This window comes from Lolium rigidum, unplaced genomic scaffold (assembly GCF_022539505.1).
Source record: "Lolium rigidum isolate FL_2022 unplaced genomic scaffold, APGP_CSIRO_Lrig_0.1 contig_59689_1, whole genome shotgun sequence".
Lineage (NCBI taxonomy): Eukaryota > Viridiplantae > Streptophyta > Magnoliopsida > Poales > Poaceae > Lolium > Lolium rigidum.
This window is the reverse complement of record NW_025901083.1, coordinates 3-72,091: the sequence shown is the minus strand read 5'-3', so window position 1 is coordinate 72,091 and position 72,089 is coordinate 3. Positions and strand designations below refer to the sequence as shown.

The 72,089-nt window shown below is 45.2% G+C and overlaps 1 protein-coding gene and 2 long non-coding RNA genes across 3 annotated transcripts; all 3 read right to left on the bottom strand.

Moving 5' to 3' along the window:
- Window positions 1-3,821: 3,821 nt before the first annotated feature.
- Window positions 3,822-4,501, bottom strand: LOC124681915. Its single transcript, XR_006996078.1, has 3 exons — window positions 4,440-4,501; window positions 4,056-4,120; window positions 3,822-3,935 (listed from the first exon to the last, which is right to left on the bottom strand). It is a non-coding gene; the product is annotated as an uncharacterized LOC124681915 (long non-coding RNA).
- Window positions 4,502-5,035: 534 nt separating this feature from the next.
- Window positions 5,036-5,582, bottom strand: LOC124681914. The gene is made up of 4 exons (XR_006996077.1): window positions 5,500-5,582; window positions 5,385-5,424; window positions 5,181-5,254; window positions 5,036-5,067 (listed from the first exon to the last, which is right to left on the bottom strand). It is a non-coding gene; the product is annotated as an uncharacterized LOC124681914 (long non-coding RNA).
- Window positions 5,583-30,358: 24,776 nt separating this feature from the next.
- On the bottom strand, window positions 30,359-48,641 carry LOC124681916. Its single transcript, XM_047216690.1, has 7 exons — window positions 48,546-48,641; window positions 47,332-47,590; window positions 47,096-47,201; window positions 46,786-46,909; window positions 45,957-46,703; window positions 31,799-33,686; window positions 30,359-30,953 (listed from the first exon to the last, which is right to left on the bottom strand). The coding sequence occupies exons 2-7, from the start codon at window positions 47,516-47,518 to the stop codon at window positions 30,571-30,573; spliced, it is 3,435 nt and encodes a 1,144-aa protein (XP_047072646.1). The 5' UTR covers window positions 47,519-47,590; window positions 48,546-48,641; the 3' UTR covers window positions 30,359-30,570.
- Between the last annotated feature and the right edge of the window lie 23,448 nt (window positions 48,642-72,089).

The window sequence follows — 72,089 nt, the reverse complement described above, 5'->3', positions numbered from 1 at the left end:
ATAAAGGTGGGATTAAGTATTCGGAAAGTATGAGTTGAGGCATATGGATCAAGAGTGGGATTTTGTCCATCCCGATGACGGATAGATATACTCTGGGCCCTCTCGGTGGAATGTCGTCTGATTAGCTTGCAAGCATATGAATGGTTCATAAGAGATGATATACCACGGTACGAGTAAAGAGTACTTGTCGGAGACAAGGTTGAACAAGGTATGGAGATACCGATGATCAAACCTTGGACAAGTAAAATATCGTGTGACAAAGGGAATCGGTATCGTATGTAAATGGTTCAATCGATCACTAAGTTATCGTTGAATGTGTGGGAGCCATTATGGATCTCCAGATCCCGCTATTGGTTATTGGTCGGGGAGAAGTCTCGACCATGTCTGCATAGTTCACGAACCGTAGGGTGACACACTTAAGGTTTGATGTCGTTTTAAGTAGATATGGAATATGGAATGGAGTTCGAATGATTGTTCGGAGTCTCGGATGTGATCCAGGACATCACAAGGAGATCCGGAATGATCTGGAGAATAAGATTCATATATAGGAAGTCACTTTCCAAGTTTGGAAATGATCCAGTGCATTTATGGAAGGCGCTAGAATGTTCTAGAACTTTCCGGAAGAAATCACCATGGAAGGTGGAGTCCCGGTTGGGCTCCACCAACCCTAACCAGCCAACCAAGTGGGAGGGTGGAGTCCATGGTGGACTCCACCTCCTTGGCCGGCCAACAAGGGGGGAAGGGGAGAGTCCATGTCCCTCTAGGTTTCGTCCATATGGCAGTTTTTGAATTGGGGTCTTATTCGAAGACTTTGGGCAAACCCTAGGGATTCCACCTATATAAAGAGGAGGAGAGGGAGGGGGCAGCCACTCTTGGCCGCACCACCAAAGGGGGCTCCCTGGCCGGCGCCCCAGCCACCCCCTCTCTCCCAAACCCTAGCCTCTCTCCTCCTCCATCTTCTCCCACAGCGCTTAAGGCGAAGCCCTGCCGGAGATCTCCACCACCACCGTCACCACGCCGTGGTGCTGGAGGGATTCCGAGGAGGATCTACTACATCCGCTGCCCGCTGGAACAGGGAGAAGGACGTCGTCATCGACATCGTACGTGTGACCGAGTACGGAGGTGCTGCCCGACTGTGGCACCGTCAAGATCTTCCACGCGCTTTTGCAAGCGGCAAGTGATCGACTACATCCACAATGAGATCTAATCCCGTAGGCTTTGGAAATCTTCAAGGGTTAGTCTCATGATCTTCTCGTTGCTACCATCTACTAGATTAGATCTTGGCTTGTTATTCGTTCTTGCGGTAGGAAAAATTTTGTTTTCTATGCTACGAATCCCTTAAGTGGTATCAGAGCCGTGTCTATGCATAGATTGGTTGCACGAGTAGAACGCAATGGTTTTGTGGGCGTTGATGCTTTGTTGTCTTTAGTTCGTGTACTTTGCATCTTGCGGGATGGTGGGATGAAGCGGCCCGGGCTAACTTAACATGACCGCGTTCATGAGATTTGCTCCACGCTCTACATGCAACTTGTATTGCATAAGTGGCTTTGCGGGTGTCTGTCTCTCTCACCATAGTGAAGATTCAATTTACTCTTTCTATTGACAACACTAGTATCACCGTTGTGGTTCATGTTCGTAGGTAGATTGGATCTTATTCGAAAACCCTAAACCACGTAAAATATGTAAACCAAATTAGAGGCGTCTAACATGTTTTTGCAGGGTTTGGTGATGTGATATGGCCATGATGTGATGATGAATATGTATGAGATGATCATTATTGTATTGTGGCAACCGGTAGGAGCCTTATGGTTGTCTTTATATTTCATGTAGTAGTATTATTTCAAAGTAGTTGTAATAGTTGCTACAATTGTGGTGAACAACCATGAAGATGGCGCCATGGACCTTGACGCTACGCCGACGATGATGGAGATCATGCCCGTTGATGATGGAGATCATGTCCGTGCTTTGGAGATGAAGATCAAAGGCGCAAAGACTAAAGGGCCATATCATATCACACTATGAATTGCATATGATGTTAATCCTTTATGCATCTTATTTTGCTTAGATCGTGACGGTAGCATTATAAGATGATCCCTCACATTAATATCAAGATAATAAAGTGTTATCCCGTCGTATGCACCGTTGCTACAGTTTGTCGTTTTGAAGCATCTCGTGATGATCGGATGTGATAGACTCTACGTTCACATACAACGGGTGTAAGCCATGTTGCACACGCGGAAATACTTGGGTTTGCTTGACGAGCCTAGCATGTACAGACATGGCCTCGGAACAACGGAAACCGAAAGGTTGAACACGAGTCATATGGATGATATGATCAACATGTTGATGTTCACCATTGAAGCTACATCATCTCACGTGATGATCGGTTTTGGTGTAGTGAATATGGATCGTGTGCCACTAAACAACTATGAGGGATGTTGTATTAAGTGGGAGTTCATTAGTAATTAGATTAAAACATGAACTAATTATCATGAACATAGTCTGAATAGTATTTTGAATTAAATTTGTAGAATTGGCATCCGTTATCTACCATGCGCTAGTCTTGTAATTGAGATAGAAATATTGTGAAGTCTGACAAGAAACTTTACGGACTGGTACCGTATTGTTAAAGAATCAAGAAATGATTAAGTCCTATTGCAAACTTTTAGTAAACCTCACATTGCTAATTCAAAGAGAAATGGTTTCAATTAGTATCTAAAATCATCTTGTCTCCATGAAACTTGATGTTCAAATCCGTTTGAAAAGTAAGGAGCTGGAAATTTTGTTTACAGAAATAAGCAAGGTATGAGATATATGTGATATCTGATACCTTATTGCTAGATGATAGAATATAATCTAGTGATATCTGATACAGTTTCATGTTAGAGCTAGAAATTCTCATGTTTGTAAAAGGAGTTAATACATGTACACATATCAAAATATTACTAAACTTTTCATAACAGCGAGGAGACCATATTCAGGGTATGACTTGATAAACTGGATATGGAGCAACCAAGAAAAGAAGATGTGCCGATGACAAAGCTAGCTGTAATCAGATTATTTTTGAACAGCAAAGAAAACTACCGAAATCAAACAAAAATTGAAAAATCGTGTCGAGTGCAAAGAACAATTTTGCAAAGAAAAATGCTATGAATTCTATAGTAGTAGTACTGCTAATCTGAAACTTTGCTAATTACCGAAGACCATTATTTTGTAATTTATTTCATCTCTTCAGTAAATAAGCACTACTAATCTAAGTACAGGTCTTCATTATCCCCTGCTATGACTATAAATTATGTAAATTTTGCATTCTGTCAACACCACATATTCTTTGTTTTCTAAAACAGCTTTGGATATTACTTATGATGTAGGAGCTTTCCTAGTTCTAACCTTCAGTCATGTAAGCGACAAATACATGATATATATCTATTCTACTTTGGCTTCCTATACTTCAATCTAATATCTGTCTGCATCCTAGACAACAACCACATGTTTCCCATCTTCACCATTGCTGACATGAAGTCAGCCAAGATATTTCTCAGGTGTTGCTGTACTGCCTCACCAGAGCATCCAGGCTAACAAACTATCAAGTGCATCATTTAGCATGCAACTTGTGTTGAATAACTGATGTCAACTCCAAGCATAGAAAGAGCTATTTTATTAAGTAAACAACTGATATGTGTTTATGTGTTGAAGTAACTGATATGTCCTTACGTGTTATTTAAATTTCATTATTGTGCATGTTAAACTACAGATGAACAGACCACCTGGGCAAGAATATCATCCAGATATACTCTCTGCAGCGTACATCTCTTGAGTGAGGGTACGCATGTGTCTAAGAACTTGATATGCAAGATATGCCATATTCAAGAGTGCACTAACAATCGGCAACATCTCTGAGCTCTCATTATCTGGACCAAACCTTCAATAGTGTGCTGAAATAATAACAAAAAAAAATCAGAGCGTGGCTGGCTGCTAAGTACAGAACGATCGCGGAGATCCTAGATTGAACTGAAGTACACCCCTTTTTATTATCCAAATCATCTTCCTCTTACCTGTACCAAGTCTCCTGAGGCCGGACCATCTCTCATGTCGTCGCTTTTCCGAGTCACCCAAGACACTGCATTTCAGACACGATGGCATAAAGTGAGGGCGGGAAGGCTGCGTGAGATCAGAGTTTTAATAATAAAGATTTAATTATGAAGCATTAAATGTAGTTAGCCTAAAACAGAAGAAATAATAAACCTAGGAAATTTGTAGCTAATGTTACATAAAATCAATAACAGTGATCAAGTGAATGAACAACCAAAATGATTTTGACACAATCGTCCATAAGTAAATGGATATACTGATAATGCGGGTGTGCTGCATGAGATCAGAATTTTAATATTAAATGATTTTGACACCCCTTTTTCTTATCCAAATCATCTTCCTCTTACCTGTGCCAAGTCTCCTGAGGCCGGACCATCTCTCATGTCGCCGCTTTTCCGAGTCACCCAAGACACTGCATTTCAGACACGATGGCATAAAGCGAGGGCGGGAAGGCTGTTCGGTGGGTTTATTTGAGCCATATATATGTTTAATCTTGTACATTTCTAAGAATCACAACCAAATTTATAAAATAACAATTATGAGGGACCTCACTGAAGATGAAAAATTAGTACGCATAATAGACAATTCAGTGGAACTCGAAAAGGAGACCCATAAGGTTAGTTGAACATAGGCAGAAAGGGGTAACAATTGTAATGATGAAGCAGAAAAGAAGACGCTCGCTATGATTTGTGTCAATTGAAAAGATCTATGACGATGCGGTGAGGATTAGCAAGTGACTAATTGAGGGGAAAGGGCACTGCGCTACAGCTGGTGTTGTCTTATTTTCTCTACGCGCGCTAATACAGATCGAGGAAATCTTCGATTCGATTGGATCCAGAATAGCTAAGGGAGGAAACCGTACCAAGTCAAACTCAGAAGATGCGGCGCCGGTGGCCTCTCGGTCGAGGTATAGGTAGATCCGCTCGAATTTCCCCCGGTAGGTCAAGGGCTCGCCATAGGACACAGGGAAAGATCCTGCTATGGACAATATACAAAAGAAATACATTGTTTCTTGGAATAGAGTTACGAACAAAGAGGTAAAAGGAGAAATTGCAAAATAATCACATTTAGGATATTGTTTTCCACACCTGTCTACCTTTGGTCATCAGGAAGAATGACCTTGACCTCCTCGCGTATTTGTACCTAGCCTCAGCTCGTGCATCTGGACAAAGCAGAGAACGCACAAATAATTAGAAGCAAATCATTGGAGGTGATCCTGCCATAAAAAAAACTCTTTGATCAAGAGAACGGGATTGGAACTGGGCAATGGCCAGAGAATACCACACACATACATGCTGCTAGATCGATTAGAGACTTCGCTTTGCTGCTGCTCTGGCGTTGTTACTGCACATCTGAGTTAGTCCTACAGGGGATGGAGGGGAGGCGGGGACAGAGAGAGGGACATACCTGCTCTATGATTTCTTGACGATGTTTAGACCGAGGAGGTAGGATCTCATCTTCTTCACGGGGATGTGCTCCTCCACCCTCTCTTCTTCCCCTCCCCGAAGTATCCAGGGTTTGTATTGTTTCTCTTGATCTGACGGTGCTGCTATACGCCCGGATCCAAAGAGAACACCTGCAGAATGGCACATCATATAGAGTAGGGGATGTGGTTGTGAGAGATGGACGCATAAGATCCGATATCCCTGGACATGTCCTCTCTCCGGCAGCTAGGAAGCAGCCGGCAACGGAGGGCACCGATGGTGCTGACGGGCTGCTTGCGCGGGGAGGACCTACCGTGGAGCCACCTGAGAGTACGGCACCGACTGGTGACTGGTTCTATCTTGCGGTAGCGGGTGGCGGCGCGATAAGGGAAAAAGGGGTGAGGGGCGACGGCCTACAAGAGAGAGGAAAGCGGGCGGCGGTGGCGCAGCCGTGAACCCTAGATGGTGTCGGTGTGGAAAGGACGGAAAGAACCGGATTGAGCTAGACAAAAAAAAACGGCGTTGTTTACGGCTGACGGATCACTGGTGGAGGGGCAAAATAGTCTTATTAAAAATATGCTTGACGAAAGTTGCGACCGGAGGAAACAGAACCAGTTCCTCCTTTTTAGATAGTAGAGATAGAGATAGAGATAGAGATGTATGAAGGTTGAAGACGCCAGGCGTCTCAATCCTCCAACTAGTTGGGCACTAACGATATTCGCATATCCATGAAGTGATCGCCCTTAGTATGCACAGTTGCTAAGACTCGTCGTTTCGAAGCATCATGTGATGATCGGGTGTTATAGATTCTACGTGTGCATACAACGGGTGCAAGCCAGATTTCCACATGCAAATACTAAGGTTAAATTTTACGAGCCTAGCATGTACAGACATGGTCTCGGAAAGTCGTCATGATTTGATGGATAAAATTATGAGTGAAATTGTTCATCACATTAAAAGTTACTAATAGTGAAATCTAGAACACTTGTCATGTGATGATCAACTTTAAAGTAAGAACCTCAAGGTTATTGGTAATTGACCAATGGACCTAGAAGTTATTGAAGGGAAGTGTTTTCTGAGAATGAGGAAAGCTAAAAGAGAAACTACAAAAGATTTTTGGTAGAAAGAAAGAAAAGACTAGAAAGTCTAGCTCAGGTGTATATAGATGATATACATGTTATGAATGTATTTCTTGTTTGGTCACACAATGAAATTCTTGGGTATCTGTACCATATTGGTTGGTATGAAGTGTCATACAAAACAACGCAATACAAGAATACAATGGCCTAAGTGACTGACAAGGAATATGACAGGAATGCACGTCTGGAACAAAAATAAAATGTTCTTATGTTCGTCGTTGGCATTCTGTCTAGCCCTTCGGATTTATAATAAAGAACTTTATAATTGTTATTTTGTTCTGGTCAAATGAAAACAATGAGTTGTTCAAATTTTGACAGTATTCCATGTACGATGGATAAGTTATTATAAATCTTTATGGTCAAAAACACATGCATAACACTGACGCTAAAATGCCATAAGGCAAATGATTTGAATTCCACTCATTTGTGGAACCGCCATTTAGGTCATGTTAGAAAGGAACACATGAAGAAACTCCATGCAGATGGATTTTTGGAGTCACTTGATTTTTGAATCGTTTGGCACTTGCAAATCTTTTCTAAAAGAGAATGACTGAAATACCGTTCATAGACCAAGAATTGAATGGGCTACTAACTTAGTGGAAACATGCATGATGATGTATGTGGTTCACTGGGCATAGTTGTGTGCGGGAGATTCTTCTACTTCATGAAAACTTCCAACAATGAATTGATTGTATATATGTGGATATATTTATTCGATAAGGAAGAAGTTTGAAACATTTGAATGGATTCAAATAAATTTCAGCATGAAGTGGAAATCATCGTAATAGAAAAGTCAAATATCTATGATTGTATCATGGTGGAAATATTTGAATTACGAGTTTTAGCGAACATCTAAGAGAGTTATGAAATTGTTCTACAACTCACGTTTATTGGAGTATCATAGTGATGATGGAGTATCCGAGAGATGTATCCAAACCTTGTTGGGTCAATGATGAGATAAAATAAAATGATGCCATTATATTTTTGTGGATTATGCTTTAGTGACTACCGCTTTTACACTAAATAGAGCATCATCATAATCCGTTGAAATGACACCATACGAGTTATCGCATGGGTATAAACCCTAATAGTCCTTTCTTAAATTTTGGTATGCATAGCATAAGTAAATAAGTTTACAACCAAAATCGGATGAATGTCTTTGTTGGTTATCCTAGAGAAATGATTGGGAATTCTTTCCACTATGGAGACAAAGATAAAAGTGTTTGTCGATGTTTCTTACTTATTTCCAAGAAATTGTTTCTAGCGAAGTATTTGAGTGGGAGGGCAATGGAACTTGTTAAGGTTTATGAACCTGAGCATGATGATCAGAGTAGCGCAGCATCGGAAATGGTTTCGGAAGCGGTCACGACGATCATGGCTCCCATGTCTACAAAATGTTATAGTCATGGAGATCAAAGTACCTATTGAACTTTGTAGATATCGTTTACTTTGTGATCAAATAAATGATTTGTGGACAAAGGATTGATTTTGAACAATGATAAACCAACTACATACAAAGAAGTTATGATGGGCCCTGACTCCGTTAAAATGGCTATGCGCCACGAAATCCAAGATAGGTGAATACTTTTTGAAAGTAAATGGATCTATAAAATTGATGGACTTGGATGGAATATCCTTGAAGAAGCTCGACTTGTCGAAAAGTTGTTTACGACAAAGTTCAAAGAGTTGACTACGATAAGATTAGATCTTCCGTAGCGATGCTTATAGTCTATGTGGATTATTCTATTAATCGCTACATATTTCTTTTATGAGATATGATAGTAGGATGGCAGAAATACATTCCTTACCAGAAGTGTGTATGAAGGAAGTATACTAGATACAAACAAAGAGTTTTGCTGGTCCGTGGAATACTAGATCAGTATACAAACTTCAATTGGATGAAGTGAGTATCGTGGAGTTGGAATCTTCACCGGATGAAATAGTCAAAGAGTTTTTTGATTTCATCAGAAATGATGAAGATGCTTGCGTTTGCAAGAAATTAAGTGGGAGCGCTGAGACATAGTTATAATATTATGATGACATATCATTGATTATAAATGATGTAATTATATACTTGATGTGTTTAAAAAGGTTTCATTGAGAATTAACTTCAATGAAAGAATATGGACTGAAACATATTTAGTGTCAAGATCTATGAAGATAGATTGAAACACATAATAAGTTTAAGTCAAAGTACATAGAATGAATATTGAAGTAGTTCAATATAAAAATATTAAGAAGGTGTTCTTTTCCATGTGAAGGTTTAACAAGACTTGAGTGTATTTGACACTCGATGAGTAAAACCACATGAGTGATTTTAGATCACGAATAATATGTACACAATCATATGTCATGTGCTCTAAAGAGTTAGGAGCATATACCAGAATGATTCATGTGATGATTATTGGACAACAGTAAGAATATCCTTGAGTACTTTAGAAGAACCAAGGATATATATATAGTTTTGTATGGGGTAATGACAAACAAATCGCTGTAAGGTGTTGCACCGATATTAGTTTGGTCACATATAAAAATAAATTTCAATATCAATTAGGATAAGTGTTGATTAAAAGGTAGCAAAATGAGCTAGAAGAAATCTATGCTAGATTTAGATGAGTTCTAAATATTGTGACGGATTCTACAAACGAAGGCAGAGTATGTCATTGTTTTGACAATGACTGAGGATGTTAAGTCGAGAAGTTCTTTGAGAACTTGGTGTAGTTCCGATAGTGTCAGAACTTTGAAGCTATATTGTGTGTGACAATATTAGTGACATATTTCAGACCGCGGAATTAAGGTTCCACAAGAAGACTGAATATATACGATTAATGCCGACTCATTTGGAAATGAGTGATGCGTGAAGATGCAAATGAATTGTAAAATACATACATTTCTGAGCGTGTCAGATCCATTGACTGAAACCTCTCCCGTGAGCAAAACATGATTAGCACCAGAAGGCCAAGGTGTTGTATCTTAACAAATGTAAACTAGATTATTGACTCTAGTGCAAGTGGGAGACTGTTGGAGATATGCCCAAGAGGCAATAATAAAGTGGTTATTATAATATATCTTTATGATAAATGTTTGCATACCATGCTATAATTGTATTAACCGAAACATTGATACATGTGTGTTATGTAAACAACAAGGAGTCCCTAGTGAGCCTCTTGTATAACTAGCTTGTTGATTAATAGATGATCATGGTTTCGTGATCATGAACATTGGATGTTATTAATAACAAGGTTATGTCATTAGATGAATGATATAATGGACACACACCCAAATAAGCGTAGCATAAGATCATGTCATTAAGTTCAACTTGCTATTAGCTTCCGATACATAGTTACCTAGTCCTTCGGCCATGAGATCATGTAAATCACTTATACCGGAAGGGTACTTTGATTACATCAAACGCCACTGCGTAAATGGGTGGTTATAAAGGTGGGATTAAGTATTCGGAAAGTATGAGTTGAGGCATATGGATCAAGAGTGGGATTTTGTCCATCCCGATGACGGATAGATATACTCTGGGCCCTATCGGTGGAATGTCGTCTGATTAGCTTGCAAGCATATGAATGGTTCATAAGAGATGATATACCACGGTACGAGTAAAGAATACTTGTCGGAGACGAGGTTGAACAAGGTATGGAGATACCGATGATCAAACCTCGGACAAGTAAAATATCGTGTGACAAAGGGAATCGGTATCATATGTAAATGGTTCAATCGATCACTAAGTTATCGTTGAATGTGTGGGAGCCATTATGGATCTCCAGATCCCGCTATTGGTTACTGGTCGGAGAGAAGTCTCGACCATGTCTGCATAGTTCACGAACCGTAGGGTGACACACTTAAGGTTTGATGTCGTTTTAAGTAGATATGGAATATGGAATGGAGTTCAAATGATTGTTCGGAGTCTCGGATGTGATCCAGGACATCACGAGGAGATCCGGAATGGTCCGGAGAATAAGATTCATATATAGGAAGTCACTTTCCAAGTTTGGAAATGATCCGGTGCATTTATGGAAGGCGCTAGAATGTTCTAGAACTTTCCGGAAGAAATCACCATGGAAGGTGGAGTCCCGGTTGGGCTCCACCAACCCTAACCAGCCAACCAAGTAGGAGGGTGGAGTCCATGGTGGACTCCACCTCCTTGGCCGGCCAACAAGGGGGGAAGGGGAGAGTCCCTGTCCCTCTAGGTTTCGTCCATATGGCAGTTTTTGAATTGGGGTCTTATTCGAAGACTTTGGGCAAACCCTAGGGATTCCACCTATATAAAGAGGAGGAGAGGGAGGGGGTAGCCACTCTTGGCCGCACCACCAAAGGGGCTCCCTGGCCGGCGCCCCAGCCACCCCCTCTCTCCCAAACCCTAGCCTCTCTCCTCCTCCATCTTCTCCCACAGAGCTTACGGCGAAACCCTGCCGGAGATCTCCACCACCACCGTCACCACGCCGTCGTGCTGCCGGGATTCCGAGGAGGATCTACTACATCCGCTTCCCGCTGGAACGGGGAGAAGGACGTCGTCATCAACACCGTATGTGTGACCGAGTACGGAGGTGCTGCCCGACTGTGGCACCGTCAAGATCTTCTACGCGCTTTTGCAAGTGGCAAGTGATCGACTACATCCACAACGAGATCTAATCTCGTAGGCTTTGGAAATCTTCAAGGGTTAGTCTCATGATCTTCTCGTTGCTACCATCTACTAGATTAGATCTTGGCTTATTATTCATTCTTGTGGTAGGAAATTTTTTGTTTTCTATGCTACGAATCCCATCATGAGCTTATCCTTCAGTTCAGGAGCGATGTTCCGCTGAGCCTCCAGAGCCTTGCGGTGCTCAAGGGCGAGTTGTTCCTTCTGAGCTATAATCCGGAAGAGGAAAAGATCAATAAAAGAAGCCGAGGAGCTCAAACGAAAACGAACAAGCGAGGTTTACCCTTGAGGGCCGAGATTTGGCCGGTAAGGTCCTCGAGTGAGGCTTCCGGAAGGGCAGCTGCACAAAGAACTTATAAATATAGATTGTCAAAAATAAACCGGTATGAAAGAAGCCGGAAGGTAGAGACTAACCTTGGCACTTGCTGTGGGCCTGCTCAAGGCTGGTGAATGCCTCAGAAAGGTCCCGGTGATCCCACAGGAGCTCCTCAAACAGTTGTTTGCGGGAGTCGAGGGCGCCCTGCCCAATTTCGGAGTTGTCGTGAGCTATGTTGGTTTTTTGCAGTTTCGCGCTAAGTACCTTGTGCTTAACCCGAAACTCGGGACTAGCTATGCCGGTTTTTTGCAGTTTCGCGCTAAGTACCTCATGCTTAACCCGAAACTCGGGGACTAGCTATGCCGGTTTTTTGTTTCAAGAAAGTTTCGCGCTAAGTACTGCGTGCTTAACCCGAAACTCGGGGACTGTGAGGATATATCTACAGCTGGAAAGCTAAAAACCGGCATCGGTGTATAGAAAAAGGTTGAAGTAAAAACTTACCACCACGTTGGCGTTGGCGTCATGCCAGGCCAGGTCAAATTCTTTCATGGCGCGCCTGAGCCGGCCGAAGTGTTGCGCCGTGCTCCGCGGACCGGAGTTGTCGATGACCGGCAGCTTGTCCTTGCCAAGGCCGCGAGTGGCGGGGGAGAGATCCGCCCGGTTCCACTTCTCCGCGTACTCACGGAGCAAGCCCAGGTCAACCTTGCCCCGTGTGAGCTCGACGATCCAGCCCAGCTGAGCTGAGGCCTTCTCACTGGCAGCGGCGGCGCGGCTAACGTGCAGCACCATGGACTGCGCCTGGGAGCCGGAAGGGGGCGCGGTCGCCGCGGTGACCGCCGCAGCAAGTTGTTGCGCGGTAACAGTTGCGCCTTCCGGAGGAGTTGGCTCAGGGGCTGAAGCAGGTTCGCCGGCTGAAGGTGCCGGCGGCGGCGTAGGAGCATCCTTTGCCGGCGAGGAAGTGGCTGGCGCGGAGGTTTCCGGCGCAGGCGTGGAGGAGGAAGCATCAGTGGTTTTCTTCTTCTTCTTGGGAGTGGGCGGAACCGGAGGGTCCGTCCGCTCAACGTCTTCGCTACCGGCGCCCATGTTGCTGGCGCCGGTGTCTTCAACATCTGGAGGGGAGCTCAAGTCCCCCTCCACGCGGGAGTTTGGCGGGTTAGGGGCCGCGCACCCCGAACTTGTGTTTCCTCCCCGAGGGGAGGCTGGAGATTTGCCGGCACCCGAAGGTACCGGACTTGAGTGACGAGGAGAAGAGGTCCTGGAAGCGTCCTCAGATGCTTCCGGCCTCATGCATGGTGCACTCCTGGTAAGGACCAGGGGAGCCCTGAAAAAGAAAGAAGTATGGAAATTAGTTAAAAGGCAACGAGCAAGAAAATCTCTACCGGAAAAATATAATACCGGAATCTTACCCAGTAGCGACTGGCATCTCGTGCCTGCGCTTCCTTCCGGGAGGCCCAGTGCTTCCCTTCTTCTTGTGGCACTTGGCGGGCGGAGCCTCGCTGGTGCCGGCATCCGGGGCCGGAGCCTTATTTTTCCGAGCCTTGGAGGCCTGGCCTCCTTGGGCCAAAGTGTCCAAGAATTCTTGGCCAACTTCGGCCGCCAGGGGAGTAACGTGCTCGAGAACCTGAGGGTTCTCATTGGCTGAAGGAGGTACTACAGAGGAAGAGTTTTATAAGGAAGAGGAGATGAACATTATACCTCGAGGACAACGACCTCATCATCAGTATCTGAACCGTTTTGCCGCATGCGGAGTTGGAAAGTTACCGGAGTGCTTGACGTGCGTCGGGCCCATCTTATGTTTTCCCTTCACGTAGGGGTCAGCGTCCGAGTCGTCGTGAAACCGGCGGCTGGGGGCGTAAGAAGCCGGCTCCTCCCTGGCGATCCGGGCAAAATTCTGCAACATAATAAGAACCAAGTCAAAACAAAGATTCGCAAGTATACCGGAAAAAAGCTTTCCGGAAATCCCGAGGTCTTACTCGGGGCGGAGGAGGATCGGAGCAGCTGTAGGGCTTCAGGCCATATTTCCCACTAGCCCGCAAAGTGTTCCGGCAGATTTGCTTAGCCTTAAGGATCAAATCCGCCGGGCTTAGCGAGTAAGTGGTGATCCTTGTTGGATCCCTCAAGCCGGACATCTGGCTCATCTTGTGAGCACGACGTTGGAGGGGCAGGACCCGGCGTGAGAGAAACAGCCGGATCACATCATCAGCGCAGAGGTTGGTCTCCTCCATGCTATTTTCAACAAACAGGGCCACCCTCTTGGAGTCCTTGTCATCCTGGGGGTGGTGTAGCCAGTTGGTCATGGCAGGAGGGCCAGGAACATACGCCGGTAGATTGATGAAATCTTCCGGGCCCCTGTTCCGCACATAAAAGAAGGTTTTTTGCCAAGTCCGGACTGATTGCAGACCGGAAAACTTGAAGAAGGTGCTTCCTTGGTGGGGCGAAAGGATGCACCCACCGCACCGGACAAAAGGTTTGGGAAGCGGAAGTTTCCGATCTTGGATCGAATTCTTCCGCAGATTATAGAAGTAAGAAAAGTTATCAACAGAAGGAGTGATACTGGCGTATCCCTCCATGAAAGCGGTAAAGGCAGAAAGGTAAAAGATAGCGTTGCCCGGAAGATGATGGGGCTGAAGCTCGTAGAAATCTAGAAAGTGCCGGAAGAAATCCGACACTGGGAGGCCTAGGCCGCGCTCAAAATGGGCGGCGAAGACAACATATTCTCCGGGCTCGGGTTCAGGTTGCCGTTCCTCGCCAGGAATCCGGCACCACGGCTCCTCCGGTATCCTCCTAGACCGGTACAGCCAGTCAATTTCAGCTTGAGTCACGTCGGAACCCATCCAGGCTCCGCGTGTATATGAATCCAGATCTATACCAGAAGAGTTGGCAGCGCCGCCCTGGCTCGAGCTGCCGGCCTGTTTTCCTTGGTCACCGGTAGCTTGACCAGAGCTATCGGTCTCTTCTTCAGTCTGGGCGAGGTCCTCCTCGAGCCCATCAGCAACTTGATCCACTGGAGGTTCTTCTCCGGAAGAGATCTCCGGGCTTTTGCTCTGTTGGGTACTGGCAGAAAGTTCCGGGAGGGAGTCTTCGGATGACATGTTTTGCTAAGTTCGGAGCTAACTAAAAACAGGTTTCCCCAAACCTATCTCTTCGCGAAGATCTACGATAGGGAGAAAAAACAAAAGAAAAGGAGGGAATAAATACCTACTAGACCCAAGAACAATGTTGGAAAGGGGGAAGTGAACCAGGCCAAGAGAGCTAACCAAAGAACAGCGGCGGAGATCCTCGGGGTTGGACGGCCCAGGAATGCGCCGGAGCTTGCCGAAGAGAGCGGCGGCGGCGAGCGAAGAAGTTGTCGAGGGCACCGTGCCGCGTTCCAGTGTTGAGGAAGAGGAACGCCGCGAGATCTTGACAGAGGAGGACGAGCGAGCCCCACTGCGTGCTCCTGCGAAGGTTCGCCGGAAGTCTAAGGCTTGACGACGAACGGCGGCGCAAGGGCTCGAAGCTCTCAGGGCGCAGGAGCTCTGAAACTTGGATGCGAGAATGGAAGAGTGGGGGACGGAAGCGAACCGTCGCACCCTTTATAGCGAAGGAGTTCGTGAGCCGCGGTGCGGCCAAGCCCATTTCACTTTGCCTGTGGGCCGCCACGTGGTGCAAAGCTACACGCGATGCGCGAAGGTGCCACACAGGGGCTGCAAGGATCCGGTACGGCCACGAGGATCCGGTGCGGACCATTAATTGCGAGCGCGGGAGTCGAAGGATTTGACCCCCAACATTGGCGCGTCAGAAACGGTGCGCATGTCTCTGACAGGCACGGTTTCCAACATGTTCTCGACTTCGCCGAGGAGGATTTAATGGCTAAGCAACCGGAAAAAAGATACCGGAAGGTTTCGCCGAAAATGATATGCTGAGTTTCAGCAGGGACGCCGGAAGGTTTTAACTTTAAACTGGAACGTTAGAAATGGGAACCTGGCATGGTCCGTCGGATAGAATCCGCCGGACTATACCAGCTTCGGGGACTAATGTTGGGGGGATGGCCCCCGGTAGGCCAAAGGCATGGTAAACTTGCCTTGTTTTAGCGATCAAGATACCTGTTTAAAGATTAATCCGGATAACCAAGTTAAGGTGTTTACAGCCAAGTGAAAGTATACCGGTATCCCAGAAGGGGTATACCGGAATATGGTAAACTCGAGAAGATGCCAGAGTACCGGCATAAGCTCAACTGTAGCATGTCGGCATTCTGGTCAAATATTCCCTCAAGGACTAGAGGACAAGGATGAGCGAAGCACACCAGCTTTAATCGAAGATCTGAAGCCAAAGCAGAAGATGACGTAAAAGGTACCGGACGAGGTCATCTCTTCCTGATTAAAGAGAAGACCGGTGTCATCAAGACCAAAGAAGCTTTATAAAGTAGCCTAGGTCATCAAAGATGCTATTAGGGTTTCTTCCCTTGTAAGCCACCCTCTCCCCTATATAAGGAGAGGGGGCACACTCCTGCGCGGGAGGATTCACTCGACAGAACATTAGGCATTAGAGAGAAGTAGAGCAGGATCGAGGTGCTCACCTTGTAGTCCGTACCTTCTTCTACCTCTGGCCAAGGCCAAGTTCATCAAATAAGATACCGGTATTCCTTCCAAAATCTTCACCCTTGTTACCAAAACCCTCCCCCGAATCCTCTAGCGCACATTCAACCCCAACTTAAGCCATCCCATGGCATCTGTCTGTTCACCACGACGACAGTCGAGGACGACTCTTTCCCAAGGGGGGAGGATGATGTAGCCCCACCCAAGGACGACACTACACCAAGGCCAACTAGTCCCCCAAGTGAACCAATGACTCGAGCTCGAGTGAAAGCTCTCATGACAAGGTACGATCCTCGGAAAGAAGACATGGGAGAGCACTCAGGAAAGGACCACGAGGTGGAAGAAGGACAACGTCAACACACCTTGCTGCTCCAGGACGCCAAGGACCAGCCCATCAACCTAGGCGGCACGGCACTACCGCCCGGAGGACCAGCACTATCGCCAAGGACAACGGCACTACCTCGGACGACATCGGCACTGCCGCCAGCTGCAGCGGCACTACCGCCCGGGAGCACGGCACTGCCGCCCAAGGTAGCGGTGTTGCCGCCCCAGCCCCCAGCTCGACGCCCAGGTCGACACTGCCGCGCCAACAATTCAACATTAAATTTGAACCGTCCATTCGCCCATCTGTGGCCCTATATTTGTGCGAAGTTACCAAATTTCCCTCACTACGAATGTGGACTATATGTATCTCATTCCCCATCTAGATTAGGGTTAGACAAGATTTGAGATTAGACTTGAGCTTTGTCTCCCTAGAACCAATGTTCTTTGTATCAAGGCACTCTTGAGGATTTCATACTCTTCATGGATAATTCTAGGGCTATCCCTCTTTCATCCAAGGTCTAGTGTGGATCTCTATCACCAATCTCTTCCTTCTTGGATTCTACCTAAGAGTCTTTCCAAGAAGTGATTCTATTGGCTTGGTATAACCTACCAAGGGAGTATAATTGGTTTGTGTTGGGTGTGTGTGTGTGTTTGAGTTGGATTTGTGTGTGTTCTTCCTCTTCCCCGTCCCTCTTCATCCCCATACTTGGTCAAATTCATGGGATTTGGGCCACCCCTAGACCTAAGGTCTCATCATGTGTGATACATTAATGTTCGTTGATATGGTGTAGAACTTATTGGTGATTGAATTCGTGTTGAAAAGCAGGAAAAATGCCCCAGGCCGGATAATCTCGGGCCGGATATTTGCAAATATCCGGCCCGTGGAAATAGGCTAAGGGCTTTGCGGCTGAGCTCTCAGTATACCCCCCGGTGCAACATTCAAGAACGAAGCATATTGAGATCCGGAATCATTTCATTAGGGATCATATTGCCTGTGGTGTATTGAGCTATGATATGTTCCAACCAAAGACCAACTCGCCAATATATTCACAAAGCCTCTTGATGAAGCAAGGTTTTGCTATTTGAGTAATGAGCTAAATATCATTGATTCGAGGAGTATAGCTTGACTATCTTGCAAACACACCTTCTTCTCAAAACTTTATTTGGTTTAGATGTGGGCATTGAAATAGGGGGAGCACGGTTTAAAATATTGAGCTATCCATCCCCCCATAATGCCAATAGTAAGAAATCATTCTCTTTATATCATATGTTGATATGTGAGCTTCAATGACGAGTATTGGTTTTGGACCCAAGATATATCTTCCCGGTACCATACCATAACACTCATACATGGTGGCCTAGGCCACCAACCTCTTCTTTGTGAGGAGTTGGTATGATTTGGATTTCATCAGGCTTTATTTGCCATCATTATGTTCTTATGGGAAATCACTCTAGTTTGGCCATTATTTGCCAATCTTGCAAACTTGAGTGACCATGTACCATCTACAGTTCGCGCCCTCTAAACCCAAGCCTATCTTCATCTACAACCATTTCCATCTTGCTCAAAAGTCATGTCTTGGTTAAAACTTAGAGTTTGAGTGGCTTCGGTCGGATATTGTTGGTTGTCTCATCTTACTGGCCAATCTACACCTCATACATGGCATGATATTAAATATATTGCATCATATATAAGATTGTGCAAATACCCAACAAAAATAGGCCAGATTTCCAGTGTTCTGGAATTTTTCCAGAACACCAGATTATCCGGCCCAAAGGCACACCGGATTATCCAGCTCGGCCGGATTATCCGCCCCAAGTTGGGGCCGGATTATCCGGACTGGGCAGGCTGCCAAAATATCAAGGGAGGCCGCGGGGTGGCAGTTCCAATCAAACTTTTCCCCACCCCCGCGCCTCCCTCACCCTCGTCAGCCGCCGGAGTCTCTCCTCCTCGCCGGAGTCTCCCCATCCGACCCCTCCCGAATTTTTTGGCCAGATCGAGACAGTGGCGCCCCAAAACCGGTACTATGCGGATCCAAACGTTCCTGCCGAAATCCGCACAATATCGATTTTAGGAGACGCACCACCAAGCGCCTCGTACACGCCGAAGCATGCACGCAATGCGGGTGGAATAATTCACAAGTAGTCATCATTACAATAAGTCACGACAGAGCCCACAAGAGGACTTATATTACAACAACGACTCCAACGAGTCAAGAATACAAATAAATACAATACACAGATCCAAATCATACAGAAATCCAAATACATCTGAGTACGGATAAGAATACAAATGGGACTAAGAGTCCTGAAGATAACCAAGTGGCGTCCTTAACCCTGCCCAGGCCAAGACGGAAGGTAACTTCGCTAGCGTCGTTCTTCATCGTACCGATCTTCAAACCTGCCCTGTTATGTCCCAAAGTAGCACTAAGTACGGGTTCGTACTTAACAAGACTTCAAGACGTATAAGCATTTGTTAACCAGTCGTCCTTTGTACTTGAGGCACGCAGGGGACTTAGAGGACGCAAGAGGACATCTTTGGCAATATGGTGAGGTTAAGCGGCAGCACGCAAGCACTAAAAACCTATACAGACACTCACAACTTACAGGTGTTAAAATATATAAGAGAGCGCATAACTAGGAGTTCTATACTCTGCAATCACAACCCAACCGATGCGTTCCCCCCTTCGCAAAGGAAGTACTTGCAAGGGCACTCACACGGTTGACAAGTTTTAACCAGTTATTATTTAAGTTGTTCTATCTTACTACACAAGTTATTAGTAATGGAACATCGGGTGTAAGTTGTCTATGGTCAAGTCATACAGCTCCAAGTCATCCATAACCGTGAACACGGATTTTCGAAAAGATTTAACCCTGCAAGGGTGCCCAAATGTGCCCACACGCACGATCAACCCAACCGAGCAAGGGGAGGATATCACGACACGCACTCTCCTTCACGACAACAATGTCTAGGAAGCCACCTAACTAAGTTAAACTCGTATCGAAGTTCGGCCAAATCTCTGAAGTGGACCTAGCTATGTGTGTCAACGTGCTAGGTGGTTTAGCACACACTGGGGCGATAAACCACTTCGCAGAGGCTCCACGACCTATACATGCATACCAGAAACAAGGGATACAAGGCACACATGGGCTTCCCAAAGATAAATAAGTAACAGGCTGGCATGCACGCAACAACAAATGGTTAAACATTACGAACTATTTGTGGCCACTAGACAAAGCTGTAGATTCCGGCAGTGGTCGAGGGGCGACCGATAGGCATACCCACGTGTGGTTAGAGCGCTCAATCTCGGAACAGATAACAGGAACTCGGGTCCTAAGCTTTAAAGAAACACAAGTGAGCCGTCATAAAACAAACAGCTAACCCACCGATGCCTCGGCTTAATAATTATTAACCACTAAAGTAACCATGATACCTCCAACTTATATAACCATAAACCATGTGTCATGATCTCCAACAGATAACCCGATAATGATAGAGATAACGGTAACATGATATAAATGGTACTAAGCATGCCTACGACTCGCAAGGCAGACCCGATAACCAAACAATAGTTGTAGGACTGTGGTGAAGGCAATATAGGCTGCTTGAGGTAACAAGTGGATAGGACATGTGATAATAATGCAACTCAAGGCTAGCATAAGTGACAAGGGATTAACTTGTCAATGCCTACAGATTGTAGACTTGGGTTTTCGTAGAAAGTAGAGGGAAAGTAGATCTCAAAGGTTCAACCAAAAAGGTGCTCGGCAACGTAAAAACTAGGGTTTTTGGATGCAAGAATAAAGGCAAGAGTCGCCATATATCCTGCTTCCGGTGTTTTGGGGATGATGTGTCCTCTCGTATCTATCGATATAAAGGACATGTCGAGGTTTTGGATCAACTGTTTGCGCTTATTCTCGGGCACGTTCGTCAGTCGAGATCTTCCTCTTGTGCATGCCGCTCTGTGACTATCTCCCGAGGTTCCTGACTGTCGACTCAGGACGGCTCTGCGCGCACTTGATGCAGAGGCTGCAGCTCTTCTTTTGTCGAGTGTTATTCTTTGTTTTTCGAGCTCTCGCCCAGCGCAAGCGAGTCTATATTCATATGCTTGCAGCTCTTCTGTTGTAGTTGTGGTGGTCATCGGCTCCATGCCATCCATGGCTTTCTGAGCTCTATTCCAAGCTGCTTGCGGAAGTTGTACTTTTTCGCGAGGTGTGGTCCTGATGTATTTATTTCCCGTTCCTCGCGTGAGATCAGCAAGATCGATGTATGGATTACCCAAATCATCGAAAGCCTCTGACGCTTCGTCTTCTTGATGACTTGATTTACCGATTGCACAGACTTGATGATATATTGTAGCTTTATTTTCCTCTTCAGGGTCGGTGACACCGTCGTATAGATCGGTGAAGACCTCCTGAATAGAAGTAGATCTGTCGATGAAGTCGAAGCTGTCGATGCTTTCCAAGTCGTTGCTCAGATCGGAGCCTGTGAACGACCCGAAGGACATGTCACCGAACATATCGGCGAGTTTTCCGCCGACGGCGGGCTGGATGAAGCTTGATGGCGAGATCTCCTCGTCGCCTGACTCGAACGATGATGTTGATCCCGAGAAATCAGAATCGGCCGCTAACGGTCCCGAAAAAATCGGTGCCACGAGACGATGGGATCCTTCTTTCCCGATGCGGAAGTGGAAACTCCCGAACGTCATCTCCATTGACTCCTCCAGATCGGCATATGCATGCAAACGGGCGGGAGGGTGAGGAACAAAATCGTCGAGATCAGGTCGGATCTGTTTACCTCCGTCCATTGCGTTGCTCGCGGTTGATGATGTAGATGATGTTGACGATGCCATCGAGATCACCTCCTTGTCGCCTCTAATTCCCACAGACAGCGCCAATTGACAAGGGATTAACTTGTCAATGCCTACAGATTGTAGACTTGGGTTTTCGTAGAAAGTAGAGGGCAAGTAGATCTCGAAGGTTCAGCCGAAAAGGTGCTCGACAAAGTAAAAACTAGGGTTTGTGGACAATAGATTCGATTTTTCTTCACCCCTCGACTCCCCTTTATATAGGAGGGAGAGCCGAGGGATATTCTTGTCGTACAAGTTACAAATTCCCCGAAGCTCTCTGGTTCTCTCCCGTATAATTACATGACTCTCGACTCGTAATATAACTCTAACTTCCATATCAATGTTTGCTTGGCTTCTGGGCCTTGAAAGCTTCGGGTCGTGGGCCTCCAGATAACCTCGGGTACCTTATTCGGCAGGTCCATCCGGGATGTCTATGTCAATAAGAGAGAAGGCAAAATAAAATAGGTAAGAGACTCCTCCAGAGACAGAAGTATGGAAATGCTTGCCTGTTAAGGATCATCGAAGAACAACCGAAGATCTTGTCGTAGCTCGCATCAACTCAACGGCCTATCCATGAAGAAGAAAATCGCTACAACAAACAACGGGTGCAAATCTTATAACTATGGAAGAAGAAGTGGCATGATCAAGATGATATGCATGGCATGGCAGCGATGGTGCAATGCAACTTATCCATATTACTCAGAGTCGGAACCCCGGACAAGCAAATTAGGTTGGAGTTGCATTTTCTACCGACAAATTTAAGTGTCGATTAGCATGGCACAACATGGCAGGGGTGAGCTACTTCGAAGTTAAATGGAACCGGGACAACATTTATATAATATCCCACATATTCCATATGTTAGCTATTAGGTCATAATGCAAACTATCACGAAATTATATGAAGCATGATGCAACAGTAAGCATGGATGGCATATTCATGTTCCTTGTATTTTTCTGATCATTTTTCATATATAAAACTTTTTATTTTGAGTTATAGTTCAAAAGATATGATTTATGCAAGAATTACACAATTCCTGCAATTTTTCAGAAAAACAGGACAAGACTGGGACGTTTCTCACCACATGGAGCTAGCTCGAGAGAATGACTAGTGTGCCAGGGAAGCTGACTGGGCTATGGGTTGGGTCAGAACCTCTAGGGGATTTTCCAGAAAAGAACAGAGCCAAAGGGACCACGGGTTAGAAACGAGGAGATGCAGGGGCCGTTTTTGCAAAACCTTCAGATCTGGATCTGGCAGGGTTTTCTCATCAGCATGGGATCTAGCCCGAGGCATTGATGGATGGACCCCGTGCCGACGAGGCGATGACGAGGGCGAGTGGGCCCGGCGTAGGCGTGGTGGCCAGCGTGGCGACCTTGCGTGCGCGTTGATGGCGGTGACCACCGGCGGCCAGCATGGTGGCGTGCGGGCGATGTCGTGGGTTCCAGGAAGCGCGAGTGCGTGCACCGGGTGCATCTCGACGGCGCGGACAAGAAGGTGGCAGCGTTGGCGGAAGGATCTCGCCGGAGCATCGTCGGTGGCGAGAACTGTGGAGGAGGCGTCGGCCAACATGGTGAAAAGGTGAACCGAGAAGCAAGGGAGAAAAGGAAGGTGTCCAGGGGAAACGCCAGAGTACCAGGAAGGCGGTGGCGCAGGAGCGCCGAGGTCGTCGGAATCGAAGAAAAGCATCACCGGAGACGGAGAAGGGAACGTCGATTTGTGCTTGATTTCAAGCCTCCCGGTTCGATTCCTCTGGCGTGGAGAACAAGTACATCACCGCGCATCTACCGGTGGTCTTGGACGTGCTCGGGGAGGTCTTCTATGACGGCGCCATGGCGGGGCCGATGGGGTCGTAGTGGTGATACTCGGTGGCTTGCATAGAGAAGAAAGGGAGAGGGAAAGAGGTGGCGGTCCGAGGGGGAAAGGAAGAGGCTAGGTTTTGGGTGGAGATCACGAAGAGGCTGAAAAAGGGGCAGGAAGGGGAAGCACGGCGCCGTGATGGTGCGCTCTGACGTTGGCCATGAGAGACTCACGCCCCTCTCGTGCCCGTGCCAGGAAGACGACAACGACGTGGCGAGATACCGGTTCGGTGAAGGAAAAGGTGGGCCGGAGAAGATGGGCCGCTGGGGTGGTTCGGTGCGGTGGAAAAGGAAGAGGAGGGAGAGAGGCAGGCCACCGGGGTGGTTACCTAGGTGGGTTGCTGGGCTACTCCGGGTAGGTTAGCTTAGATAGGTTTTTCTCTTTTTCTTTTGAAATCTCTTTCTCCTTTATTTTAAAACTGTTTTGCAAACTGATCTTGAAACCATTCAAATAGAGATTTGAATTTGAATATAGAGGTGGAGAGAGATATAAAATAGGAGACAAATGTTTATACCAAAAATAAAATAGTTTTGTGTTAGGGTTTGTTAAATGAATAGAGAAGGGAAAGTTTATTATAAAAAACATATGAGAGAGCAAAAATAAATAATTAGGGTTTATAAAATAGTTTTATTTTGTTGAAAACATGTATATGATGCATGCAGGATGCCATGATGATGCATAAAAGAAAAATAACAAACAAATCTAATAGGGATATTATCCTAGGTTGCTACAATCGACACCACTATCAAGGAACCTCGCCCCGAGGTTCCACATCGGGGTACAGGGGAGAGAGGTGAAGCTATCGGATCTTCTGTCGTCGTGTTAATCTTCTCGACAGCACTAACAAGAGTTCTTGCTCCATGTTGGTCGGGTCGACACCACTAACAAGGGTTGTTGCTCAGTCGATGACGATGTAGTTGCGGCAGAATTCCTCGAAGATCAAACCTACTAGGTTAAGGCAAAGATCGTCCAACCCGCGTGGGAACCTAAGACTCAGAAAACTTAGATAAGAGAGAAGACTAAAAACTTGCAAAGATAAGATGAGAAAGAGTAGAGGTAAGAAGGAAAATGCAGAGCTACTCAGATCTATCCAACGAATTTTCGAAAATAGCTTTTGGATGCTCTAAACTCAAAGACCGTTGGAAAGGTTATCCTACAGGCGACTGGACCATGGGGTATCGACAACCTGAGGCTCTGATACCACTTTGTGGTGCCCGAAAACTGGTACTATGCGGATCTAAGCATTCCCACCGAAATCCGCACAATATGATTTTAGGAGACGCACCACCAAGCGCCTCGTACACGCCGAAGCATGCACGCGATGCGAGTGGAATAATTCACAAGTTCATTACAACAAGTCACGACAGAGCCCACAAGAGGACTTATATTACAACAACGACTCCAACGAGTCAAGAATACAAATAGATACAATACAAATATCCAAATCATACAGAAAGCCAAATACATCCGAGTACGGATAAGAATACAAATGGGACTAAGAGTCGTGAAGATAACCAAGTGGCGTCCATAACCCTGCCAGGACAAGCCGGATGGTAACCTCGCTAGCGTCGTTCTTCATCGTACCAATCTTCATACCTGCCCAATTATGTCCCAAAGCAGCAATAAGTACGGGTTCGTACTTAACAAGACTTCAAGACGTTTAAGCATTCGTCAACCAGTCGTCCTTTGTACTTGAGGCACACAGGGGACTTAGAGGACGCAAGAGGACGTCTTAGGAAATATGGTGAGGTTAAGCGGCAGCGTGCAAGCACTAAAAACCTATAGAGACACTCACAACTTACAGGTGCTAGAATAGATAAGAGAGCGCATAACTAGCAGTTCTATACTCTGCAATCATAACCCAGCCGATGCATTCCCCCTTCGCAAAGGAAGTACTTACAAGGGTACTCACACGGTTGACAAGTTTTAACCAATTATTATTTAAGTTGTTCTATCTTACTACACAAGTTATTATTAATGGAACATCGGGTGTAAGTTGTCTATGGTCGAGTCATACAGCTCCAAGTCGTGCATAACCGTGGACACGGATTTTCGAAAAGATTTAACCCTACAGGGGTGCTCAAATGTGCCCACACGCACGATCAACCCAACCGAGCAAGGGGAGGATATCACGACACGCACTCTCCTTCACGACAACAATGTCCAGGAAGCCACCTAACTAAGTTAAACCCATATCGAAGTCCGGATCTCCGAAGTGGGCCTAGCTATGTGTGTCAACATGCTAGGTGCCAGTGCAACTACAACATTCCTCCCATACAACAATTATATGCCACTCTGTCTATCAAGAAGGATGATGATCGCACCATGCAGTGGATGACTGGCTCTTCTCCCAGTGAGGCCTCTTTCCACAAGTTTGCTCAGCTTCTTGATTATCTCTTTAGTGTTGGTCGTCGTCTCCATGGTCCCCAACGCATAGATTAGGATGTTCTCTTTGATCTCTACACCGAGGACGCAGTTGTTGGCACTATCACTGGACTACTTCCCATATATGATCAGCTCCTTCGCTTCTTCAGGGCCACCATTACTCCAAGTGGTGGGAACAGTGATGCTCTTCGAGGTACACTCGTGGACCTTCTTCGTCTATCTTTCGAGTGTGCACAGGATGGTGATGAGACTAGAGATTTCACTTTAGATGTCATGCTCTATATCCTTCATGAGATTTTTGATGCAATGGTATCTCGGACTTCTATGCCCTATGATCCATACATTCAGCTCCTTATTAATGACACTGTTGTGGCTGAGGATCTGAGTCAGTATCATTTTGTGGAACACATTTTCAAGAAGGCATATGTGAAGAGGAAGAAAGCCGCCCCTTCTGCTGGTTCGTTTGTGGGAGATGCTCGTTCTAGTGGCCTTGCACCCGGTCGTTCGGTTGCTTCTCCTCTCGTTTAGAGGGAGGTGAAGAAACTGAACTATTTCCAAAGGAATGTCCTATGCATGAACATTGAGATCCACAAGGAGAACTTCCAGGACAATCGACAGCGCACCAATATCCAGCATACACGGGCGGTTATTCTTCATAAGCTCAATGGTGAGCAAGGTCCTCCTCCTCATCCTCCTGTCCACCCCACCTACAGCGGATGGCACTCCTCTCAGGTTCACTTGTTCGAGATTGAGCAGAGTCTTATGAGGAGCAGCATCTCTCACGCCTCTCCACCAGCCGTAGAGGATAGTGGTGACGAGTATGAGTCTGAGACGGGCTAGGAGTGATTCCCTTGGGGCATGTAGCATCGCTCTTCTTTCCTTTTTGGTGTTTCGATGCCAAAGGGGGAAAAGTAGTTCTATTTAGGGATTCTCCAGGATTTGCATGGGTGGACACAAGCATATGCATTTACCATTCTTTGAGAGCATGTGCTCCTTTTATTCGTTAAACATTTGTGTTTTCATTATGTTGGTCATGTTGAACTATTTTATGGGCTTGTGGTTTGGTTTGTGAAACATGGATTTCGGTATTCTATATGATTGAGACTATGGATTTCGATATTCTATATTCTATATGTTGAGACTATGTATTATTATATGGTGGTGTGACTTATGGAATTCGGTATTCTATACCACCATATTGGTATGATCTCTATCTCATTGTCCCAACTATATCTGATCATGTCTCATGTTACTGTTCATGTTGCATAGCTTATGTTTCGAGGCCTCTCGTACCTATGTGTGGTGCATTTGTATTCAAATGCAAATTACTTATATGCACACATGTAGGGGAAGTGCCTCTATCCTTTGTCAACATGATGGTTCTTACTAGTAATGTTATTGCAAATCCGTATATTATCGTCAAACACCAAAAAGGGGGAGATTGAAAGAACATCTCTCTAACTTTATAGTTTTGTGTGTTTGATGACAACATGTGTGATACAATAATGTGCGTTGATATGGTGCACAACTTATTAGTGATCGAATTCATGTTGAAAAGCAAGAAAATGGAAGCAGAAAAAATGCCCCATGCTGGATAATCCAGGGCCAGATATTTGCAAATATCCAGCCCCTGAAAATCGGCTAAGGACTTTGCGGCCGGGCTCTCAGGGGGGGCGGATTATCCAGCCCTTACTTAAGCCGGAATATATGGCCTCACATTTCTGCAACGGCTCGATTTGTTGGGGGGTATAAATACCCCCCTTCTTCCTCAAGCTCAGATTGCTCACTCACTCACAAGTTCATCCACCATTTTTGAGCCACAAGAAAACACAAGATTCACTTGATCTCCTCCTTCAACCATCCAAAGCTATTGATATTTGGAGAATAAAAGGAGAAGACCCCGATCTACATCTTCACCGAAGCGATTTACATTTCCCCCTCATTTGCTTGAGGGCCCCTTTGCTAGTGTTCCATTTGTAAACCCTAGTTGTTTGTGGTTGATTTGTTCTTGTTGTGGTTGTGTTGTTACAGATATTGGGAGCCTCCAATTTGGTTGTGGATGTGTGGCCCAAGAACCTTGTAAAGGTTTGGTTTCCACCTCGAGAAAATCTCTTAGTAGACAAGTGAGCTAGGCCTTCGTGGCGCTGGTTAGGCCTTTGTGGAGACCACATCCTCCAAACGTAGATGTAGTTCCCCTCAAAAGGAAGGAACTACGGGAATCATCCATGTGTCTCCGTCTCTCCGTGTGCTCCACTCTCGGTTACCTCTATCCTTGATTGCACTATTATATCTTGTCTAGCTATATCTTGCTTAGTTGTATACCTTGTCATCTAGGGAAATTCACATAGTTGCATATCTAGAGAATTTACATTTGTGTCAAGCCTAAATTGAAAAAGAACTAAAAATTGCGTAGCACCTAATCACTCCCCCGCCCCTCTAGATGTGGCATACGATCCTTTCAACAAGTAGTAATAAAACAAGTACAAACTAAACTAGATAAAATAACTAAGTAAAAACTGTAAAGAGGTTGATTGTTTTTGGTGTTTTGTATGCAAATAAGAAAAGTAAATATTTTTGTACTTTCGGATTAAAATGGTGCGGCAAATAGAAAACAATGTAAAGGCAATAAAAATGTGTTTCTTATGATAAAAAGTGGACCGGGGTTCATGGGTTCACTTGACTAATCTCTCGTAAAGTTGTGGTCGACAAAAAGCAATTCATCAATGAGATATGAAGGTTCAGATAATATTACGTGTAAGATCATAATTAATATGGGCATCACGTCCTGACATAGATATGATGCAACACAACTCTCTTATACTCCACAAGAAAGAAACTTCATCAATCTTGTATTAAGAATTAATAGAGCATAGCAATAAGTACTTTGACATGAAGTTTGAATATCAAATATGCTACCTTGAACAAACAAGATCATCATTGTTGTCACATAATAAACATAGCACATGCATTCACTTTATCCCTAGTGAGGTAGCAAAAGAAAGGCAACCCCATAAAAAGAATAAGGTTCCACCACATAGGTATTACAAATATGACAATAATCATGATATGTAGCTCATATGGCACTAAGTACTATGAAGAACATGAGAGAAATAGATCAAGCTATTGCCATAAACATGTAGTCCAGAGGTGGACTACTCCCTCTTGGTTATGGTGATGATGATGAAGACGTTGGAGAAGGTGGAGATCCCTCCGGCGATTATCTCGGCGGAGTCCCCATCAATCTTCTCTGCAACAGGCTCCGTTTTGGTGTTTCTGTCTTTCTGCGGCGCTTCACTCCCGAGAATTCTTCGAGGCCATATATATAGTGGTTTTTAGGGCAAAATACGGCGGTTCGCGAAATAATCAGGGCTAACGGGTGATCGATCGCTGAAAGAGTATGGGTGGCGTGGCCAGACTTCCAAGCCGCGCCACCTGGTCTCTTTTGGCCCTTGGGCCTCTCTAGGTGAGCTTCCAGGGCCCATGTTGTTCCTCCCGATGAAAAAATAATGCTCCAAAAATCGTAGGTCAATTTAACTCCGTATAGATTTCTGAAAGTGAAAAATACGCGAAACAGGATTTTGCAGGGTTATAAACCAAATAAGGGGATTGTTGGTAAATCCCCATAAATCAATATAAATCATGGTATTATCATCATATATGTTGCAAATATGTGAGAATTCAATATGATAAAGGACAAAGTTCATGTATGCATTTTACATGCATCAATTTGTTCTTTCATGAAATTATTCGTTTACATGATGTGCTAAATACCATTGTTTCTACTCGTGATACTAAATTTCTTAGCCATTTTTGGAGATGTTTATGGACTAAGTTGGAGACTAAATTGTTGTTTAGTACTACATGTTATCTCCAAACTGAAGTAGTTAATAGAACTTTGTCTACTATGCTACGTGCTTTAAAGAAGAACTTAAAATTGTGAGAACCTCATATTGAATTTGCTTACAATCGTTGCCTGCATTCTAGCACTAAGATGTTCCCATTTGAAGTCGTGTATGATTTTATTCCTAATGCACCTATTGATTTGTTGCTATTACCATCTTCGTTGCAAAATAATTTGGTTGTGTAGATTTGTTGCCATTACCATCTTCGGTGCAAAATAATTTGAATGTTACACAACGCGCTAAACTGATATTGAAGTTACATGGGACTACTAAAGACAACATAGAACGCATGAATGCTAAGTATAAAATGGCTAGAGATAGAGGAAGAAAGCATGATGTGCTTGATATTGGTAATCTTGTTTGGTTGCATTTGCGCAAAGAATGTTTTCCTAATTTACGCAAGTCTAAGCTAATGTCATGCGCTACTGATCCTTTTAAGGTCTTACAAAATTAAGTGAATACCAAAATTGTAGTCATTTTATTTCTATCTTTCCATACATAACTAAAAAATGGAAAAGATTCCTCAAGAGTCTCAGGCCCAGAAGCACGTGATAAACGCCACCGAATCCTAAGAGTGCGGAGGAAATTAGGTGAAGTACTCCAGATACAAAGTACAGAAAAGTATCTAGGAACTTTTCCCCCTAGTCCTGCTCCCCAAACTAGAGTAGCTAAGTGTGGAAGTAAAATTAAGCCTTGTTCATAGAAAATAAATGATAATGCAGCTTCACATTTCAACTCTATGGAATAGAAAATTGCACAATTTGGAGAAACAAACTTGAGAGAGAGAGAGTAATAATGTACAAAAAAATCTTGTGCACATCCTACTAAAACGAAAGCAAAATGCACCATAACCAGAAGATTTCTATAAATAGCAAGAAAGATTTCTATAAATAGCAAGAAACCCCATGGCCATACTGTACGGCGGATGCCGGTGTTGAGTGAAAGTAGTGCCAAGTGGGCATGAGTGGAACCCCACAAAACTAACTTGCGTGCGAAACGAAATTGTCAAGCGATGGATTTCCACTTAGATACCAAGACCCCTGGTCATATTTTTCGTGGACTTACATCATTGTGCAATTGCACTTCGATTCCATCTTAGGAGGCTTCATGCTATCAGATGACCTTGTAATTTCAGGAGTAGAATGTAACTCTTGCACCTCGGCTGTTTCTGTGACGCTTTCACGTTCCAATCTTGTCCTTGGTATGTTACGTTTTGCCGTTCTTCTGTGAGGCAGCTTCAACAAACCATCCTCTCGTTGAAAGGATTTACCTATTCCCATGACTGTTGGCCGAGGGGCAACAGAAAGTCCAGATCCCTGCTCCTTCTCCAATGCAATTGTTGCAGCCTTATATGCAATGTCGTGAACAATGGAACTGCAGAACAGAATTGTATCGGTAGCCTCTTCTAAAGTGAAACTTCTCTGAATTTGTTTCCTCGATCGCTCTACAAGTCAGGCACAAATTCTATGTTGCATGAATCATATACGCTGACTAATATATTAAATCTGTCTGGTTAAGGTACGAAATCTGTACTAGACCATAATGGTCAGGCTACTCTTGATGCAACAGACATGCACAATGACTCACAAGTAGAATAAAACAATGTTGCATGAAATATTTTGACTAAAGATGCATGCATGAAGCTAGGGCAGGAGGTACATCAACTAGTTGCCTGTCAAATTTGGATCCTCAACAAAATTCGACACTACAGTCAAGTGATGGATTAAGTTTCAGTTAGCAGTTTTCACCAAACCATACATTTGCCATGGAAATCAAGTTCTGATGAAATATGACAGGGTACACAAATAACAAGGTAGAGGTAGAGTAAAGTGAAGCTTGTGGCAGAGTTACAAGGGGTAGCTGGGGAAAAGTGCATTGGGATTATCGTATTAGGTGAGCAAGTACGAGAGTGCCAAGTATTCGTGATGGGAGGGAGTATTTAATAAAGCAATATTCAAGGCCTTTGTCTGGATTGTTTAATAGGAGCCACATGAACTGATTATTTATGTATATCATGTAGAAGATGCCTTGTTCACAAAATTACGTAAGTATTATAATTCTCCCTGGGTTTCTCAAAGCAGGTGTATTTTCCATGGAAATATTCTTGTGTATACAGTGCTCATGAGTCTCAGGGAAAATTAATCCCAAAGATGGTACATGAGCACTTATGCCGCAATATAACCAGAAAAAGCACGTTAATTGCAAACAACAAGTCAAAATGAAATTAGCGAATAGGAACTCTTTGAGACGGAAAGTGAACATGAAAATTAGAAAATCAGGAATTCATACCATCGTTTGGAAGATCGGCTATTTTAGCCTCTGTTGCAGAAACCTGCACATCCTCCTCAGAAATGGTAGACACAAAATAATCATCCAACCTGTTTGCCTCATCAGAAACCAGAACTACTTCAGACTGCATTTGATGCCTATAACAACAGTTCTCACCCCATGGGTGAGGATGTTCTGGAGTGTCAGCTGCATAGTTTGTGATGGCAACATTTTCTTCACTTATTTTTATGCAGTTTCCATCAGCATCTAGAGACATGCTAGTGCATATATCATCATTATGAGCCATCCTATCTGCACTTTGATTCTGAATTACAACATCTCTGGCTGTTTCGCTGTCATCATTTACAATAGCTTGCGCCACAGACCAGCACTCTATAGCACTTGAGAGAGCATCTTTACAAGACCCATATTCTTCAGCAGAAATCATTATTCTTGAAGCATTATTTTCTGAATTATCGATTGGGTAACAAGCATCATTTAAAGGGCAAAATGAAACTGAAGAATCACTGATTGACATATCTGAAACAGAAGCCATGCTTTGATGACTCACGGTACTGCCTATTTGAGACTTGTCATAGTCACCATGCTTGCTACTTTTAAGGTGCTCAAAGTGTACTTCATATTGCCTCGAAGACCCTACATCAACAGAAGACGTCACTGAGGAGCTATCACATCGATTGATATGCCTAATCAAATTGTCATTATCTCTTGTATAATAGGGTTCTGAACAAAGAATGCTTGTAGCAACCAAGGGCCTCCCTTCCAGAACAGGCCATGTATTGCTGCTTGACTTCTGCAATAGGATTACTGATATCCCTGTGCCCTCAGTATAATTAACCTTATTGCTTGGTGGCCAAGTTGATTTGTGAGAATCAGTGGTCCTGATATCAGACACAACCTCATTACCTTGGCAATACAATTCTGACAAGCCTTGGGGCATTCCATGATTGAGGTCGTCATTTTGGTCCCTGAAATGGTCATACGCCACATATGTTGATATTGCTAGTTGACAGCCACCTATATTAACTCCATTGGATGATGTATCATTGCTATTTCCTACTGAAGAGTCAACAATACTATGTAGCCTTTTATTTTCAGGGAGATCCTTCATGCGCTGCCTCAATAGCACTTCCTCAGTTGTGTCCACCGTTAACTGAGTTGGACACCTTGACGAACAATCACTGGGGGGCTCATTGATTACAGGTCGATGGTCAAGAGATGCCTCACTGCAATCTTCTACACAACCTGGGACTGCAAGACAAGCTTCTGATGGAATGCAAGGTTTATGATGTTCGTGGTGTGTTTCTTCTGTAGTGTGTATCTCAGGGTTTGCAGAGAAAACTCCAAACTTTAATGTGCATTCTTCACAATAATGACATCCATCCACATCCATCACGTTGAATAACTTTCCACACCTGGCGCAGCTGGCCATTTTACCATGTCCAGACTCAGAACTACTTGCAACATCACTTGAACTCTGATTAGCTATTTGACTACTTTCCATATCACAGTCACATGTACTACCTTTTACATAATCTTCTATGCTTGATGATACTTCTGGGCCACTTCGAGTAGGTGATAAACTGCGTTGTTGGCAACAGGACGCTTCATTCAGCTCATCGAATTTATCAAACATAAATATGTCATGAATTCCAGAACTAGCAGTTGCTTCGCATTCACTAGCTAGATTGTGTCGTTCTTTGCCGTCCTCCACAAAAGAACCAAAAGTGGCTCTGCGATCAAAGCTTGCATTACTGCTTGTTGTGATTGAGGAATTGCGTGAAAGCACAGGCCGATGCACATTACTTCCTTTTCCAGCAACAAAAGTAGTTGTAGGAACACTTGATAGTAGTGGTCTGAACATATCTTGAGGAGCTTTGCGGTGATCCTAGAAAATGCATACCACCATTTTCCTCTTAGTAATAACTCAGAAAAAAATTAAACAAGAATGATAGAATTCTAAGTTGCATTAAGAGAACACCAACTGCGTACAGTATCTGTTATGTGGCTGCTAGGGTTTGGGAGGGAGAGAGGGGGCTGCGAGGGCGCGAGAAGGCCGGCCGGGGGCCTTGCCCACGGCCGGTGGCAAGAGGGAAGGGATTTCCTTCTTAATTCTTGCTTGATTAGATTGATACATCTCCTCTCCATATATAGAGAGGTTTACTTGACTCCCAAGCAAGGCTTACTTGACCCCTAAGCAAACCCTAAGACTAACGGGCCCAGGCCCATGACGTACTCTAACACTACACCCCACCTGGACATGCAGCTCGTCCTCGAGCTGCAACCTAACGACGATTCGACCCCACACAAACCTAACGCCTAAAAAACAAGCCTTTTACATCTCGGCCTATTGTATTGACCTGAAATAAGCTAACCCGAATGAGACTCCGACTCTTTATTTTTGACTCCGAACGATAAGGCGAGAATCCTCCCCCGCCGAACTTGTGCGTTTGCAGCCCCCTGGATCCCAAGGACACCATCGGGACCAAGGGAGCCCTCGCGGCGGCCGGCGGCGAAATGCAGTGGTGCTACGCGGTGCGCTCCTGTCGGTGACACCATGTCTTCTCCCCGCTAGCTGACTGTCGATGTCGCAGACTTGGAGGTTGCTGCCCGCGGGAAAAACAGCATGTCCGCCGCCCGTGGGGGAAACCGCACGCCCAAGATCCCCGACGCAGCGGACGAGATCGAGGTCCGTTGCGCAACGAAGCGCAACTTGGAGGAGCTGCAGCTGCAGATCACGCATCTCCCGCACACGCCGACGCACTAGGAGGCCGCGCGCAGCAGCCTGCAGCCTCACCGCCGCTGACATGTGGCGGATAGCGATCCAAGCCGGAAGCGGTGACGGTGACGGTGACGGAGGGAAACAGACCTGGTGGAAGGGCATCCCGGGCAGTGTCGATGTAGAGCCCGGGGCCAAGGTCGCTCCCACACCGCCGAAAGGCAGGGACGGCGTCGGTGGCGGCAGCAGCCGCTGCTGCGGTGTTGGTGGCGACAGCAGCTGCCCACCGAACGGCAGGGACAGCGTCGGTGAGGACAGCAGCTGCAGCGGCGGCGTTGGTGGCGGCGGCAGCTGTTGTTGTTGCTGCAGCAGCGTCCCGGTGGGGAAGAAGGCGGCCGGCTGCTGGAGAAGAGGGACCCCCGGCGCCGAGGTAGGGCCCGGCCCGGAGATGGTGGGCAGCGGCCACCAGGTGGGGTGTAGTGTTAGAGTATGTCATGGGCCTGGGCCCATTAGTCTTAGGGTTTGCTTAGGGGTCAAGTAAGCCTTGCTTGGGAGTCAAGTAAACCTCTCTATATATGGAGAGGAGATGTATCGATCTAATCAAGCAAGAATTAAGAAGGAAATCCCTTCCCTCTTGCCACCGGCCGTGGGCAAGGCCCCCGGCCGGCCCTCTCGCGCATCCCTCTAGCAGCACCATAACAGTATCATTTATGGTACAACGTGTATGGTAACACAAGGAACAAAGTAACCAGTGAATGAAATTGTTACTATCGAAATACCCATGCACTACTACGTGATAATTGTCAAGCTTCATGCACTAGCCAACACAACCAAATGCACGAACTGATGGAAAGAGCTAGGCAATCCACTTATGCACTTCAACACCCCCTTTCACGTGCGACACGGAAGAACACAAAGGGTGGAATAGTAATTTTACGATAAATTGCGCAATCCAGGGGCTCTTACCATTTCAAGCCTCATACACTAGCCAACGCAACCAAAAGTCCGAACTGATGGAAAGGGCTACACAATCCACTTATACACTTCAACAATAATAACAAAATTGTGTATGGAGACATTGTTTAACTTGGTTTCTAATTTGTGGGTGTCTGTGTCTAGGGGAATGTGCTTATGTGATATTTGGCCACGTTACGGAAAAACTTGTTTTTCTCCCTATTACTCTCTTTATGCCAATCAGTAAGAAATAAATGCCTCAATGGATCTTTACATGCTTACGGTCAATACAACGAGCACCAATCCTACAACCCTTGTAGTATATTGTCATCGTTTTTTTAGCAAATAAAACTAAAAATTGAAAATGATAAAAGTGAAAATTGAAAATCCGTGCAGCATTCAGGCCTTCAGACACCAACAAGCATTACCACAGCCGCCATTTTTGTGCGCATACAAGAGGAGGAACTGGAACTGCAGCGTCCTTGAGCTCGTGCTTACCACAAGTCTGCATACCATGCACCAGCTCCTCAACCAGCAAACGGTCTCTGTTTCCGTTGCGGCAATAAGTACAGTAGAGATCATCAATGCAAGCGCCAAGGGCAACTTCTCACCATCGAAGTAGGGGATTTTGGAGAATTTCTGTCTGACGATGTTGTGCATGCACTGGAGTTACTGGATGAGCCTGAGCATGTCGACTGCTGTCATCTCTCAGCTCACGCGCAGGCTGGAACTGAAGCACTAGAAACACTTTGTCTGCATTTGCTTATTGGTAATCAAGTCATGTTGCTGTTTGTTGACTCTGGAAGCACACACGTACTATTGTGAATTCTGGATATGCACGTCGCATTGGAGCAAAACAGAGCAGCATTGCACCCGTGTCAGTTTGTGTCGCTGACAGCCAATGTTCACAGATGGTGTTAAATCTCAAGTGGTGGGTGCAAGGCGCAGAATTCCATACTGATATGAGTGTATTGGAACTAAGGAGCCTACAATGGCATACTTTTTTTTAAAACAAGGGGGTCAGAGACCCCGGTGGAGCTTTTATAGACATGGTACAAATTACAGAAAGGTCCCTTTTCATCACTTGCCCTAAAGAACCTAAGATTTGAAGATGAGGCCTTCCACTTTACAAGAAGCACCCTAGAAGAAAAGTAGAAAAAGCAATCAAGGACAGGGGCGCCTCTGCCACCCAACGCAGGCGAACTCGAGGCGTTTCCGCAAAGCTCCGAGAGTGCCCGATAGCTCTCCTCCAGCGACAAGATCCAACCGCTGGCTACCACTGGAAGGCTAGGGACGAACCACTTGACCTTCCAACAGCGTCGAGCTCTAGCGATTGACCAGCAAGGCCTCCGCCATGGAGGTTGAAGAAGATGGGCCACCTTTTTGGCCGAAGATCACGGCAACAAGCACGGTCGCCGCGTGTTGCGCTCGAAGAAAAACAGTTCCAGGACGCCGCTCTGTAGATCCGCCAACAACAGCTTCACCTGGAAGCTCCTCTTCGTCTCCACCACCACGGTGGCTTGAAATAGGAGGATCCAAATCATCACCGCCAAGATCTAGAGAGCCTCTGAAGAGCTTTTATTGAAGGGGTTGTAGAAGCTCTATCGCCGCTCGCCTCCGGCTCCGACCACCGGAGCACCACGAGCAGCAGCAGCGCCACCACAAGCTGAGCTGCAGGGAGCAGCTCGAACTCCGCCGCCGCCACACCCCCGAGGGCATTACGCCTAACTCCACACGGGTAAAGCAGGAAACTAGACTAGATCTAACCCTAAACCTATCCCTATCTACTCCAGTGCGTCTCCTCAACCAACTCCAGCCGGCTATTCCGGCAGAGAAGGCCTCGGATTGGCCCGGTCGGTGATGAGAAGCTCCCAAGCTACTGTAGCTAGGAGAGAGAGGAAGGGGGAGAATGAAGCAGGTATCCCACAATGGCATACTTGGGATGGACTGGTTGCAACATCACAACCCAAAGATTGATAGGGTTCAAAAACACCTACATTTTCCTTCTCTGAATGTTCAGCTCAAAGGTGTTCCAAATACTGAAATCAAACAACTTCAGCAAGTGCAGTTTGATCAATTTAAAAAATGGTACAGGGGCAATTACATTTGGGCAATTGCTCTCCTTGACACTTCCTAAACTTCTCAGGCCAGTGAGGTGGTACCAGCCTGACCTGCAACAGCAGACATTCAAGATCTCCGAAATAATTTTGGCGATGTGTTTACTGAACCCAACACTCTGCCTCCCGATCATCAGTATGACCAGACCATGCTGTACCCCTTGAGCCTTCATCGACACCAGTCAACTCCCGCCCCTACCGCTACTCTCCTCTACAGAAGGACAAGATAGAACGACACGTTGCTGAAATACTCAAATCTGGAGTAATCTCACCGAGCATGAGCCCTATGCCTCCCAGTGTTGCTCGTGAAGAAAAAGGATGGGAATTGGCAGTTTTGTGTGGAATATCGCAGATTGAACAAGATGACAATCAAGAACAAATTTCCTTTAACAATCGTCGATGAATTGCTTGGCGAGCTTGCTGGAGCAGCCATGTTTTCCGAGCTCGACCTCCATGCTGGCTATCATCAAATACGTATGAAGCCTGAGGATGAAGAGAAAACGGCGTTTCAAACACACCATGGCCATTCCCATTTTCAAGTCATGCCTTTGGGCCTCACAAATGCGCTAGCGACATTTCAATGTCTCATGAATTCCGTCTTCACTGAGCATACATGTAAGTTTGCCATCGTATTTCTTGACGATGATGGAAGATACCATCATATGCTATGAAGAGCGAGCTCAAGCGCAAAGAAGGGACCTTAATGTCCAAGTACAAGAACTCCATGAGAGGATTGATATACAAGGCCAAGACTTGAAGGCCACGCTAGAAACTCAAGGCCAACAAAGCATGGCAAGCATGCAAAGACAAGAAGACTGGATGTCACGCCTTGAACAAGCTATTGCACACATCGCCAACAACCAAAGCCACCGTTGAAGATCTTCACGTTCTCATAGCTCAAGGCATAGAGCTCCTTCACCGTCTCATCATGCCTCCAATGAAGACCCACGTCACCATAATGTGGATGCTCAAGTGCTTCAACGACAAGCTCAAGAAATGGAGCAAGAACACCTTAGACTTGAACACAAACGTCTCCAACAAGAACGAGAACACCTTCGACTTGAACAAGAGAGGCTCCAACAAGAACATCTTGAGGCACAGTTCCAACAAGAACAAGAACGTCTCCGCCACGACCAAGACCTCATTCGTGCACGAGAACAAGAACGTCTTCGCCGTGAACAAGAAGCACTTGAAGAACAAGAGCGAGAACGTCAAGCACAAGTGGCCAATGCTCGAAGGCAACGCCAACATGAAGAACAACAAGATGTGAATCAAGAACGTCAAATCATCAATGTTGAAGCTCCTCAAGATGATGGTGCAAGAAGGAATAACCTTGACAATAGGAGACACAATCCTTTCAATCATCGAGCTCGTCACGCACTGGATGGTCATCAAAGTGAAGCAAACCATCACAATGATGAAGATGACACTAATGGAAGAAACCGTGATCGTGATGCCAACCCTCATGGCCATCACCAAAGCACCAAGTGAAGCTAGTGTGATGCCACCTCCTCGCCGAAACAATGAAGCGCAACCGCATGGAAGTCGCCCTCCTCAACCACCAAACAGAAACAACAATAGAGATGCTCAAGCGCCACCTCCAAACAACCGCCGCAATGAGGAAACAAGGAAATGCACATGACAATGATGAGTGCGAAGGTCAACGAACGAGAAGAGCAAACAATGGCAAGGTTCTTAAATGGATTGAGCATACCCGTCAAGAGGATAGTGGAATTCTTGCCATACACAAATATGGTTGAGTTGCTACATCAAGTTACAAGGGTCGAGCGCCAAGTAAGAGAAGACCTCGCAAGTGCTAAATCCAAGTCCTTCGCCGCAAGAAATGCAATCAATGAAGTCACTAGCACCATGAACACAATTGATAGCTCTTCAAAGGATCCCACAAAGCACACTAAAAGCGCCATGAAAACCACAAACTTCAAGCTGGCTCCATCAACCATGGCATCGAAGGCTTCAACGGGATCTAATAACATCACTTGCTTCAAGTGTGGTGCCCAAGGACATAAATCTTTTGAGTGCACAAACACTAGAGTCATGATAACTCAAGATGACGAAGATGTGGAGTACCTAACTGAAGTTGAATATGAAACTTTGGTGCAAGCCGCAACAACCCTGGAATATGATAAATTGGAAGATCAAGAGCAAGTCCTATGTGTGGATGATACAAGTCCCTCGCTTGTGGTGACCAAAGTCTTGACCACTCAAGCACATCCAAATGAAGATCATCAATGCAACATCTTCCAAACAAGAGCCGGAATCAATGGCAAATCTATCAAAGTCATCATTGATGGAGGTAGTTGTCACAACCTTGCAAGCACCGAACTATGTTCCAAGCTCAACCTCCAACTCCGGAAGCATCCACATCCTTACAACATCCAATGGCTAAGTGACAATGGCAATGTGAAGATCCAAAACACCGTGATTGTATCCTTCAAAATTGGAACATATGAAGACACGATAGAATGTGATGTGGTTCCCATGACGGCGTGTCACTTGCTACTTGGTCGTCCTTGGCAATACGATAAGAAAGCAAACCATGCCCTAAACCCTAAACCCTAAACTCCTAGCCAAATGATTGCGGACAATGCAAAGACTTTAGCGAGGGCACAAGAAGCCACTAACACTAGTGAGATGAGAGGTGAGAGAGTACAACAACAAAGCCTTTATTCACAAACAAGTTGGGGTAGGCTAGAGGTGAAACCCATAAGATCTCGTAACCAACTCATGGTCCTGGCACATGGATAGCAAGCTTCCACGCGGCTCTTTCCATGGCTAGTTCTTTGGTGATACTCCAGTCCTTCAGATCTCTCTTTACGGACTCCTCCCATGTCAAGTGTGGTCTACCCTGTCCTCTCTTGACATTATCAACACGCTTTAGCCATCCACTATGCATTGGAGCTTCTGGAGGCCTGCGCTGAATATGCCCAAACCATCTTAGACGATGTTGGACAAGCTTCTCTGCAATCGGTGCTACCCCAACTCTATCTCGTATATCATCATTCCGGACTCGGTCCTTCCTCGTGTGGCCACACATCCATCTCAACATGCGCATCTCCGCCACACCTAACTGTTGAACATGTCGCCTTTTAGTCGGCCAACACTCAGCACCGTACAACATTGCGGGTCGAACCGCCGTCCTATAAAACTTGCCTTTTAGCTTTTGTGGCACTCTCTTATCACAAAGAATGCCAGAAGCTTGGTGCCACTTCATCCATCCGGCTTTGATCCGGTGGTTCACATCTTCATCAATATCTCCATCCTTGTGCAGGATTGACCCCAAGTATCGAAAGGTGTCCTTCTGAGGCACCAACTACCCATCCAGGCTAACCTCCTCCTCCTCATGCCTAGTAGTACTAAAACCGCACATCATGTACTGAGTTTTAGTTCTACTAATTCTAAAACCTTTCGATTCCAGGGTTTGTCTCCAAAGTTCTAACTTCCTATTGACCCCCGTTCGACTATCATCGATTAGGACCACATCATCCGCAAAGAGCATACACCATGGGATATCTCCTTGTATATCCCTTGTGACCTCATCCATCACCAAATCAAATAGATAAGGGCTCAAAGCTAACCCCTGGTGTAGTCCTATTTTAATCGGGAAGTCATTGGTATCGCCATCTCTTGTTCGAACACTTGTCACAACATTATCGTACATGTCCTTGATGAGGGTAATGTACTTTGGTGGGACTTTGTGTTTCTCCAAGGCCCACCACATGACGTGTCGCGGTATCTTATCGTAGGCCTTCTCCAAGTCAATGAACACCATATGCAGATCCTTCTTTTGCTCCTTGTATCTCTCCATGAGTTGTCGTACCAAGAAGATGGCTTCCATGGTCGACCTCCCAGGCATGAAACCAAACTGATTTTTTGTCACGCTTGTCATTCGTCTTAAACGGTGCTCAATGACTCTCTCTCATAGCTTCACTGTATGGCTCATAAGCTTAATTCCACGGTAGTTAGTACAACTATGAACATCTCCTTTGTTCTTGAAGATTGGTACTAAATGAGAGGTGAGAGAGTGATCCACCTAAATGAGAGTGAGTGCCACAAGCCAAATATGAGCAGAAAAATGAAGAGTGTCCTCTTAGCCACCAAAAGCAAGTTAAGGGGAGTACAAGAGAACCCATCCACCATATTGCGCTATGTGTTCAAACACAACGAACCGCCGTCGGAGGCTAACGACTTAACAACCATTCATTTCTCTTTGATGTCTATTTTGAAGGAGTTGCAAGACGTGTTCCCCAATGAACTTCCTCTCGGATTTCCCCCTCTACGAGACTTGGAGCACCGCATTGACATCATAACAGACACTCATCAATCCCAACTTCATGATCTTCTTGAGAAAGGACATGACAAGAAACTCGCAATGCTCGTCACACACCACTTTTGGACCAAGATGAAGGGACACATCGAACGCCTATGCAAACGACGCAACAAGTGCTTTCAAGCTAAGTCTACTACCTACCCTTCCATGATCCAATTTTTGTTGTGGTAGATAGATTCTCTAGATTAGCTCATTACAAGACATGCTCTCGAACGGATAATGCTTCACACATTGCTACATTACTTTTTAGGGAATTTGTTCGACTTCATGGAATACCAACAAACGTCGCCTCGAACCAAGATATGAAATTCATGAACTACCATTGGACGACTCTAATGACCATGTTCGACATCAACATCGCGGATCTTTCGCCATCAAGACCACCAGGTCCCCCAAGTGGACCCATGACGCGAGCACGTGCCAAAGCACTACACCAAGAGGTGAATACGCTCCTCTCCGTATGTGATCTTAACACCTCTTTGGATGGAATGCTACCTCATGCCAATACAATGTGTGTCATTAGGTATCTTGAACAAGAAGCTCACCATGAAAGCCGAGTCCATGGAAAAGAAGATGAAGAAGAAGTCACCAGAGCATCCATGCCGGAATCTCCGGCCCTACACACCAGAATCTCCGGCCTCACCAAGTTCGTCGCGAGTGCGTCAGGCCAGAACATGCCCGGAGATTGGACCGGAATCTCCGGCCCATCACCCCGAAATCTGCGATCAGCTACCACAGCCTGATGGACCGGAACCTCCAGACCAAGTGAAACGACATATTCGAATCTGCGTTGGGCCCAGCCCATGTAAAACCAGGATTTGTAATCTTTTATGCCTAAACTACCCTTGCTCGTGGCTGGCATATACAAGGGCCTCCACTCCCCACTTGAAACCCTAGAGTTGATTTGAGATTAGACATGAGCTTTGCTCCTCCCTTTGGGAAACCTCCATAGACCTAAATCTATTGAGTGTATCAAGGATCTTCTTGGGAATTGGTCTCTTCCATTCTAGGGATTCAAGTGTTGTTGATCTTTTGCCTCTTGCAATTCTATCAATTTGCCTCTTTCCCTCTTTGGAACTCTACCAATTTCTTGCCAATCTTTTGTGAGGGATTCTACTCCTTGTGGGTCTTTGCCTTGCAATTCGCGTAGGTGTATCGGGCCTATGAAGAACAACCGGTTGTGTGTGTGTGTGCGTTTGTATCTTCGATTTCCACACTTTCCACCCCGTGTTCTTCGCGTTCCTCACCCCTCCACCAAATCCGTGAAGATCGGGCCACACCCCATAGTTTGGCCACATCAAAGATCATTGTTGCATTCCACGACAGCGCTGTCGGCGGTTACTCCGGGATCCATAACACATATCAGCGCATCCACAAGCTATTCTATTGGCCAAGCTTGAAGCAGAGTGTAGAAGATTTTGTCCGCCAATGTTCGATTTTCCAACAAGTGAAGCATGAGAACTCATGGCACGAAATCACTATGGACTTCATCGAAGGCCTTCCTTTATCCGTTGGCGCTGACTCGATTCTAGTTGTTGTCGACCGCCCGACGAAGTATGGGCACTTCATTCCCCTGCGCCACCCCTTTACCGCGTTCAAGTTGCGCAGTTGTTCATGGATACGGTCGTCGGGGTTCATGGTGTGCCACACTCAATTGTTTCCGACTGCGACCGAGTTTTCGCCAGCGCCTTCTAGTGGGAACATTTCAAACTGGTGGGCACCAAACTAGCATATAGCGCAGCTTACCACCCCCCTACCGACGGGCAAAGCGAGCGAGTAAATCAGTGTTTGGAGATGTATTTACGCTGTGCCGTTCATGATTCTCCTAAACAGGGTCGAAACTGGTTACCAATGGCTGAGTTTTGGTACAATTCTTTGGGATGTTCTCCTTTCAAGGCTATGTACAAGTCTGAACCAAATTCCGGTGCCTTGCCTAACCTCCAACTAATCAGGGGATAGTAACTTCCGATGAGCTCCGTGATCAGCAGACACACACTGTCGTGCCCAATTGGCCAAGGCCAAGAATGGCATGAAGCACTATGCAGATAAAAATCGCAGTGAGCGCTCCTTCCAAGTGGGTGATCAGGTTCTTGTAAAACTACAACCTCATGCTCAAGCTTCAATTATCAATCGTCCATTTCCCAAGTTGGCTTTCAAATATTTCAGTCCTTATGCTGTTCTGGCTCGAGATGGTTCACTGGCCTGGATTTGCCCTCTGGCTCGCTGGTGCACCAGGTCTTCCACGTTTCACAACTAAAACCATTCACTCCTGATTACACTCCAGTATACTCTGAACTTCCTGTTGCATATTTGACAGTGGGCGACCCTGTTCCAGTTGAGATAGTTGATCGCCGCCTGGTGAAGAAGAAGGAAAACGCGATGCTGCAAGTTCTGGTGAAATGGTCCACTCTCAAGGAGGAAGAAACAACACGGGAAGATTATGAGATTTTGCGTGCTCGTTTTCCTGAGGCAGCTATTTGGGGTCAGGCTTCGTCTTCTGGAGGTGCAAGTGTCCCGCCCATCTTGACGATGCGTGCGGACACAGAAGGGTCTCTGACTGCTCAAGACCCACCAGAGAGGGGCAAGCAAGTACTGGGGCCACTGTCAGCTGGAGAGTAGGAAACGTAGGCTATGCTCTTGCTTCTGTCATGAGCTGTGCATGTGCGAGGTGGTTAAGTAGAGGAGCGTGTGTGTTTCTGGGTATGCTTGTTAAAAAAGTTGGTCTAATCTTCTCATCCCCAGTTCTCTATTCCCTCACCCCCTTCTCAATTATATCTCAAATTGTATCAAGAACTGAGTACTGGAATTAAAATTGTGCGATCCTAATCCTCTGTGAGATCGGGTATTCACCTGTTCTTTCAGATCCAACAAAAGAAAATAAAAGCAAAAAAACACCAGGACACCAATGTTACCTCGATTTGATTGTTGCCATGATTTCCCCATCATTAACTTGTTAGGTGATTTTCAAGAAGAAATATTGTTATTTTGCACCATTTAATTAGCTTCGGTTTTTCCTCCATCTAATCAAATGACATGTCTATAAGTTCCAAACGGAAAACCAACACGACCATACTTCTTCTGGTCCACACCATGAGTAGAAAAACTCGAAAAAAAGGAATACAGTAATAGGAAATTAAAGCTGACAGTAATTAATACGGATGGGTTCAAAAGGTAAACAACAATGTTCAAGAGAAAGACAGTAATAGAAAAGCATGCATGTGTCTTGTATACGTGGAATTGTTTCATCTGAATTTATCAATTGTATGGCAGGTTTTGTTTTGGAAAGATACGTGGAATTGTTTTATTACAAATTCTAAGGCAGGTCTCGGTTTGGAAAGCAAGATTTTTCTTTGACTTGACTTAGACGTGAGATGGCCCATGTGTCTGGTTTGTGAGGAGGGGAGGAGGTTGAGATGAACCATGGATGAACACTACCAACTAGCATCAATAGTAAAGATAGAACACTTTATTGTACACAAGGGCAGAATTACACCCAGGCAGGCTGCCAGATGCCTAGGACCAATATAGCTAATTATCTCTTCAAAACAGGAAAAAACCAAGTGAATTTTAAACTCAACACAACATGATAACAGCTAGCCCGTGGTTTGGTACATTTCCGGGTTAGCACCTCACTATACATAATCATGTACGAGATCTATAGCATCCCTGAGCAGATGAGATCCTTAACGAAATCCAAGTAAATGAAGATACATGAAATTATTGACGTGATCCTGGTGGTAGTGGCTGAGTTGTACTCTCCTTTCCTAATTCCACAGAGAACCTACAAACCATTTCTTCCTTATACACAATGTGTAATTCACCATTTCACTAAACGTGGAAAAACACCCAGTGTCAAATAAAGTATATGTGAAGCATTTTTTTCGAAAAAAAAAGTAAGGTATGCAATGTTCTCCCAATTTTACAAAATGGATTATCAACTATATATACCAAACGGAAAACAGAATAACGTAAACAAAGAGGAAATATTCCATCATAACAGTAAAACATATAAATGCTTACCATCAACCAAACAGCAGAATCAAAGTTCCGCTTTGGGGCAGAATTAGAGGAGAAACTCTTAGATAGCTTCTTTGCTGATGCTAATGTTTTGGTCTTCATCACTGACAAGCTCTTTTTTACAGCTGGGCTACCATCATAGCCAACTGGCACAGACTGCACGCAATCCAGATCATCATCCACAGAAGATGTTGCAGAGGCTTTGATGTATGAACCGAAACGATCTCGTTCATTACTACCGGATGAACTGGCTATTCTTGATAGAGTAGGCGATATTGATCTCCTGCTTCCTCTTGAACCCATGTCCAATCCACTGAAAGATGAAGGAGATCCACCCCTTGAACGGGATACTGGATGATCTGGTAAAGATGTGCGAAGATTTGGAGGTGCGTCGAAAGAGAAACCCGGATCATTTGACTGCCATACATGAAGTTTCGGCAAAGATGACCTACGATTATCTATAACAGGTGAGCCCCCCCTTGTTCCATTCAATGTTGGGCCACTTGAAGTAATCACTCTCCTTGAAGCAGGACAAGGCGACCTTCTTGGAGGTGTTAACGTCTTAGCAGCTGGAGGAGTTGATGATCTTCGTAATGTTATAGATGGTTGGAGAGCAAGTGGTGGACTACTGCGAGAAGATGAATTCGATGATCTTGTCCTTGTAAGAGCTGCATTGCAACTTGACCGTGGTGATGGACTAAGCCTATTTGGACTCGCACTGCTTCTTCTAGACCTTTGAGTATTTTCCTTCTGTGTATATATCAGAAAAAAATTATTGCCAATTTTAGATGGTTTGGATTCGAGGAACTTATGGTGAGATCAAAACACTTACTGTTGATGACCTCGAAATAGATAGCGGCTTAGTCTGGGACCTGCCCCTAGGAGCCAGATCAATGCAGTGGTTTTCTTCATCATCCAATGAACGAAAAAGTGGAGTCTCTGGAGGAGTCAACAACCTGTTAAATAAGAATTCAGATGTACAAATGAAGTTAGTAGATGAAAACTGAACTCACTGCATAAAGACATCATGAAGACGGCTATAATAAATCTTAATAAATGTTATATTCACTAGAAACAAAAAGGCAGCAAGTGCAATGAAGAAAAACAAAACAAAACTAGATGTGTTTTTTAAGTGTGCTTACCAGTCATAATCATTCTTGTCACCATCCACATTAAGCAAATCACGGCTCTCTACTCGTCCAGCAATTTTGAAACCAAGATTGAAATTTGGAAAATAGTTCAACTTTGCTGAAGCATAGGATCAGACACAATAAAGTAACAGTAAATATGAATCATACAATACATTTCACATACTAGGAAGAAGCAGATTATAAACAAAAAACACTAAAAATACGAAAGGGGTATTTATGAGAATTACATAACGATTCGCCAAGATCATCTGGCTGTTCCAGTAAGAAGTTCTCCCTCTCGCTTTTCCTCAGATCATTGAACAACAAGAGCCCATCATCCTTTGATTTAGCAGGCAGTGCACTCCCAAAACTTCGTCTCCTCTTGTGGGCAATCTCTTTTGCAGGAGATCTTCTCAGTGAAGGTGAGATTGGCATTTGTATATCCTTGTAGTCTCTCCGAGGAACTGTCCCTATGCTCCACGAAGTTAACCCATTTAGAAAATTTACCTGCAAAACAATAAATTGTCACAGAGGACTAGCCACACGGAAAATGCTCAGGAGTACAAACAGGATATCAACTTCTAAGCATTCTTGGAAGCTATGAAGGATTAGTGACACAGAAAGACTGAAGAGCTACAAATGACACATATATAAAGGAACTTCTGGATCTCAACATGCAATGCTGAAAAAAAACAAGCCACACCGCCAAACGAAGCTATATACCCAAATTACATCTGCGATGCTAATATATAGTTATTAATTTCCTTGCAGCAATCAAACAGAATGAACCAACCAAAAGGGTCCCAAAAAGCAACGCAAACTTGAAGCTGCCCATCATTCTTGCACTTCAATGCCCAAACTGCCCAATCCATCACATTTGTAGATGGAAAGATCCACCCATCTGGGAGATAAGACCCAATCATGTGACAGGTTCCTCAATATAATTTGGACAGAAAGGCAAGTTACCAGCAGCATGGCAAAAGCTTGTATTAAACTCTTCTATCCCGCAGTTGAGGACACTATTTACTGCGCATACTGGATCAGTCGATTAAGATAATTTACCAATCCTAGGAAGCTTCGTAAATATAAACAATCCGGAAGTAAGCCCTTGAAGAAAAGGCATGCCCCACAAGCAGTTGCCTCACAATAGAACCTTGTGAACAATAAAAATGGATAAAACCTGTAAACTCGACTTATTTTAGTTCCGAAGCACCCAGTCTTACTCTATTTACTGCATTGTAAGTTCTTCGAGCCATGAATCATACTCAATGTTTTAGGTTTCCCAACCATAAACCCCCGAGAGTTACTTCGAAAAAAGAAAAGAAAAAACCGAGAGTTGAGCTTGAACCACAAAAGCAAACTCAGAAAAGGAAGCTGGGAGCAAAAACAGTGGCAACGAACTGTCGAAGCCAATTGAGCAAGAGGGGGTAGGCAGAAAATGCGAATTACACTTCCTCCTTACTGCATTCCACCCCCCGATGGGCGGGCAAGCCGAATCTCGCGCCCAGCCGGTCCAACACCCGCCCGACCGCCGCTGACTCGGAGCAGAAATGCGCGAGCCGTCGCCACGGGCATCACGCCCCGGCGCCGAGGGGGGCAGATCCGGCCGAATCCGAACTGCTCGGCTCGGGACGCGTGCGCGGCGGGCGGTCTTCTAGGGTTCCGTCGCCGCTTCTGCCCCGGCGGCGACTTCGCTCTCGGCGCAGTGCTCGGCTCGCCGCGACCGCTTTGCTGCGGCGAGAAGCAAAGGGAGCAGGCCGTTCGTCGCCTCGACTCTAGCACTGCACTCTGGTGCAGAGCGCTGCAGTGGAGTGTGGCGCTGCGGCTGCGTGCGGTAGAGTTGAGTGGCTGCGTGCCGCGCCTGGGCGAGGTGAACCTGAGACGCGGACGTTCGTATCTACTATAAAATATGGCGTGTCTACTTCTCATGTGAAATTTGGGTTGGTGTAACCATTTTGAACTTTTTTTCTTTGTACTTTCTTTTAAGAAAAAACAGTAATCCTAAGCATTGGAAAATTGGACCGTGCGTTGCTAGAATTGTTTATCCTATATATTTATTTAGCAAACTAATTAGACTTTTCAATAAAAGCAGCCGTTATTATCCTTCCAACTTAAAATATGCTCATGCCAAACTATCTATTCAAGCTCGAGCACTTCACCAGAGATAGGGTTTCCTCCCTGCTGTCGGCGCCACCGCCACCACCGATCCGCCTCGCCTCTTATGGCCCTAGTGCCATGGAGGTGCAGTGTATCACGGTCTTTGTTGGCGGGAGGACTCCGTTTCTTGTTGTTTTCCTCTGTTTGTTTAGGGTTTGTGCCATACTCAAGAAGATGTGGCGGTGGAGACTACCTGAAATTGGAATAAAGTCGACACGTCATTGGAGGGCGTGTGGAAGTTTGTCTCTAGCGGATCTTGTTGAATGGTAAAGATAACCATGTTTCTTCTTATATACGCTTCTCTTCATCGGTGATGGTTGTTGCCAGGGGCGGATCTAGCATCCCTTTTACCCGGGCAGCCGCCCAGGCTTCCGGTCGGCCGGCAAGCCTATTTTCGTCCCAAATTCATATGTATTTGGTAAAAAATTAGCACACTAAGCTTGTTTGGCCAGGATTCAAAAAACAATTGGGTCCGCCTATGGCTATTGCTCTCATGCGCTCGTCCTTTAGGGCTAATAGTAAAGATGACTTCCCGTCTTTTTGCAACAACTGTTAAGCTTCATGCACTAGCCACTTGAACCAAAAGTCCGAACTGATGGAAAGGGCTAGGCAATCTACTTGTACACTTCACAACACCCCCACTCGCGTGTGACGGGAGAAGAGAAAGTCAACACGTGAAAGAAGAAGAGCACACCGAAACAGCGGTGGCTAAAGAGGGGGCAACGAGCAATTTTTAGGCTTAATTGCGAAAACCATGTAAGAGGGGGGCAACAGCAATTTTTAGGCTTAATTGCGAAAACCATGTGAAAGCCAGGATTTGAACTCGAGACCTGGGGCTCTGATATCATGTTAAGCTTCATGCACTAGCCAATTGAACCAAAAGTCCGAACTGATGGAAAGGGCTAGGCAATCTACTTGTACACTTCACAACAACAACAAGCTCTACTATCACAAGATTTGTCCCATTCCAATGAGAGAGGGGTGAGGACAGCGGCGTGCCTTTGGCTCTGTTGAGATATGTACATGTATCCATTGTAGTTATGACTATATTCTGTAGTTATGACCGGCCCGCCTCCTTCCTTGTATAGTCGAGGATGTGGCCTATTGTGGGGCCCCGGACTAGCTTTCTGAAACACCCGTTATGCATACACAGTCACGATCCCATGATCAGTGTGTCGTGAAAGCATAACCGAACTGGTATCAAATACCTCATCCATTACAGTACCGAATAAAAAGATTACAACAGGTCACATGCCCAATACTTACTTACATAAGAGCCGCAATGGCAGGAGATCAACAATCACACGGCGGAAATACTTCAGGCGAAAACGTTCGCAAGGCCCAAGTCATGCCATAACCCTACAGGAAACTGACTGGGAAGACGTTCCTAGCTCGCATAGACGTCGTCAACTCCTTCTTCATCTGTCGAACTCCACCAAGTCTGGCCAAGTAAATAGTCAGGGACAAAGCCATGAGTACATTATGAATTGTATTCGCAAACCACCTTAGAGAGAAGTAAAGGATATGCAATTTGGCAGTAGCAAGGAACATGCACTATTCTAGGGTTACAAGGAGCGAGAGGTGGTTCTTCTCGAGAGTATGACATCTCTATATCCTTGTTGAAAACTTTTTGTAAACCATTTTGTTTGCAGACTAATAGGTAAGGATAACCCATTCTTATTTCCGGCCATCCCAAATGGCCATTCCAACTTTTCTAGTTTTTTTCCACCGTACCTCCCAGGTACTTTTCCAAAACCTTTTTGGAAAACACTTTTGTAAAACAAAACTCCTTCAATGCCAAGCAACGGCCTTTCCCATGTCCATAACCGCGGACACGGCTATTCGAATAGTTTTACACTCTGCAGAGGTTGTACACTTTCCCCACAAGATCCGAATACTCATCGTGTGGGCATCGTCTCTGCATAACAACATATGCCACGACAAGCACCCGATCGTAGTTTTTCGCCTGCTCGCCCTAGCCTAAGACATGCCGCCTAGAGTTGTACCTCCCAACACCAGAGTCTGAGGGATCGTTTACCTAGGAGTAGCAAATTCCCCGACCAGCTCGATCCTCCGGAATGCCGCGATCAACTGCGGGGCATTATTCAATGGGAGCTCATAGGTTGTACCCCTGCCATCGGTACGTAATGGAAAGGCGTTCCCAGTTCGTCGGGAAGGCCACGGTCGATAGGTGTCCATGCTCGGACTACCCCTTACACTTTCAGGACCCAAACTAAGGCGAGAGAGACTACTACTCTACGCCCTGTCCCACTAAAGGATAATGTGGTTGTACTGGCTAGGTCCGGTTAGATACTTAGTTATCAAGGTTTTTCGAAAATAACTTTTCATCTCCACTTGCCTCCAAACATTTCCTTTTTGAAACATTTTTTATTTTCAAAACATCACACTTGGGAAGGGCTACCCCATTCCAAGGTTTTTGAAATCTTCTTTCTCGGAAACATTTTCTCGCAACTTTTCCGAAAAGGGCTCCCAACCTATAGTCCATCTTTTCTTGAAAAGTGGTGACAAGGATGATAAGGTGGTAAGCACCATATAACTATTTGGATTTGGATCCGTAGGTACCAAGGGCGGCGCTGCCGCGCGTGAGGTGTGCATGGCGCGTGCGTTGTGGGCAGAGGGGTCTGGCCAGGGGGAGGAGAACCCCGTGGCGGGCGACGTTCTGGAGGTGTAGACGTTCATCACGGGCCGGACTTGTTCTGGTACACGTTGAAGTTGTGACGGCGACGAGGTCCTGTGGAGGAGAGCGGCGATCAACGCCTGTAGGACCGCAAGAAAAAGGAGTAAGAAACCAGGGAATAGTTCAGAAGGGCGCGGAGCTTACCAGAGAGAGCCGGCCGCCGGGCAGCATCAACGAAGTCCGCAATGGAGACGTGCAGACAACGGGGAACAAGGGCGTCGGTCGGGAGGAAAAAGAACTCGACAGAGAGAGCGCACGTTTGGCCGGAGCAGCGGCCGGCACGATGAGGGCGGCCATGTCATGGCGCACATGGGACTCGATGGCATCGGCCACACTCGGACTAATGAGGACATCCATGTAACTTGGTACACTAGGACAGCTCGTGATATGATAATTGAGTCTAAAGTTGTACCAACAATTTATGATAGTATTGTTATTAGGAAATAATGTAGCCATGTCATGTGGTGGGCCATTAGGTTTTAATTTAGTGTTTGTTCGGTATGGGCCTGTGCAACCGAACTAGGTCAAGCCCATTAAGTGGGGCGCCCCAGCCATCCCCTCATATAAGGGAGCTGGCCGGCTAGGGTTAGGGTAGCTTTGAGTTTATCTATATCTATATCTATATCTATATCTATACCTAATAATAAAGGGAGAAGCGTTTCCGTGGTTTGGTCCGTTTGGTCAATCGTCCTTCGTCCGCTCCTAATTTTTGTTCCGTCGCCGCGTTAAGTTTGTTCCATAAAGATCGATTTCCTTGCGGTGTCAGACTCTTTTCTATTCCTTACCACGTTACGGTCCGTTCCAGATACGAATCATACGATCGAAACAGGATCCGATGACATGCACGTCTATATATATTGACGAGGCCTAGGCGCCTATCAAAGCTCCAAGTCGGGACGAATCGAAACTGCGGTACTTACGCGAGGCTCTGATCTGAGTCGGCGATGACGACGATGACCGGGCCGAGCAAGAAATCGCGCCATGGAAGGACTCGCCGCGCTCCTCGCCAATGGGAACCCGGCGCCAACCTTCTTCTCGTCGTTCTCGCGCTCCCAACGCTCGGTGCTCGGCTTGATCTATTACAGCCACCGCCCTGCATGTCGTCTCGGACTCTCGACAGCCATGGCCTCATGGACAATTGGACAACCCAGTGATCAGCAAAACACTACTGCTGCAGCGCCTGGAGCAACCCTAGCAAACATAGCTGGTGCCTTCTTCGCTTTCAACAAGTTAGTCAACGTCGTCGGGATTGGCTGGCTCGCGGATTTTGAGTTTTTGACTGCCAGTACCACACGGAGAAGAAATCCAGCTACCACCACATAGCACATAGGCTGATGATCACCATCACTACTGCCACCCCTATCACCATAGACTGATGATCCATGGTCATCCGCAGCCTACGTGCCTTGGTGCGCGCGGCCACTCGACGGCGGCGATCCGCATGACTTGCAGTGATGCGAGAGGCTCGCATCGTGGCGCCCCTGTTCTAGACCATGAGGCCATCGACAATCAGCAACAATTCATCTTCGTCTCGCACACGCCAGATCGCCTGAGATTCAAGTAGGTCCGGCGAGAAAGTTTTGTTTCGTCGACGGGAGGATATCTATGCGACTGTGCGGGCGGCGTCAAGGCACTTGGCCACCGGTGGATGACGAGGCGGTGGAGGCGAGTCGAGTCGACGGACTGAAAAAAGAAGACGGCACAACCCCGAGCAATTAATTCAGATATATGAGTGATGCCGCACTGCACATCGCGTATGTGCGATGGCACGCCATGGTCAATCCGCCTGCATGACAACAAGGGGGGCGTTGGCCTGCTACTACCTTTCGACATGGACGCCGTGACGCACGCCTGCCGGTGGGTGGTGGCGCCGTTATTTCTGCAGAGCTACGACGCCTTGACCGCCAAGCTGAACAGGGCGCCTCCGCAGGGGGATGCTATTGGCCGGGATTCCCCAATAACAGCGTTGTGGGCGACAAGAACGAGACAAGGACACGAGGTGCTGCGCCTCAGCGGCAGGTCGTCGTGCATAGCCGTGGACGTGCACGCTGCTGCCTGGTTCTCCGCGGGGCTACTGGCCAAGGCTGATAGCTGGAGTGCGTGCATGCGGCTGGCCTAGGATGCTGCCGGCTCAAGGCAGCTGAAGTGTGGAGCGCGTGCACTCGAGGCCTGCTGCTAGATGTATTTGGGATTTTCGTTTTGGATCAAAGATAGCTAGCTTAAGTAGTTTGTGCGTTTCCAAAATTCTATTTTTGACCGAATCTAATTTGCTTTTACACAGTTTTTAGTTCATGACAGTTTGTAATACGAAAATTATATTATACTTGATTTTTTGTTGCACCGGTCTTTTCTTATGAGGTGTACTGTTGTGGCGGTGTCGAACTCTAGATTGGCGGCACACACCAACATCCGGATGTCGCTGTCCTATAGCCGTCGTGCTATGACGACAAGGTCCCATCATGTTGTGCTTTAGCATTAACGCCTAACTCACTCCGCCACTTTTGTTTGTCGATAGGTTGTTCATCAATTTTTACTCGCAAGCTTTTTCGTAGCCACGATCATGAGAAGGTCAGCTGGTCGTACTAGACGATATGCAACCACTAGAGCAATATGGATCATGTCCGCTTCGTCAACCAGCCGAACCTGGTGGTGGCGGCTGCTGACACAGAGTACAAGCACAGTGTCATGGTAGCTATGCTCACACACGTCATCACAACCTTCGAGCGACCGACATCAGTGGTGCAACCGTGCCATCAAAATATTCAATCCCGTTGCAACGCACGGGCACATTTCCTAGTCTATGCCTAATAATAAAGGAGCTAACGTTTCCGTGGTTTGGTCCGCAACAATGCGCTTTCGTCCATCGTTCTTTACGTCTTTGTGCGCCGCGCGTGAGCCTTTTGATTTGCTTGGTACAACACGTTACGTGTTCGGGTAGAGCTAAAACTCCATCAACGATTCGTTCCTGGCGTTGTACGAGCTTTCATACGTTGAGCCGTGTACGTTTTGGTTTCCTTCGTACAACATGCTGCGTGTTCAGGTAGATCCAAGTCCATCAATGATTCCTTCTTACCGCTGCCTCGTGCATATATACCCTGGTAAGCTACATGAACGGGCCTGTGGCGGCCAAATCAGTTTTCCCGTGCGTGAGTAGCATGGAGTATACCAGCTAATCCACTGATCGTTCAAGGCTTTGGCCTGAACAACGTCTGAATCTCGGCGAAATTGATCCCGGAACATGCATGCATACCGGGCCAGCCGTCACCATGGATCCCGGCCAAGGTCCCTGCGGTCATGTATCCAAGCTCTCCGCCGCCATGGATCCCGTCTCAAAACCACACCGCTGCTCTGAAACAGCTTGTGCGTCAAACGAGCTCCAAAAGCACCGCTGATCTGGAAATCCGCCACCATGGTTTATGAAAAGTTGCCGCCCACGAATATACAAGGAGAGTAGCTGTTGTTGTCACGCCAACAGCCAATTGGCTTCCAATGAATTCGGCAGCAACCAGACATGCCTCCTTCACATGAAACTTTTGCGGCGGCCAGTGACGAAGTCGCCGAGGACAAGCCTGATACCCTGATGCGGTTCCCTGTATATGTACATGTGAGATCGACGAGATCGATATGAAGATCGATACCAGCACGAAAACTACGCAATATATCTGTGGAACATCGATAAACCGCATCTACTCCATACGATCCCGCCGTCGGCGAGATCAACGGGACCTACGTGCTCCAGACATGTACAACGGTTGTACGGTGCTTCCATCGATCGAACTAGAGCTCACGAGCGTTGACAAGATGTGGCTATGGCTATGCCGTGTTCTCCATCCTCCGGCACCATCCGGCCGCGTGTGCTCGCCCGGGTCTTCCCGCTCAACAGCTCGTTGAGATGGTTTAGGCGGTAGAGTCGATGGCACACGCCGGCGCTGTCGAGGTCCCCAAACCAGGATAGCAGCGCAAGGTAGCTAGGTGATCCGCCTCACCCCGGGTGCACTATAGCCTCGGCAGCTTGGCCTCGACGATGCTCGGCTCCAGCTGCTGTTCAAGGAGATGCCCAACAAGGAGGGACATCATCCGTCAGCGGTTGTATCCTCCTTGATTGGAAAAGACCGAGCTGGAGTTGCAAGTAGATTTCGACTCATTTCGAAAAATCGGACTCAAAATACTTACATGTATGACTGTCTGGGGAATTTTGTTTGAATGATCACCGGGGGGAGAGATTCCCCACCTGAATCTACGGATATAAGGTAGGGGATGGGGAGAGAGAAAGAGAACATGCCAAAACAGCTAGCAAAAGTATGCGCTCCAGACGATCACAGCTCTGCGGTCAGCCTCGCAAGCCCGAGCACTCCACAACTCGGCGTCACGCTAGCAATCCCAGCATGCAACAAGGAGCCAGGGGAGGGAAGGGCGATCATGTTGGAACACGACCCCGATCATGTGATCTGGTTTGGAGGTACAGTAGGGATTTTCTCGACAATCAAAACTTGCTGGAGGCAATCGAGCATTTCATCTGGCATCGATGGTCAGGTGGCATCTCTTCTGGATAATCTGGTGCAGTATCATTGTGGAAGTCTTAAAAAGAGAGGTATATATATATATGAGTGTGGTTGGGTTCTTGGTTTACTCTTAGTTAGTGGATTCACAAAGATCTTTTACGGGAATTATTAATTGTAATTTATAAAATACAAAATATTAGCGTTCAACAAATATTAGCATGTACTGATTTCTTGAATGCAGCATGAGTACCAAGTTTAAGTTTAGGGTGTCACCACGTCTCTCTTTTATATAGTATAATAATCAGTACGCGTTACACACGCACATACGTGTTAAAATAAATACAGTCAGATACATACTAGACTTATTTTAACACATTGTATTGTGTAAATTCAGCTCTAATCTTGATATTTTTGCCATTAACTTTTTACTGAATGTAGTATAATGTTTTTACTGAACCAGCAATTATTTTTACTAAAATTTTGAAACGTTGGAGAATATCATGTGTGCAGTAACTGTATTTTCGTTTGAATTCATATCTTAATGAAATAAGGATGGCACCCACCATCATTACAAGTTTGTGGCATTACAAGTTGGTGCAGTGAGAGGCTTGCAATCCAATATTGTTATGAATAGAAAATGAGATTACCGTCGATGATGAATTGATGATGGCAAAGAGGAGAAGTATCAACATAGATGGTTTGCTGGAACGTTTGGGTATTTGGTTACCCGGTGCAACGCACGGGCACTTTTAGTAGTTCAGAATAATGTAGAACTTAAAGTTCATATTATCACCGGTCCATTGGGATCGACGTGTGTGACCGCGTCTCGGACGTTCGTCTAGTTATCATAAAGGCGTGATAGTTCTTGAATCTGTCAAGAGTTATCGTGTGTGCGATAAGGTCCTCGAATTGTCGAGGTTTGTCGAGCTTGGCGTGTCTATCCAGGCGTGAGGTTCGTCGCTCATCGTCGAGTTGCTCGCTGGATTGGCGTTTCCCATCTTCAGTTCGCGTGTATCGCTCACGTGATTGGGAGAATTATCCAATCCATTAGATCAAAGAGGTGCACCGTGAAAGATCGGACCAACGACGTGTATCATGTGGTATCATAGCGCTAGGATGATCACGGTGCAAGATTAATTTGTTACTCGGTCTCGTAAGGAAGAAGATGTTTCCGTCGGATGGCCGGCACTTCCGCCAGCAGTACTCGGCACTGCCGCCGGAAGATCGCAAGTTTTTTTTCTGGAGATCGATTTACGAGTAATGCTACACATACGGATGTTTCGCTTACGGAAAACACTTACGGACTCACGATGGCGCATCACACATGGAGGTCGTTTCCGATTTTTAAGGAACGAATCAAATCTGAACCAACCGGTATGTTACACGTCAGCCTGTAACTCTTTCCGTAAGCAAAACGTCCGTACGTTTAGGATTACCGTCGATTTACACCAGATCGATTTTTGTCGGCACGTTACCTGGCGAGACGTGCGTGGATCCGGTCGGATCACGTTCTAGTTGCGATTGGCAAAGCACAGGAAAGAAGCAACGCACATCAAAGGAAAGTGCGGATCGAAGCAACCAACAGCTGCACGTCCAGGACTAGGGGAATCCACGTACGTGGAGAGACAAGCACGTAGCAGAAGAGGAGTTCAGATCGATATTTTCCGATCGTATTGGAGATCGGGGTTAGCTTGAATCACGTGTGACAGATCGGGTACAAGCATGTACAAGCACGAGGTTTCTTTTCTCGCGGACGGCGTTTCAGTTTCCTACGCATGTACAAGCATGCAAGGAAAGGAAATATTTAAAGGAAATATTGAGTGCAGATTTTGTTGGGTGTGGTGATCGACCAGTTAAAAAAATAGAAGGAAAGATTATTTTTCCTTTTGTACATGGACTACGTACGGGCAGGAAAGTAAAGTTTTGCTGATCCACTTTGGAAAGGAAAGGAAACAGATCGGGTAGCATTATGGAAAGAGTTGTTTGTTTAGTACACAAAGAGATCAACCTGGTCACCTTTTTATTGGATTGGGTGGCCACGTGAGGGTTTTCTCCTAGGCAACAACAGATTATAAGAAAAAAAACTACACATATCGGTTGGGATATTTGCGCAAGAAAAGAAAGACACGTTTCAGCTGACGAAAGTGTTGTTTTCGTGGAGATTGATTGGCTGAACGTGGATTTCAATGGGAAGTGATAGTAAATTGTTTGGTTGGTGCAATTTTTCACGAGGAACAGTAGCGAAAAGGAAAAGACACTTGTTTTCAGTAGAATGCAAATGCGGATGTATTCAACTTATTATTCTGTTTGTTGTGGGTGATATGCATGGTGCGCTTTCAGTTGCATTTGAAAGGATGCTTGAGTCTCCATCAGGTTGATGACGTCGAAGACCAAAGGGCGTCAAGGTCAAGTCAAGCTAGTCAACGGGAGGATGAGGTGTGAAAGACTGGCGAGGCTTGCAGATAAAGACCGACGATGTTGCTTATCTGACGCCGCCCTTTTTCCAGCAGACCCTCACGTGTTGGGGACAACTCTTCTTGAAAGGGAGGAGGATGATGAGAACATCCATGCAACTTGGTACACTAGGACAGCCCGCGATATGATGATTGAGTCTAAGGTTGTACCAACGATTTATGATAGTATTGTTATTAGGAAATAATGTAACCAGGTCATGTGGTGGGCCATTAGGGTTTTAATTAGTGTTTGTTTGGTATGGGCCTGTCCAACCGAACTAGGTCAACCCATTAAGTGGGGCGCCCCAGCCATCCCCTCATATAAGGGAGTTGGTCGGCTAGGGTTAGGGTAGCTTTGAGCTTATTTAGAATAATGTAGAACTTAAAGTTCATATTATCACCGTCCCATTGGGATCGGTGTGTGTGACGGCGTCTCGGACGTTCGTCCAGTTATCCATCAATAAAGGCGTGAGAGTTTTTGAATCTGTCAAGAGTTATCATGCGTGCGAGAAGGTCCTCGAATTGTCGAGGGTTGTCGAGCTTGGCGTGTCTATCCAGGCGTGAGGTTCGTCGTTCACCGTCGAGTTGCTCGTAGGATTGGTGTTCCCCATCTTCAGGTCGCGTGTATCGCTCACGTAATTTGGAGAATTATCAGATCCATTAGATCAAGGAGGTGCACCGTGAAAGATCAGGCCAACGACTCGTATCACGGACGCGAGGAGATAGAGAAGGGGAGCAGATGAGTGGCGGCGGATGGGACGGACTAAGGAGCTAGGGTTGCAGGCGGCTTTTATATTGAGGAGGACCTTGCATGGTTGCCATCGCATCAAGCTGCAGGTCGACGTGGCTACTGCGGATGTGCTGATGTACGAAGGAGATGAAGTCCACCTGACGTGAAAAGATCAACGAGGAGAGGTGGCCAGTATTGGTGTGCTTCGGTGTTGGTGGGCTGAAACAAGAGAGAGTATGGATGCTGTGTTTCGGCAGAGAAGAGAGATTGGTCAGGAAGTCGAAAAATGCCAAGATGTGGTCGCATGCCTTATTTCGAATTGGATTACTAGAATTTGCAAAGACAGATTTAAGAAGACAAAGAGAAAAAGGAAGATAGAGAGACAAAGAGGAGAGAAATAAAGTAGGAGAACATGTCCAAGCACATTTTGGAAAACATTATTACTGAAACCAAAACAACTTCCAAGGTTTTAAATATTGTGTTTGGGGTTTTGTTAAATGAAAAGACATAGAGGAGGTGTATTATATAAACCTTATTAGAGGGGGTAACACAAAATAATTTTTATTCAAAATAATTTTTATTTGATAAAATCTTATGGATGATATGATGCATGATGCATATGATTTTTGGAACTACACGGAAAAACAAGCAACGGTGAAAAAATCTAATATAGGGTTTTCCTGGGTCATTACAAATGCTAAGCCACTAGATAGATGTTTTTTAGAACCTAGTGCCATGCTCGAAGTCCGTTGTTTGATATTGCATTAATTTCTGATCAAACATATCATCCACTTGCTCGTGCTACGATTTATGAGGCATGCTCGTACCCTAGTTTGTTCAGAACCGAGGTGAAGATGAACTAGAAGGTTTGAAGAACGAGGTAGCAATGTTGAAGAACGTGCACAGAACGCAAGCACAAATCCTGAGGGCTAGGAAGGAGGAGTGGGAGGGGAAAGAGAGGCAGGGAGGGATATGAATGAGGAGTGGGAGGGAGAAAAAGAGGCATTGATGGCAGAAAATGAGGCACTAAAAGAAGACAGGAAAAAGTTAGTGTATGTCGTGTATGACCTGTTAAAACTAGGTTTTGCTAATAGGGATAAATTGAAGAGGATTAGGGCTATTTGTGATGAGTGATGTAAGATAACCTGGCTTGTACCATACCATAATTAGCCTATGTTTGCACTGTGAACCTTGATGTAACTTCATCTACTGATCTGTTCAATGATCCCAACTATTTTCTGTGATAAGTTCAATGCTATGGCCCATGGTATGAACACGTGAACCAAATGACACCACATTTGATGCTATCCAACCTTGTAGAAAAACAAAAACACTCCTCCTTGTGCCTTGTACTAGGTTGACTAGCATCAAGTGTGGTGATTATAGATTTGAGGCCTTATTGTTTTGCTTGCATCATTCTTCGAATCTTGTTTCTCATTAGCTAGTGATTAAAATGTAGCACAATCATAGGCAAGGGGTTGGCCCTAAACCTAGTCCTTTGTGCAAGAACAATGCTTGTACACTAGACTTGGTTTGTGGATAGTCCCTTTGCCTGTGGTGTTCATAGGTATGAGGCCTTATTGTTTTGCTTGCATCATTCTTGCAATCTTGTTTCTCCTTTGGCCAATGATATAAAATGTGGCACAATCATATGAAAGGGGCTAGCGGTAAACCTAGTCATTTGTCCAATAACATTGCTTGTACACTAGACTTAGTTTGCTGACAGTCCCTTTACATGTGGTGTTCATAGGTATGAGGCCTTCTTTGCCATGTTCTCATTTGGTCCCACAAGAATATTATCATATGAGGTTGGGCCTACATCTATTTGTGCTCATTCAAATTGTTTCTTCATCTTGTAGTGCTCCAAGCTGATGATGGGTGGAGCTGACATGCCTTTTGGCGAGGGCACTTCCAACAAAGCAGCTGGAGACGGAAGCTCTGCCAAGAGGCCTAAGGGGAGGCCTGTGAAGGTTGTGCATTTCCATGACGACGTCGGACCAACCCATTTTGCCAAAGTGGTGTTGTCTCCGGGGTTGGATATGCTGCCAATTCCCACAGGCTTCCGCTCCTAACTTGGCACCGTCGCTAGGATGATCATCCTCAAGATAAGAACCGGCTGCTCCTGGATGGTGAAGCTGAGGGACGTCAAAGGCACTGTCTTCCTGGATCAGCGGTGGCCTGGATTTTCTATTGCCCACCAGATCAAGATAGGGTACTTCATGACCTTCAAGATGATGAGGGGCAACGTCTTCAAGGCCACCATCTTCGACTACACCATGACAGATGTGGTCCAGGAGTGCCCACAACATCATCCAGCCCTTGCCATGATCAATGAATGAAATATGTGCATGTATTTGTCTCGTACTTTGTTTAATTCCGTCATGAACTATGTCGGCTATGCGTCGAACAATGTTTGCTATGCCGTTGTGAACAATGTGTGCTATGTCGTGTTGAGTAATATCTGGTATGTGGTACTGAAGAATGTATGCTCGATGCTGGAAAGGGGTGGTATCCTCACCATTTGGGAAAGATGTTATCACATTTCTCGTTCCGCACATAACCAAACACATTGTTATGTTTCTTTCAAGCGCAAAACAGCCTACCAAACGAACTGCCCCTGGTTTCTCCAACCGAACCGAAGTGAAATTGTTGGCATCTAAACGTAGTACCAAAGCTGACCCAAGTCAAGTTTCCACTTATATGGTAGATGTTGAGCCAAGTTGCATACGATGGGCAAAAGCGCAAAAATTGCTACGGGGAAACCAATCAGGTCCTTAGCGTCTAGCACTGAAGTTTGCGTTGGAGAAAGGGCCTCTTGTACATATTCTATGCATTAAAATTATTATTTTTTATTCTCAGGCGTTGATGTGGGCATTACCCTTCGGGTAACCAATGTTATGCTACCTCTTACAGCCCAACCAGGGGCCCATGAAGATCATCCACAGACGAAGGTGGGCTGATACGTTGGTTCCGAAGAAATATTCTTGGTGGAAAAGGCAAGAAGACAAAGAATAAGGAAAGTTTAGGCATATAACTCTTTGTAAATTAGTCGAACCCGGACAGAACTCTCGTGACCTGGCCTGCAATATAAGGGCCAGGAGAGGGTCTACCGAGGTACAAACAATCACCACAACCAGATTCACCACAAGTCTAGAGCTAGGTCATTAGAAATCTTAGCCTCTCGACGAGATCTTAGTCTTAGCCTTAGGCTACCCATTGTAACCCTATTTATTCGATAATCAAGATCAAACAAGCAAGAAGTAAGGGTTTTACCTCATCGAGGGCCCTGAACCTGGGTCAATCTCTCTCCCTATCTGTTTGGTATCCGATGTCTCGTGTCAGCCTGCAGGATTCCGTCAACCCTAAGCCCCAAAAGGTGGGCATTGCCGAGGAGCACCCTCGTCAATTGGCGCCGTCTGTGGGAAACCTGTCGGTACAAGGCATGTCATCGGCAGCTCCGGTCACATCAGCAACGTTCATGCTGGCTTCACCAACACCACCAAGCCCAAAAAATTTGGTTCGTTCCGGGTCCTTCGAGTTCACTCCACGCGCTGAAAGATCGCATCCGATTCCTTCGGGGTTGCATAGAAATATGGATGCAACCTTCGGCGGTGTCCACTTCATTGTCGATTATGGAGGGTTCGTTTGACTTCCAAATTCGTCTGCATCAAGCTTACGGACTTCGGCTCCTGAAATCATTGTCCCGCTGATAGCCTCAGTGGGTTTGCGTGGGAACAACAACGGGAGCAGCCGAAGGAATTTCGGTAGCAGAGAGGAGCAACAGAAGAGGAGAAGGGATCTTCGTTGCGAAGCAGAAGAACGAGCTGCGAGTCGCCTCCGCCAGTGTGATAAAGGATGTCATACGCGCAATTAAGCAAGAATCGCAGCCGCGCACCTTATTTGCCAGCCGCGGAGCAGCTTGTCGCACCATGTTACTTCCACTCTTATATCAACCCAAAAGACAACATCGAGAAGGCTACGCATCTACTCAAAGATTGTCGGCAGTTCCTCGATATTCAGAAGCTATGTGAAGAGCTAAGGTTCGATTCGGAAGCAAAGGCTCATTTGGCAGAAGGAAGAGCATCAGCTTACAATTATCCTCGGCAACAACAATATGTGCCAGACGAAGATATCTACATACCAACCAAAGTTTACCCTGCATCTCGAGGGCAAGTGAACATGATTCACAAGACTAGCTTTTCAAAGAGGGAGGCCAAGAAGTTTTCACGGGAGATAAAGTTTGCAGAAGTGGCTATGGCAGCGGTACCCGATTATATCGATTGGTCGAATCAAAACATCATGTTCAGCAGAGCCGATCACCCGATAGCCATTCCAAGGCCCGGTCACGCTGCCCTAGTCCTTGGAGCACATATCGGAGGATACAATATGAGCAAAGTGTTCATGGATGGAGGCAGTTGTCTAAACCTTTTGTTTGCAAGTACAATGAAAGCAATGGGATTGTCAGTCGATGATACGTCCCAAACGTATCTATAATTTTTGATGCTCCATGCTTGTTTTGTTACAATTCTTATATGTTTTATGTGCACTTTTCCACACTTTTTAGAATTTTCTGGGACTAACCTATTAACGCAGTGCCGCAGTGCCAGTTCCTGTTTTTTTGCTGTTTTTGTGTTTCAGAAAAGTTGTACATGAAAGTTTCTCGGAATTGGACGAAACAAAAGCCCAGAGTCTTATTTTTCCGGGATGAAGACGGAGCCAGAAGGACACGCGCATGAGAGCTGCCACGTGGCAGTACATAGTGCAGGCGCGACCCCACCCTTGGCCGCGCCAGGCCCATGTACTGGCGCCTCGTCGCCTCGTTTGCTCAGCCCTTCCGCCTATTTATTCCTCGTATCGGGAAAACCCCAGAGACGAGAGCCTCCATCCACGAAAAGTTCCGACGCTGCCGTCAACCGAAACCCCAGTTCGGGAGGGTTCTGCAGTCCATCCCGGTACCCTGCCGGAGAGGGAAATCACCGTCGGAGGCCTCTACATCGCCATGTCTTCATCCGAGGTGATGCGTGAGTAGTCCTCCACGGGACCATGGGTCCATAGCAGTAGCTAGATGGCTGTCCTCTCCTTGTTGTGCTTCATGTATAGATCTTGTGAGCTGCCTAACATGATCAAGATCATCTATTTGTAATTGCTACATGTTGGTTTGATGTGGATCCGATTTATAGAGAGATTCCTTTGGTTGAGATTATGTATTATATTATTATGATCTTGCATGCTCTCCGTTTCTAGTAGATGCTCTGGACAAGTAGATGCTAGCGACTCCAAGAGGGAGTATTTATGCTCGATAGTGGGTTCATGCCTCTATTTAACCATGGGAAGTGACCTTGTTCTCTACGGTTGTAGATGTGTTGTTGCTACTAGGGAGAAAACAACGATGTTCTATTCAAGGGTAGTTTCATCGTTTACACATTGCTTAAAGCGATAGTCTGTTGCTTGCAACTTAATACTGGAGGGTGTCGCGGATGCAATCCTGAAGGTGGATTATTAGTCATAGATGCAGTTGGATTACGGTCTATGTATATTGTTGTAATGCCCACATACTTTCATAGCATGTATTCTCCACCAACCATTAGCGTAGAATCTCTGTTTGTCAATTGCCCATCTGTAATTTGTTTACCCAACATATTTATATTATTGGGGAGGCGTCTCTAGTGAACTGTGGACCCCGGTCCTTCTTCTTTTAATTGCAATCTTCTACAGCATTTTCCTGTTCTGTTCTCTGCAAACAATTCTTCTTCCACACAGTTCGTTTAATCCTTTGTTTTCAGCAAAACCAGTGAGCTTGACAACCTCGCTGAAAGTTGGGGACAAAGTAATTGGTTGTTTGTGTGCAGATCTCCACATTGCTGCTAACGCCGGCAGTGCGCCCTGCCACGAGTTGGTTCGCAACACCTCAGGAGAGAACGTTTTTCTCCTACTGGTCGATAAACCTTGGTTTCTTACTGAGGGAAAACTTCCTGCTGTGCTCATCATACCTTCCTCTTGGGGTTCCACTCAACGTTGCGCATAAATTCTCCTTCATCAACTTCACACCAGCAAGACTTTTTCTGGCGCCGTTGCCGGGGAGAAAAGCATCTCTTCTGCGAGGGGAGTCTCTCACTCTCAACTCTTTTACTTTGTTATTGTTTTGCTTGCATATTTTATTTTTATCTTGTTTGCATTTTATATCGAAAATCAAAAAAGAATAGTATAGTTTTTATTTGTGTTGTTTACTTAACTTTGCAAAATGAATGTCCCTGAAGTTGAGGTTCGTACTTTCAAGCAACAAGGGGGTGAAAGTTTGAAAGATGCTTGGTATAGAATATGTGATGCTCATCATAGATGTACTAAGAAATATTCTACTATGATTCTTCTTAGGAATTTCTATGTTGGTATTTCTACTTGGAATAGATATGTTCTAGATACACTTATTGGTGGTAATTTCCTAGGTGCTCCCGCTTCGGAAGCCTATGTTTTAATTAAAAGTTTAATAGGAAGTCATCCCATTAATGTTGCTAAAACTGAGATCACTTTAGAAGAGGTGGTAAAAAGACTAGATTATTTAGAGAAAAGTTTGCCCAATTTACTTTTTGATGCTATCCATACTAATGAGTTGATAGGAGGAATCAATAAAAAAAATTGCTGTTTTGGAGGGTAGCATTGCAAATGATGATAGAAATATTAGAATTGGTAAACTTCACGAAGCTATGGAAACTTTGAGTTCAACTTTTTCCTCTTTTGGTTTCAAAAAGGAGAGAGCTTTTGTTGGGAAAGAACAAAAGTTTATGTATGTCCCTAAGGCACCCAAACCAAAAACCCATGATATGTTTAAATTTGATAAAACTTTTAGTACAACTAAGAGTAAATTGCATGTTGAATCTTCAGAGGTGTCTAAGGTACTTGATGATACAAATGGTGTTTTGGAAGAAGTAATTGATCTTGATGCTTTACCTCTTGATAATACTTGATTTGCGCCCTTTTTGCGCCTAGCTCAAAGGCGTTAAAGAAAGGCGCTTATGGGAGACAACCCATGTTCTATTTCTGTTATTTTTGCTTTGCTGAGTCTTGGAAGTTATTGCTACTGTAATAACCTCTCCTTATCGTTTTTATTTCGTTTTTGTGCCAAGGGTAGCCTCTAATAGAAAGAAAGCAGTGTTTGGGGTATTTGCAATTCTGAAACAGATTCTGTGCTGGTCACGAAAAAATTTGTTAAACATCGCCAGAACGTTATGTTGAGCTGCAAATTTTTGTGCTTATTCCCCAGTATGTTAGATAACTTTCGTTAGTTTATCATTTTTATATTTGAGCAACAGAACTATTTCTTTAATTTCGATCTCTGCTTGCTGGTCTGTTTTAACAGATTTCTGCCATGTTTTGCATTTGCGTCTTATGCTTCGTTTTTTTGAGTTCTTTTGTGAAAAAGAGATTTGAGAAGAAGTAGCTACAGTAGCATATGTTAAAATGAGTGTTTGATATGTGCCATTACTGAAGCCTTGCTGGTTTGATACATTTTTATTTGCACTAATGTTGCTAATCAATTGTGCTGAGTTTTGTGTGAAGGAAGTTTTCAAGTGTAGGGAGAGAGGAATGATGCAATAAGATGAAGCATGGACAAGAGATCAAGCTTGGGGATGTCCTCTGGACCCCCCAAGAAATATCCAAGAAGTACAAGCGTCAAAGCTTGGGGATGCCCAAGGCATCCCCTCTTCATCAACAAAAAGCACCAGGTCATTTTTCAACACGCTATGTTTTTATTCCTTCATGTGATATGTGTTATCCTTGGAGCGTCTTTACTTTTTTCTGTGTGTTTACTTTCAATAAATTTGGATCCCATCATTCATGTTTACTATGGAGTGAGACACGCTCCACCGCTTTGCATATTTACTTTGGAGTGAGACACACTCCGCTGTTTTGCATGTTTATTTTGGAGTGAGACACGCTCCACTGTTATGCATTTTGCGTTGGAGAGAGACACGCTCCACTTTTATATTTATTTGTGTATCAATAGCTCTCTGTACATTTACTTGTTTTTCATATATGAGAGTTGTTTGGTTTCATTTGGTTGGCGTTGGAAGCATGAAAAAAGTTTTATGTGTATGTGATGCAAATGGAAGCATTTTTAGACTGTGGCATAGTTATTTTTGCATATCTTGCTAGATGTTATTATCATGATGATCTTGTTAATTATGTTTTCATTATGATTAGTCTCAAATACTGAGAGTGTTTAGTGTGCCATTGAAGGTTTCATGCATTGTTTTTAGCATACAATAGAAAAGCATAATATTGTGGTATATATTCTCATGCGAATGTTTTTATTTGGGTCGACTTGGCACATGTTTTGCAACATATTATGACTACATTACATTCAATTCTTGCCTCTATGATCATTTAGTTTGCAACTTGTGTATCACTTTATGCTTTGATTAATATATTTTGTCGTTGTGCATGATTATGGCCATTATGCTCTCTTAGTTGGTCGCACCCGGTCTTTTTCTAGCCTCCATTTGTATGAGTATTTTATTCATGCATCCAACCACCAAAAACCAAATATTCCAAAGTTTCCACCATATCTACCTATATTTGGTATTTCATTGCCATTCCATAGTAGTTTGCTCATGTGCTACCTTTAAATTTCAAAGTATTATATTTTTGTTGCTCATGGGAAAGTAGTCAAAAATGACTATTGTGTCTAGCGTGTGTTTCTTGTGTAACCGTAACTCTTTTAAGTTGCTTGTTGTGTGATAACCATTGAAATACTGGGGACACCTCAGCGTGCTTTGCCGCTGAATATCATGTGGGTTGCTATGCATGTTCATCTTGTATGAAATGAAGGAGATTATCCATGCAAAATAGTTTGAGTATACATTTTTTTTAGAGAAGAACATTGGACCGCTAACCGAAGCCATGTATCATGGTGGAATTTTCAGTTGGACAAATCCTCAATCTCTTATGAGAAAGCTTCTAGCAATAAAAAAATAAGAGGAGTCCATTTATCTGTTGCTCGTGTCATCCCGGTATGGATGTCCCAAGTTGAAGATGCTTTAAAAATGAGACATCAAAAGCAATGCATCTCCTAGGACCTTTTTACAGGAGGCACGGGGGTACCCCTTTGTGATACTCGGTTAAAACAACTTGTATGTGATGAGAGCTAATGGTGATCCGAGGTGAGTAGGACGAGGTGTGAGCACTAGTAGCAATTATGCATGAGGCTTGCGATTTAGAAGTAGCACTTTTGCACAACTCATACGTCTCAAACGTATCTATAATTTCTTATGTTCCATGCTACTTTTATGATGATACTCACATGTTTTATACACATTATATGTCATTATTATGCATTTTCCGGCACTAACCTATTGACGAGATGCCGAAGAGCCGATTGCTTTCGCTGTTTTTGGTTTCAGAAATCCTAGTAAGGAAATATTCTCGGAATTGGACGAAATCAATGCCCAGGGGCCTATTTTTCCACGAAGCTTCCAGAAGACCGAGGGAGATACGAAGTGGGGCCACGAGGCGACGCCACACTAGGGCGGCGCGGCCCAAGCCCTGGCCGCGCCGGCCTGTTGTGTGGGCCCGTCGTGACGCCCCCTGACCTACCTCTTCGCCTACTTAAAGCCTTCGTCGCGAAACCCCCAGTACCGAGAGCCACGATACGGAAAACCTTCCAGAGATGCAGCCGCCGCCAATCCCATCTCGGGGGATTCAGGAGATCGCCTCCGGCACCTGCCGGAGAGGGAATCATCTCCCGGAGGGCTCTTCATCGCCATGATCGCCTCCGGATCGATGTGTGAGTAGTTCACCCCTGGACTATGGGTCCATAGCAGTAGCTAGATGGTCGTCTTCTCCTAATTGTGCTATCATGTTCGATCTTGTGAGCTGCCTATCATGATCAAGATCGTCTATTTGTAATCCTACATGTTGTGTTTGTTGGGATCCGATGGATATTGAATACTATGTCAAGTTGATTATCAATCTATCATATATGAGTTGTTTATGTTCTTGCATGCTCTCCGTTGCTAGTAGAGGCTCGGCCAAGTTGATACTTGTAACTCCAAGAGGGAGTATTTATGCTCGATAGTGGGTTCATGCCTCCATTAAATGCGGGACGAGTGACGGAAAGTTCTAAGGTTGTGGATGTCTTGTTGCCACTAGGGATAAAACATCGATGCTTTGTCTAAGGATATTTGTGTTGATTACATTACGCACCATACTTAATGCAATTGTCTGTTGCTTGCAACTTAATACCGGAAGGGGTTCGGATGATAACCTGAAAGTGGACTTTTTAGGCATAGATGCATGCTGGATGGCGGTCTATGTACTTTGTCGTAATGCCCTGATTAAATCTCATTGTACTCATCATGATATATGTATGTGCATTGTTATGCCTTCTTTATTTGTCAATTGCCCAACTGTAATTCGTTCACCCAACATGCTATTTATCTTATGGGAGAGACACCACTAGTGAAATGTGGACCCCGGTCCTATTCTTTACATCTGAAATACAATCTACTGCAATTGTTCTTTACTGTTCTTCGCAAACAATCATCTTCTTCCACACAATACGTTTAATCCTTTGTTACAGCAAGCCGGTGAGATTGACAACCTCACTGTTACGTTGGGGCAAAGTACTTTGATTGTGTTGTGCAGGTTCCACGTTGGCGCCGGAATCCCTAGTGTTGCGCCGCACTACACTTCGCCGCCATCAACCTTCAACGTGCTTCTTGGCTCCTCCTGGTTCGATAAACCTTGGTTTCTTTCTGAGAAAACTTGCTACTGTACGCATCACACCTTCCTCTTGGGGTTCCCAACGGACGTGTGTTAATTGCACGCATCAACAACCCATATGCTTTGTACTTACCGTTGACATCATCCACCTCTCAAAAGTGCATTTTATACTCTTGTTGTTTCAATAAAAGCTCTAGCACATGAGTGATCTTACTTGCCTCTCAAAGAGAGACCTTCTTTTACTTTTATATTGAGTCTCCACCTTCTAGTTTATGCACCACTTATGAGAGCATAGTTGTCATTCTTAGTTTTATGTGCATGGTCCGAAGATTTTATTGATTGATTCATAATTATGGCTTGTTTAAACTTTTTGTTTCTAGTCATCCTTATAATCTTTTAAAGGTGTCCAAACATTTATGTTTTGCTTCCACTTATGGGACAAGCTGAGTACCACTTTATTATGTATCTATGTTATGCTCTTGACAATCACTTTGCTTTCCATGCACGTTATACATTTTATTTTGTTTGCTTACTATTCATGTTTTAGCATGCTTATTAAGTTTCATTGTTTGATTATATCTATCATGCTTATGTTAGGATTCTATGATTCCAGCTATGTTTGCTTTTTACACTTAGATTGATCAAAGTAGTGTGACAGCATGTCATCTCAAAAATTATTTGTTTGTTATCACTTACCTACTCGAGGACGAGTGATGCGTGCAGTTGACACACGTCCGTTGGGAACCCCAAGAGGAAGGTGTGATGCAGACAGTAGCAAGTGTTCCCTCATAAAGAAACCAAGGTTTATCGAACCAGGAGGAGCCAAGAAGCACGTTGAAGGTTGATGGCGGCGGGATGTAGTGCGGCGCAACACCAGAGATTCCGGCGCCAACGTAGAACCCGCACAACACAACCAAAGTACTTTGCCCCAACGAAACAATGGAGGTTGTCAATCTCACCGGCTTGTCTGTAACAAAGGATTAACCATATTGTGTGGAAGATGATTGTTTGCGGAAAACGAGTAAAACAAGTATTGCGATAGATTGTATGCGATGTAAAGAATAGGACCGGGGTCCACAGTTCACTAGAGGTGTCTCTCCCATAAGATAAATAGCATGTTGGGTGAACAAATTACGATCGGGCAATTGACAAATAGAGAGGGCATGACAATGCACATACATGATATGATAAATATAGTGAGATTTAATTGGGCATTACGACAAAGTACATAGACCGCTATCCAAGCATGCATCTATGCCTAAAAGTCCACCTTCGAGTTATCATCCGAACCCCTTCCGGTATTAAGTTGCAAACAACGAGACAATTGCATTAAGTATGGTGCGTAATGTAATCAACAACTACATCCTTGGACATAGCATCAATGTTTTATCCCTAGTGGCAACGACACATCCACAACCGATAGGGCAAAGGTGGCCGATCTTTCGATGAGAGTATGATAGCGTCGATTTGTTGGTGGAGTTCGTGCTTGACGATCCGACTACACGTGCAAAGCTCGTGCGCCAATGCAATCGCTAGGACAATCTCCGGGAGTTACTGATCTTGCGGGAGCACGATCAGCCTGACCAGCAAGGGTCTTAATTCCTACCTGAAATCGAGAACAAGTAAGAACTAAAGATGCAATCAGAATATTGCGGATATAGATGAAAACTTGATTGATAATGGTGGGATTCCGAATAGTCGGTCTTATTACGGGCGTTGGCCTCAAAAGAAGTACACGTAGTTGCGG

What these genes read in the sequence shown, in the direction of transcription:
- LOC124681916 (XM_047216690.1), bottom strand. Translation starts at nt 47,518, where the DNA reads ATGCCAATCTCACCTTCACTGAGAAGATCTCCTGCAAAAGAGATTGCC. An exon ending in CTATTTCGAGGTCATCAACA is followed by an intron (nt 46,704 to 46,785) that starts GTAAGTGTTTTG and finishes ATATATACACAG; the next exon opens with AAGGAAAATACTCAAAGGTC. An exon ending in ATTCTGCTGTTTGGTTGATG is followed by an intron (nt 33,687 to 45,956) that starts GTAAGCATTTAT and finishes TGCATTTTCTAG; the next exon opens with GATCACCGCAAAGCTCCTCA.